The 70749-nt window shown below is 48.4% G+C and overlaps 2 protein-coding genes across 7 annotated transcripts in view; both read right to left on the bottom strand.

Moving 5' to 3' along the window:
- Positions 1-21122: 21122 nt before the first annotated feature.
- Gk5 (glycerol kinase 5) lies at positions 21123-41935 on the bottom strand. Its single transcript, XM_048334960.1, has 16 exons — positions 41769-41935; positions 36462-36555; positions 35498-35573; positions 34073-34166; positions 33704-33835; positions 32071-32146; positions 30659-30720; positions 30421-30494; positions 30185-30245; positions 29718-29844; positions 26722-26826; positions 25104-25198; positions 24332-24435; positions 23542-23601; positions 22294-22427; positions 21123-21409 (listed from the first exon to the last, which is right to left on the bottom strand). Exons 1-16 carry the CDS (start codon positions 41913-41915, stop codon positions 21261-21263), a joined length of 1590 nt encoding a protein of 529 aa, XP_048190917.1. The 5' UTR covers positions 41916-41935; the 3' UTR covers positions 21123-21260.
- Positions 41936-57710: 15775 nt separating this feature from the next.
- Positions 57711-70749, bottom strand: part of Xrn1 (5'-3' exoribonuclease 1) — a 53008-nt gene continuing 39969 nt past the window's right edge. Inside the window, exons 34-43 of one of the 6 annotated variants that reach the window (XM_048334945.1) lie at positions 68700-68761; positions 65011-65091; positions 64500-64622; positions 63644-63803; positions 62185-62360; positions 60794-60907; positions 60595-60697; positions 60001-60039; positions 59494-59657; positions 57711-58853 (exon numbers count right to left, since the gene is read on the bottom strand). In XM_048334945.1, coding sequence (XP_048190902.1) covers positions 58554-58853; positions 59494-59657; positions 60001-60039; positions 60595-60697; positions 60794-60907; positions 62185-62360; positions 63644-63803; positions 64500-64622; positions 65011-65091; positions 68700-68761 — 1322 coding nt within the window. In that variant the 3' untranslated portion in view covers positions 57711-58553. The other 5 variants (XM_048334943.1, XM_048334947.1, XM_048334946.1 and 2 more) reach the window with 5 other exon arrangements.

Raw genomic sequence — 70749 nt, 5'->3', positions numbered from 1 at the left:
GCTTTCTACTGGGGCTGCATGCACAAGGTCAGCTGAGACAGCAGAGCACCAGCCCTGAGCAAGCTAGCTAAACAAGAGCACGAGGCCCCGAGTTCAAACCCCGATACCAGTACACCTACAAAAAATTCCCACAAAACAAAACAAATATATGTAGAAAATAAAATTACTGCAGTGCCAGGGCCTTGAGGTTCACGTCACAGGGATGGCACACGCTCAAAATGCATTTGCAAACTTGGAAGTGTCCTGAAACCCAGTGACACGGAATGTTTCAAGAAGCTGTCCCGTCCGCGGAAGGGCGGCTCTGAGGTAAGGAAGGCCTACGATCCAGACCCATCAAGCGCGCGCCTCTTCCCGCCACTGGCATGTCCTTTAGTCAGAAGCTTAAGTCCAATTTCTTCTTCCAGCTTCACAGGCCCATTATGGCAAGCTCAAAAAGCCAATCTTTTGACCTCACCATCTGCCAGGGTCGCCCATCAGGCTGCAGACAATGCAACTCCCCCAGATGGCCTCCAAATGCGAGCCCCGTGCCAGCCCATGCACAGCGCACAGGCTCCGGCCACAAAGCCCTGCAAAGGGTATGCTAGTCAAAACCCAGAAGACAGGACAGCTAATGACAGAGACACTTGCCCAATCAGGCAGCAGTGCCATTTGACTTTCCAATACTGCCAAGACAAGATGCTACTGACATTAACTTTCAGTGAAGATAGCAGACATTACGAATTCCAAATGCATGCTCAGCATCCAAAGTCTGTAAACACACACACAGAACAAGAGCTGGGCATGTAGCGCAGTGGGGAGCACTTGCCTCGCATGTGGGGGACACAAAGTTCAGTCCTCAGCACCAACAAAAAAACAAAGCAAGAAACAAACACAAGCCATTCCGGGAGCACAGCTAGCTCAATGCCAGAGTGAGTGTTAACATGTGTAAGGCCCCAGGAGGGCCTCTAGCGCCAACTCCCAACTCCCCCCAAATGAAAACCAACCCAAGAATCAGCCAGAATCATCCCACTGGTGAGAGATAAGCACAAGAAGGGTATTTTCTTCCTTTTTTTTTTTTTGGCCAGTCCTGGGCCTTGCACTCAGGGCCTGAGCACTGTCCCTGGATCCTTTTTTGCTCAAGGCTAGCACTCTGCCACTTGAGCCACAGCGCCACTTGAGGCTTTTTCTGTGTGGTGCTGAAGAATCGAACCCAGGGCTTTGTGCATGCTAGACAAGCACTCTACCGCTAAGCCACCTTCCTAGCCCCAAGAGCAGTATTTTCTGTGAACCAACTTCAAAGATGTGATTGTGATTAGAAGATACTGTCATAGGAAAAAAAAAAAAAAGAAGATACTGTCACAGAAAATGACAGTAACTTCTTCATACATGATCAGCACGTCTAGGAACTTTCCCGAGAGCATAACATATACAGAAATAACTCACCTCACACCTCTGTTGAAGAGAGAAATCACAGTACTTATCTTGTGGATGACACAAGTTTTAGAGAATCGAAGTAATCAAAAGTTATCAACGGCGGTGCTAGTCTACGAACAGAGATGCAGAGCCCAGTGTCTCAACCAGCAGGTATGTTCTTAATACTATCACTACTTCACAAAATATACCTGACATGGGATACAATACTCACATCTTCAGAATATTAAAACAGAACAAAGTAGAATTACAATAAATCCAGAGAAACAGATGCTAATTATACTAAGAGAATCCTTCCAAATTTAATGTAAAACAATCATGTCACAGGCTGGGATTTTCCCTTTTAAAATTTCAATACTAAATTGAAGTTCTCATTAGTACTTGAGCCTTTATTCCATTATACTGCCATTTATTTCAGTAGACCCTGGCTGATGGACATGAAGACTTTTTAACCTGGTTAAAATAATCACACTGTATGTGTTTTGGGTGTGAGCACGCGTGCACACCAGCATGCAACTACGGGACTTGAGCTCAGGACCTGGGTGCTGTTCCTGAGCTTTCTTGTTCAAGGCTAGTGCTCGACCTCTTGAGCCACAGCCCCACTTCCAGCTTCTTCAGTGGTTAGCTGAAGCTAAGAGTCTCACAGACTTTCTTGCTCTGTCTGGCTTCAAACCATAATCCCCAGCCCTCGGCCTCCTGACTAGGTGGGATGACAGCACGAGCCTCCTCTGTCGCTTTGCTATAAGGCACTTTCCACGTTGGTGGGGGGCTGTGTAGCGGCAGGGCTGAGGCGCTGCTTCTCACCAGTTATGGCTCTGTAGCCGAGCACTCACCCATGGGCTCAGGCCACTGGGCAGAAAGAAAAGCGGATGAAGTCCCTTGTGGAAGGTTCGGCTGTCATTGTCTGGGCTGGCTTACTGTGGAGCTAACCTTCTGTGTATCGGCGGCTACTGTTGGCTGCAGGGGGCTGGATAAGCATCTGGCTCATTGCTGGTTCTCTCTCATGGCACAAGCTCCCTCCCAGTCAGTGGCAGCAAGAACCCACACCTAGAGAACCCACACTGAGTCCTGCACTGGGAGGAGAGTTCTCAGCACTGCCAAACAGTGCACCTCCCCGTTAGGAGGGGGCGCGGCTGGGGAAGCCACGTGGTTCAGAGGGTTCCTGGGATTGAGGCCTTCAGTCCCACCTAGCAGCAAACCCTCCAGGATCTCCAAGGGGGGGTGGGGAGAAGGGTCTCAATGCTTTCAGGCTCCATCCATCCAGCAGTTCACCTTCCTTGAGAGCCTCTCAAGTACCAGACTAGCAGGTACAAGGCTCTGAGTTCAAATCCCACTAGCACCACAAAGGGCAGTATTCCTTTGTAAGAAGCATGATCCTAACCATTGGGTAAATAGGCTCTTTACCACCATTGTTATCAGTAAACTATGTATTGCCAAAGCAATAGTATCATGTGGGTAGAACCCTAACTTCCTAGCACGTCTGTGAAGCTGTCCACTTAGCCATTTTGTCTATAACTGTTTTCCTTTGCTTATTTTTTTTCCCCTTTCAAGGCTGTTTACTGTAAGCTGGAAGGGTGGAGGGGGGGAGCCCGGGGGTGGAGCAGCTGGGGCAGGACCAGGGCTAACCACCACAGTACTATGTCCAAGGGGCTTCTGTGCCTTCACCCAAGCAGCTGCGGGGACCAGAACACCTGCTGTTCATTTGTCAGGATGCTATTCATTCACTGCGCACACAAACCATTTTGGCGCCAGAATTCTAAGACCTCAATGGCTGCTTTACTGGCGGCACTGGAGCTAGAGCAGGCGAACTTCCCTGAACTCAACAGACAAAGCTGCCAGCAGCCAGTGGGGACTTAATGAAAGAGGCAGCTACACACAGGGAGGGCAGTAATATGACGAGACAGAACAGAAGGAGCCGTCTGTGTGCCAGCTTTAAGCCGTGGATATGTAGCGGGGAGATCTGGGAGAGAATCACACCAGTGAAAAAAGTCACAACTGTCAGTGAGCAGCTGTTGGCAGTGACAAGAGGGTGAGGCTCGTTTACTTACTCAACAAATATTTATTCAGTGCCTATCATTGCTTTACTAAGCAAATATAACCCGCGTGCACGGGCTCTTGTCTTTATTCTCAGCTGCTCAGGAGATAGAGATCAGGACGACCGTGCTTTGATGCCACATGAAAAAGCCAGGGAGATCCCATCTCCATCATTAAGTCCGATATGGTGGTCCAGGCCTGTAATTTCAGCTACCCGAGAGGCACTGAGTGGGAGGATCATGGTCCCGGCTGAGCAAAAACACAAGTATCTACCTGAAAAAAATAACTGAAGCAGGGAAGGTATGCAGCCTAGGGCCCCTGCCTAGAAATTAGGAAGCCCTGAGTTCAAACTCCAGTGCTACTTTCCTGGAGAGAGAGGCAAGACATTGCAGAAGTGCCAGTCACAGGGTAGGAAATCAAGCTGCCCTCTGAGAAAATCACTTTGTCTTTTTGACATGGGGGGATGGGTCACTGTATTCTTTCTGTACCTCAGCAAGAAACGGGGGTTTACCTTCAGCAAACATTCAGCAAGATAGGAGGCCGATAGCGGGTAGGACCATGCAGAGATGAGATGAAGACTTGTTAACATGCTCAACATCAGATCAGCACCCAGAACAGTGTGACCAGGCAGAATACTGGCAGAGCCCTCTGCAGGGAACCAACTGGCGAGAAAAAGATCTGCATCCATCACCCAGAACAAAGATACAGCTAACAGCTCCCTATGGACCTCTGCACTCGGCTTTTCAGTGCCTTGTTTTTTAACCTCCACAGATGGCCAACATTTCCTGAACAATTGAAGAAAAACGGCAACATGAAATTAAGAGGCCAAATTAACAAAACAACAGACACCAAAACTAATGAATACTGTACATTATTAACAGGGAGGTACAGGGAAAGAGGGAGGGAGGGAGGGAGGAAAAGAGCGATGGAGCAATGAAGTCAAGGAAGAAAAACAGAAGTACAGGACTGAGGGGAAAGTAAAACAAGGTTAAGACAACCTCCACAACACAGAAGAGAAAATTCAACTGTAAGTTATTCCAGGAGTTCTAACTAAAGGAATTCTAGGAAGAAAAAAGAAGCCAGGCACCAGTAGCTTATGTCTGTAATCCTAACTACCGAGGAGGCAGAGATCTGAGGATTGGGGTACAAGAGACTCTTTTATCTTCACTGAATTACAGGGGGAAAAAAGTGGGAAGCTGGGCCCCTGTAATCCCAGCTACTCAGGAGGCTGAATTTGGAGGATGGTGGTTCAAAGGCCAGACAGACCTGGGAAGAAAAGTCAGTGAGCTCAGAAAAAGCCTCAAGTGTCACAGCAGAGCACCAGCCTTGAGCACAAAGCAGCTCAGCGCCCAGACCTTGAGTTCAAACCCTAGGACTAGTTTAAGAAAACAAACAAAACAAAGCCAGAAGTGGAACTATGGTTCAAGTGGTACAGCACTACAGCCTTGAGCTAATAAAGAAGCTCAGAAACAGAGCCCAGGACCAGAGTTGAAAAGAAAGAAAGAAAGGAGTCACTAAAAAGAGCAGAGCTGAGTGTAGGGGCTCAAGCCTGTAATGTAGCAAACTTGGAAGGCTGAGATCAAAGATTAAGGCTCCAGGATAGCCAAGGGCCAATGTGCCTGCCATCCCAGCTAGGGGTATGATCGTACTAGCATAATAAGCCTGTCATTTCTGGGGATGAGGGAAAGCACAAGTGGGAAGTCAGACACCAGTGGCTCACGCCTGTAATCCTAACTACTCAGAAGGCTGAGGTCTGAGGATCCTAGTTCAAAGCCAGCCTGAGTAGGAAAACTCCTGACTCATATCACCAATTAGCCACCAAAAAGCCAGAAGAGGAGCTGTGCCTCAAGTGGTAGGGTACTAGCCTTGAGCAAAACAGCTAAGGTACAGCACCCACCCCAGGCAGACAAATCTGAGACGCATCTCCAAGTAACCAGCAAAAAGCCAGAAGCAGAGGTATGAGGTGTCGCTTTAGTGGAGCACTGGTCTTGAGCCAGAAGAGCTAAGCAAGATTTCAAGGTTCTGAGTTCAAGCCTCAGTTCAGGACACACACACACAGCACAACAGCATGTGAAATTAGCCAAGAAAGACAAAAAGACAAAAGACTGTATGATTCAACTTCCATATGGCAACAAGAGCAGTCTGAGAGACACAAAGTAGCAGCGTGGCCTCTAGGGTTGGGGGAGGAGCAATGGGGAACAGTTGTTTAACTGGAACAAGGAGTTTCAGTCTTGCAAGATGAAAAGTCTTCTGGGATGGATAGGGGCTGATGGTTGCACAATAGTGCGAATGCACTTCCTAACACTAAACTCTGGACCTAAAAATAATTAAGATGGCAAACTTTCTTTCATGTACTTTAATAATAATAATAACAACAACAACAACCCTACAGGGCTGGGAATGTGGCTTAGTGGTGGAGTGCTTGCCTAGCATGCATGAAACCCTAGGTTCAATTCCTCAGTACCACATAAACAGAAAAAGCCAGAAGGGGTGCTGAGCTGGAGTGGTAGTGTGTTTGCCTGTCAAGCAGAAGGCTTGTTTATCCTGGCTTGACATTGTGACATTGGCCAAACTGTGTAACGGTACATGTACTATTATTGGTGCTAGAACTGGAGCTTGAACTTGGGGGCTCCTCCTCCTCCTTGGCTTTTTCACTCATAGCTGTCTCTCCACCACTGGAGCCACAACTCCAGTTCCTTGTTTGTTTTTTGAAACAAGGTCTCACTACGTAGCCAGGCTATATTAACCTAGATCTACCTAAGAACCAAATCTGACATTAAATTAAGCACCAGAGAAAAGGATGGGATCAACAGACCTGCTAAATATCAGGTCTAGGAGGGCTGCTAACCAGTCTCAAATGGCACATAGCTTGACAGTCTTTTTTTTTTTTTTTGAAACAGATATAAAAGGAATACATTCGGGGCTGGAAATATGGCCTAGTGGCAACAGTGCTTGCCTCGCATACATGAAGCCCTGGGTTTGATTCCCCAGCACCACATATATAGAAAACGGCCAGAAGTGGCGCTGTGGCTCAAGTGGCAGAGTGCTAGCCTTGAGCAAGAAGAAGCCAGGGACAGTGCTCAGGCCCTGAGCCCAAGGCCCAGGACTGGCCAAAATAAATAAATAAATAAATAAAAATAAAAAATAAAAGGAATACATTCTAAATGATTCAAAGTACTGTGCAGTAAACACATAAACCAGAAACACAAAAGAGATACAGATCTCTACATACACACATACGTATCTAGATGGTGTAGAAGGCGTCATTGGGCAGCTAGTCAGTCAGATGCTTCTATAAAGACCTAGAGCTCAAAGTGGAGAAAAGGTCCTTTAGTGCTGTGCTCTCCACACTACTGCTCTTATTTCCAAATGCAGTGAATTCCGATTGCATGGTCAGTTTACTCAACGTCCCGTCCCCTGCTCCCGGAGGCATTATTAGCCACAGTATCACAACCTCAAGTGCAATGGCGGATCTGTGCTATGTGACAAACAACACACATTCCACTATTATTGCTAGTGTGTATGTGCGCGTGTGTGTGTACTGGGGCTTAACCTCAGGGCCTAGCGCTGTCCCTTAGCTTGGTGTTCTGCCATTTGAGCAATGGCTCCATTCCCAGCTTTTTGCTGGTTAACTGGAGATAAGTATCCCACCTCACTTTCCTGCGTGGACTGACTTCAAACCTTGATCCTGCTGGGTGCTGGCGGCTCCCGCCTGTCATCCTAGCTACTCAGGAGGCTGAGCTCTGAGGATCCCAGTTCAATGCCAGCCCAGGCAGGAAAGTCCATGAGACTCTTTTCTCCAATTAACTACCAAAAACTGGAAGTGGCACAACAGCTCAAGTGGTAGAGCACTAGCAATGAGCTGAAGAGCTCAGGGACAGCGCCGAGTCCCAGAGTTCAAGCCCCACAACTGACCAAAAATTTAAAAAAAAACCTTGATGCTAAGATTTCATCCTGGGTAGCTAGGATTACAGTTGTGAGTCACTGGGGCCTGACTATGATTGCTATTTTTTTTTTTTGGTTGAGGCTTGAACTCAGGGCTTGGGCACTGTCACCGAGCTCTTTTGCTCAAGGCTAGCACTCTGCCACTCAGAACCACAGCATCCCTTCCATTTTCTGGCAGTTGACTGGAGAGTCTCATGGACTTTCTTGCCTGTGCTGGCTTTGAACTGCTATCCTCAGATCATAGCCTCCTGAGTAGCCAGGGTTACAGGCATGAGCCACTGGAGACTAGCTTGCTATTGTATTTTTATTCTTCCTGTTTTTGAAACTATTCTTTCATCAAGGCAAGAGCAAGGCAAGGGATACCATTGTTCAAAAACAAATGTATCTATTACCTGACTTCTGTAAGCATAACTCCTTTATAATAACAATTAAAAATATAAAAAAGAATTCACTTCATGATATTCCTATCTCCTTTTAGCCTTATTAAAACTTGAAAGTAGTATTTTTCAGTAATGGAAATGCTAGTATGTCTCCAGTTCTGTTTCTATTTGTATTTCTGAGACAGGGTTTCACTAACTTTACCTTGGCTGGTCTGGACGGGGCATTCTCCGGCCTCAGCCTTCTGAGAGCTGTAAGTGCAAGTGTGAATCACCATACTGGCTTAAAAACACATCATTTTTAACAGTACAAGAACTTTAACATGTAACCAGAGAACGTATACAACTTTAAATGTGTTGTATTCCCTAAACATCTACTGAACTGTACACATCTTCTCTAAGTACAAATTTGTTTCTATTCACTTAAGCCCAAGGTTATCAAAGTTAAGTGCTCGTGATTGTCATATAAATGCTACCTAAAATATAGCAACTTGGGCTGGGAATATGGCCTAGTGGCAAGAGTGCTTGCCTCGTATACGTGAGGCCCTGGGTTCGATTCCTCAGCACCACATATACAGAAAATGGCCAGAAGTGGCGCTGTGGCTCAAGTGGCAGAGTGCTAGCCTTGAGCAAAAAAAGAAGCCAGGGACAGTGCTCAGGCCCTGAGTTCACAGCCTAGGACTGGCCAAAAAAAAAGAAAACTAAAATATAGCAACTTAACATACATAACCCAGAAATTGTCTATTTAAAAAAATTAGGGCTGGGAATATGGCTTAGTGAGAGAGTGCTTGCCTAGCATGCATGGGTTTTGATTTCTCAGAACTACATAATCAGAAAAAAACAAGTGGTGCTGTTGCTTAAATGGTAGAGTGCTAGCCTTAAGCAAAAGCTCAGGGATAGGGCTGGGAAGGCGGCTTAGTGGTAGAGTGCTTGCCTCGCATGCATGAAGCCCTGGGTTCAACTGCTCAGTACCACATGAACTGAAAAAGCCACAAGTGGCACTGTAGATCAAGTGGTAGAGTGCTAGCATTGAGCAGAGGCTCAGGGACAGAGCCCAGGCCCTGAGTTCAAGCCCCAGGACTGGCAAAAAAAAAAAAATGAACAGTGATGCTCAAAATCAAGCTAGTTTTCAAATCACTTGCTTAGATTTGGCTGAATTAACTACACCAGGTAAAACAGAAACATGACTGAAGAGACACCACCAGAAAAAGCAGCTATGGTTTTTGGCTTCTCTAAATCCCTGTCCATTCCATCCATCTGTGTACACTGAATTCTTTGAGAGCAGAGACTGTTATACTTTCATGTCTCACACAAGCACCTGAACATAGGTAAACACTTCCTGTGTCTATTCACTGATGCTCAAAGGCCAGCTAGTGTAACTGCATGTGTGTGTGTGTGTGTGTACACTCTCTATGCCTAACTCCCGTGACCGGTCCCCACCAGGCCTAACATTTTGAAGACAGGTGCTGATGGCTGATGCCTGTAGTCCTAGCTACTTGAGAGGCTGAGATCTGAGGACTGCAGTTTGAAGCCAGGCCAGGCAGGAATGTCTGTTGAAAATCTTATCTTCAGTAAACAGCCTCAAAAGCCAGAAGTGGAGCTGTGAGCTGTGGCTCAACTGGCAGAGTGCCAGCCTTGAGCAGAAAAGCTCAGGGACAGTGCCCAGGCCCTGAGTTCAAGCCCCAGGGCTGAAACAAACAAACAAACAAAAAAGGGCAGAATTGGTGGAAGCTGTCAGAAAACTAAAGGCTGGGAAGGGCAGCACCGGGGATCAATGGAGAGTGGAATCCTGGCGAGTATCCATCATCAAGTTAGTTATGATTCTGACAAGATTCTAGAATCAGCACGAGAAGCTGTCCACACTCAGAAAAAAATAGTCCTATGTATCAATGTTCCTGGAAAAATGGCTCCTTCTGCAAGTCCAGCATTCCTAACCCAGGTAATTGGTGCACAGGGGGGGGCGGCAGGAGGTTACCCCCCCCCCACCACCACCACAGAGGTCCCGCTTGGGGCCGCACCTCCTCCCCACCCTCTCTCTCCATTAGTCCTGCCCCTTGTTTTGCCACTGGCCCCCTAGCGGTCCTTAGCCCTTCCCTTGCCTTTCCCCCGCCTCCTTTTCCCTTCCCTTGCCCCCCTTTCACCCCCAGCTGGCCTCCATCTTGGGCAGGCTGGTAGCATGCTCTCCCTCCCATAAGATCTTTTCTGCCTGAACCATGTGGTGGTTTATTTTTGATTGAACTTCACAACCAACATATTCCACTGGAAACTAGTAGTTTTTATAAAGGAAGGAAGGAAGGTCAACAGGAAGCTATTATTGTGGTCCTCAAAAAAAAAAAAAAAAAAGAAAGAAAAGAAAAGAAAAGAAGGACGTAGTGGCCAGCACAGGGGAGACGGATGCAGAGAGATCAAGTGATCCCTGTCAGACAAGTGCTGGTAGCTCATCCCTGTAATCCTAGCTAGAACTAGGATTAAAACTGATTCTCAGTTACTAACCTGACAAAGTTAAAAAGAAAAAAAAAAGGTTAGCCATATAAAACCTAGATTTTTTAGAAAGCAAATTAGGGAAATTATATATTCCTTGTGACAATTTGGAAATATTTGAGGATAAAATTAAATTAGCGAAATTCTTAATCGGTAGGCCAACACGAACCAGAGAATGATTTTTTTTTTTTTTTAACCAGCCTATGGGAGCTTTCTAGCAGGGCAAAAGCTCTATTAGCTCTGCCTACTCAACAGAATAGAAAACAAATAGCCCAGAAAAAAAAAAATAGTCTGTAGAAGTCAAATGAAAAGACACAATCTGGGATGTAGGGGGAGGGCAAGCATGAACTGACTTAGTAAAGAAATGCAGGTAACAGTGGAGAAGCCTGGGCCAAAGTATTCAGATCTGGGTGCACAAGAGGCTGAGTTATAAGGACACTGGCTTGAGGCCAGCCCAAGAAGGAAAAACCCATGAAGCCCTCATCTCAAATTAACCTCCCAAAAGCCGGAAGTGGAGCTCTGGCTCAAGCGATGGGACATCGGCCGTGAGCCCAAAAAACTAAGCCCAGGCCCGGAGTTCAAGTCCTAGCTCAAAGGGAGCCAGAGGTCTGCATAGTGGCAGGAAGGAGTTAACAACAGAAAAGGGGGAAAAACATCCGCACCCAACAGGAGCCGACCCACAGTAGTTAGTAATCAAAGGAGAATTCCTGCAGGGCACTTAATCAACGGGGGCAATTACTCCCAGGTGCATTCCATAGACCTGGACCAACGCCCTCCCCAACCCCAAAGGTGGCAAGCTAGTTCCACACGTCCCGCACGGGGCAGACCACGCTGCCGGGAACCACCTGGGGCTGTTCATGGGGCCGACATCCTTCCCGCCAGATCGCCACGGAAACCCTTCTCCAGAATTCCTGCTCAGCCTCTGGGTGGGAAAGGCGGTCCTGGACTTCTGGAGCCGTTCAGAAGGAACATTTGTCAGGGCCGGGTGCCTCACGCCACGAGTCCTGGATTCGGAGGAGTCTGAGCGGCTGGGATGTGACGTGAGGACTGCAGTTCGAAGCCAGCTGGAGCAGGAAAAAGGTCCGGGGGACTCCCACTGACCACCCAGACACCGGAAGTGCAACTAGGGTGCAGGTGGTAGAGCGCCAGCCTTGAGCAGGGGACAAAAAAAAAAAAAAAAGGAAGCTCAGGGTCGGCGCTCCGACCCCGAGATCTTGAAAGGAATTAGAAAAACGGGGTACATCCGGGGTTGTGAGGGTCCACTGGGGACCCCGAGGCTCTGGAACGCCTAAGAAACACCTGGTGCGAGAAACATGGACGCCCGCAGGTCGGAGAGGAACTGTGTCCGTCAAGAGCGTGACTCGGACGCCGGGTCTCGGGGGTGTCCCCCCCCTCTCGGGACGCCGGGTCTCGGGGGTGTCCCCCCCTCTCGGGACGCCGGGTCTCGGGGGTGTCCCCCCCCTCTCGGGACGCCGGGTCTCGGGGGTGTCCCCCCCCTCTCGGGACGCCGGGTCTCGGGGGTGTCTCCCCCCTCGGGACGCCGGGTCTCGGGGGTGTCCCCCCCTCTCGGGACGCCGGGTCTCGGGGGTGTCCCCCCCCTCGGGACGCCGGGTCTCGGGGGTATCCCCCCCCTCGGGACGCCGGGTCTCGGGGGGTCGACCCCCGGACGCTCGGCCAGGAGCTCGCGGGTGACTGGGGCCGGGACCGACGCGCCTCGAGGCGCCGGGCCTGGCTCGCCGGCCGCCCACCCGCGGGTGGCCCCGGCCCCGGCCCGCCGCGCGCCCGGTCCCGGACTTACCGCGCTCCGGCCGGCGACCTGGCGACGAGCGTCCGGGCCGCAGCCGAGGACGGCGAGCGGCGGAGGGGCGTGTGGGAGAGCCGGGCGCCCGGGGGCTCGGCTCCGACTCCGGGGCGCGGGTGGCGACGCCGCACCGCCCACACCGCAGCCGGCTGGGTCCGCTTTCCCCACACGCGCGGCCGCCGCGCTTCCCTCGCGCCCGCTTTGGCGGCGGAGCGGCACGGCGCGCGCGGATTGGCCCTTGGCGTGCGTGACGTCAGCCGTCGCTGCCCGCCGATTGGCGGAGCTGGCGGTGCGTGCAGGAGTAAACAAACCCCGCCCCCACGGCCTCCAATGAGGGGAGGGCGCCGCGGGAGGAAGGGGCGGGACCGCAGGCGCTCGGCCCCGCCCCCGGGTCCCGCCCTTCTTCTCCTCCTCCCCGGCGGCGGCCTTCCGGGCGCGGCGGGCGTGCGGCCGGGCGGGCCGGGGTGGCCGCTCGGGTGTGGGCTGCGGCTCGCCCTTCCGCCTCCGCCCGGGGCGCTGACGCCCCGCCGCCGGGGCCCAGCGACACTGGAATAATTGGGATGATTCACCCGGGAGGGGGCACCAAGGGGTAAGCGCCACGCCTGGCCCCGGGTTCAAACCCCCCCTGCTTCCCCAAGGCAAGGTAAGAGGGTGCTTGTTTCAGCCTTAGAGACCCTGGGGCCGCCGGGGTCTCTGAGCAGGGTGCTCCTTAACTCGGAACTCACAAGCACCCCCCCCCCCACCCAGTGATTGTGCACCGCCCAAGACCATCAAGAAGCATTTATTTTATTCCCCCCAGGCATTTCATTTACTTGAAGAATACTTAGCACTGTAGGCACCAAAGGCACGAAAATTAGCAATGCAAACACAAAACCCTCCATCCTCAAGCAAACCAGATGATTTTTAACACCCCCCCCCCCAAACAGGATCCTACAGCAACCCTACCTGAAGTAGGCAAATGAAATTCTTGAAGTAAATGTGGACCAAGGAGTGCTGAGAAGCTAAAACCAGACCAGGGTATCTATTTTGTTGTTGTCCCATGCCAGCCCTGGGGTTTGAACTCAGGACCTGGGTGCTGTCCCCGAGCCTCAAACTCAAGGCTAGCGCGCCCCCACTGGAGCCACAGGTTCACTTCTAAGCTTTTTGGTGGCTGATTGGAGATGAGACCTCATGGACTTTCTTCCCTAGATTGGCTTTGAACCTCAGTCCTCAGATCTTAGCCTCCCGAGAAGCTAGGATTACAAACTGGAGCCACCAGCACCTGGCTCAGCTCAGGTTCGCTTTATTTATATAGAAAGCTCGTTTTTGGAATAAAGTTGCCACCATTGGAAATTCATGTACCTCAACACTGCTAGGATTTGAACTCAGGCCCCTGTGCTTGCTAGGCAGATGGCTCTATCACTTGAGCCACAGCTCCAGACTAATCTCTAAGGTGAGAACTTGAAGAGATGTTTGTACGGCTTAACTTACTTGTAGGCAGTCACAAGAGGCTTTTGCAAGGCATATAGTAAATGTTCAATAAGTGATGGCAATTATTCTATAATACCACTTTTGGAAAAAACAACAACAACACGTAATCCTAGCTACTCAGGAGGCTGAGATCTGTGTATCATAGTTAGAAGCCAGCCTGGGCAGAAAAGTCTGTGAGAGTCTCATCTCCAATAAGCGACTCAGAAAAACACAGAAGTGGTGCCGTGGCTCAAGCGGTAGAGCACCAGCCTTAAGCACAAAGAGATGCAGGGACAGTGCTCAGGCCCTGAGTTCAAACCCCAGGACAGGGGGAGAGAAAGGGAGGAAGGGAGGGAGGGAGGGGGCGAGAGAGAGAGAACAATTTAAAAGTCAATTCCTCATAACATCTTCCAATCTCACAAAGGAAAATAGGCAGTCCAGCTTTCAAATTTTCCATATACTGGGTTGATCTAGCTGTGAATTTCCATGACTTAATCAGGCTACACTAGCAACAAGACAGTAAATGCTAGTTTCACAGCAGGGCAAGAAACCCTGAATAAGGAGAACAGCTTGATCTTGAAGCCAAAACCAGAAACGTCTCCAAAACAGAATAAACCCGTTCAGTTGCCACAAGGGAAGAGAATTCACGTGGATCATTTTTTTCCCCACTCATAGGAATTCAGTTTGACAACTTGCACAAATAGCTTTCTGTCTTCCTTCTCACTCCCCATTAAAAGGTTTTCTTTCCTTTGAGACGGAACAGAAACCTTCCACTCTCGGATGCTAGAGAATAGATGCCTGCAATGTGATAGCACACACATTGATTCAGCACTTATCCAGTACTTTCCTGTGTGCCAAGAAGTAGGTAAAGCCTTGCAAATGCCAACAGAAAAGGCCCTAGAGCTCTTTCACGTATTTGTTTTGCTGCGAGCAAATCGTGTGTTCCCCCTTCCCCGTTGTGCCTTTCCATCTAAGCCGAAACTTTCTCAGAAAAACTTCCCTTGGCTTCCCCGGTTCTAGATCCTTCTTCCTCACCTTCACTGACCTTGTGAATACTTCTTTGGCATCTGCATCCTGGGAGACTGTAAAATCCTGGAGTCTGAGCCATGTCCTACTGTGCACAACCTTAACTACAGCACTGGGGACTTGTGCCTCAATGCCTGATACCCAGGAGGCTGAGATCTGAGGATCATGGTTCAAGGCCAGCCCAGACAAAAGAAAACTCTTTGATCTCTAATTAACCAGCAAAAAGTCAGAACGTGGAGCCGTGGCTCATGGTGGAACACCAGCCTGGCAAAAAAAAAAAAAAAAAAAGAAAAGCTAAGGGAAAGTATGTGTTGGTGGCTCACGTCTGTCATCCTAGCAAGGACCTGAGTTCGAAGCCAGCCAGGGCTGGAAAGTGTCTGAGACACTTATCTCAAATTAACTAATAAAAAGCCAAACATGGTGCTGGGGCTCAAGTGGTAGAAGACTAATCTTGAGCATAAAAGCTCAAGGATAACGCCCAAGCTCCGAGGTCAAGCCCCAGAGGCTGAGGGACAGAGCCCAGGCCCTGAGTTCAAATCCCCAAGACTGGCACAAATAAGAAATAAAATTACTGCTCTAACGTAATCAAGCCTGCCCTGTTGAGTTGTGTCCACGATGCCCCGATTCTTTGTCATTAGACTCATATAACAAAATCCTTTTCATCATCTATCTCAATGTTTATCACTTTTCAAATTTCCTACTATAAAAACTGATACCTGGGGGCTGGGGATATGGCCTAGTGGTAAAAATGCTTGCCTCGTATACACCCATCCCTGGGTTTGATTCCCCAGCACCACATATACAGAAAATGGACAGAGGTGGCGCTGTGGCTCAAGCGGCAGAGTGCTAGCCTTGAGCAAAAAGAAGCCAGGGACAGTGCTCAGGCCCTGAGTCCAAGGCCCAGGGCTGGCAAAAAAGAAGAAAGAAAGAAAAAGCAAGCAACTGTCAAAGAAAAAAATAGCAAAAGTTAACAAAAACAACAACTAATACCATGGGCCACCAACAGAATCAGGTATGGTCCAGGGATCTGACCAGATCACCTGACTGCATCTTCCACCATGAAGAGGTCGCTGAATGTGCAGACTCAAAGCAACAAATGAGACTCACGGAATTAAAATGGCTTTAATAGACCAACATATATAGACCATCATTCATTAATTCATTATAGTTTCCCAAATCATTTTGATTGTAGTTTTCAGAGGGATTTTAAAGACTTGTTTAGGCTAATTCCGTCGTAGTAGTATATTAAATCACCTTCAATTTATAATCTAAAATTGTAAAAACGGTATAGTTCACAATGAGTTGCGTTGTCCCCATCACAGAAAAATAAGCCCCCCCCCTTTTTTTTTTTTTAAAAAAGTAATTTCCTTTGTGTAAGACTATAGAATATAGACGTCCACATTTCTCTTGAGCTACAGCTATCGTTGACGTATGCTTATTTCTCTGGGAGTGTGTGTGTGTGTGTGTGTGTGTGTGCGCGCGCGCGCACAGGCTTGAACTCTGGGCCTGGATGCTATCCCTTATCTTGTTCTCTCAAGGCTAGTGCTCTACCACTTGAGTCAGAGCTCTAATTCTGGCCTTTTGGTGAACTGGAGGTGAGAGTCTCATGGACTTTCCTGCCCAGGCCTGCTTTCGATTGTGATCCTCAGATCTCAGCCTCCTGAGTGGCTAGGATGACACGTGTGTGGCCCACCGGCACCAGGCTCTCTGGGACTTTTTGGGATGATGGGGCTGGAACCCGGGGCTTCATGCATGCTAGCTCTCTACCACTGGCTGCAGCCCCAGACCCCTGTGAGCTTCCTAGCCTACAGAAACCAAAGCAGGAAGTAGCACTGAATAAAAATGCCCAGGTAAGCCAGGTGAGGTGGGACACAGAGAAGGGAAGGCAGAAGGACCATGAGTTCGTAAAATAAGACCTTGGGTTTTGTTTTTTTTTTTTGGCCAGTCCTGGGCCTTGGACTCAGGGCCTGAGCACTGCCCCTGGCTTCTTCTTGCTCAAGGCTAGCACTCTGCCACTTGAGCCACAGCGCCACTTCTGGCTGTTTTCTGTATATGTGGTGCTGGGGAATCGAACCCAGGGCCTCATGTATACGAGGCAAGCACTCTTGCCACTAGGCCATATCCCCAGCCCCGGTTTTTTTTTTTTTTTTAATCTAGGTAAAATTTAAAAACAAATGTAAACATTAAAACAGGAAAAGGGGGGAAATTCACAGGCATATAAATATATTTCCTTTTCTGTGCACCCAGAGATTTTAAAAAAGGGATTTATGAGGTTCTCAATGTCTGAGGACTCTTAAGAGCACAGAGGATCAGAGAGACGAGATTATTCCTGATACAGAATATCAGAGAAAAGAGACTATAAATTACTGACGCCTACGAATTAGGATCTAGAGTTACCACTTGCACAAACAGGACAATATCTGCTTCTCCAAGAAAATCATCCTGAACTTTACAAATATGGGCTTATTTTACACAAAGTAGGCTAGGAAGAGGATGACTGTACAGTGTCTGTATCCACAGGACTTGCTGTGCAACAGGACCTTTAAGATGTTTTGTTGTTAGTACACTGCAGACTAGCACAGACACAACAGAACTCTGCTCAATACATTAGAAAACCGTGTTCACAACAGGATCTGAAAAATCATACCTAATGACTTCTGAAGTCTGAGCTGCATTGTGTGTGTGTGTGTGTGTGTGTGTGTGTGTGTGTGTGCGTGCGTGTGCCATTCCTGGGATTTGAACTCAGGGCCTAGGTATTATCCCTTAGCATTTTCACTCACGGTACCTCACGCTCTACCACTTGTGCCACAGCTCCATTTCTGGCTTTTCAGTGGCTAGCTGGCAAGAGTCTCACAGATTTCCCTGACTGGGCTGGTTTTGAACCATGGTTTTCCGTATCTCAGCCTCTTACGTAGCTAGGCTTACGGGTGGGAGCCACTGGTGCCCAGCCTTTGCAGATTAAAAAAATTGTTTAAAAGGCTCATTTAGCAAACATTCCAACTGGCAGATAGACATGAAGAGTACCATCACTGAGGATGAGAGCGAAAGGCTCATGGAAAGATAAGGCACAGTATCACACATTAGGGCAACACAAACCAAAGGCTGAAAGGCCTGACTAGACCCAGAACAAACAGGATGGTGGGGATGGGAGGAATGCCAAGTGGTACAGCCACTCTGGAAAACAGTTTAGGAGTTTTGGGGTGTGTGTGTGTGCGCGCGCACACACACGGGCCTGCGCACAAGTACTAAGGCTAGCGTTCTACCGCTTGCGCCAGTTTTACTTCCAGGCCTTTTTGCTGGTGAATGAGAGAGAAGAATCTCATAAACGTTTCTACCCAGGCTGGTTTTGAGCCAGGATCCTCAGATGTCAGCCTGCTGAGTAGTCAGGATTATCAGTGCAAGCCACCAGTGCCTAGACAGGCTTATGCAACGACATTTGCAAATATAAAGGCTTTAAAGTCAAAGATGTAAGAATTCTAGCTCAAAACAATGTAGTCCTTCTCACAAAGAAACAAAAACATGTTGCCCTTCCCCTAGGTAAATTGTTGCCTATCAACAAGTGGGGACCAGCAGCTTCTAGAAGGCACAGGAGTCCAGCTGGTGGCAGTAAATGGAGTTTCTGCATTCGGGTAGCTTCCACTCTTCTCGGTTGGAGGGGAAGCGATAAAGCAGCTACGAGAGCAGCAAGCAAAAGAGCAGAGTTCAAAACCCCAAGGCCTCCAAAAAATAGACAACAAAACAGACCAAATCACAGGAGATCTGCTGACTGTGCTAACTCAGCAGCCAGGTATCCACCAATTAAGACCACAGAGATGGCGGGTGGGTGGATTAAAAAAAATACAGGCAATTAATGGCTTGTGGCTGTGGAGAGCACTTACCAAGCAAGCTCAGAACTCTGGCTTTGATCCTCTGTATGGTGTCTCTCTCTTTCTCTCTCTCTCTCTCTCACACACACAACTTATGATTTTCTTTTCTTCATTAACCAGACACCCTGTCTAAGCAACCATTATCCAGTCATAAATGCCGGCGCAAAGACTCAGAAGGCATGGCATGGTGGGACACAAAAAGATCTTAAGAACGAGGAAGCGGCACTCCAAAAGCAGCCAGTGCCATTTTAAGATGGACTGGGCAGCACCCTTCTCCTCACTGAGATTTCTCCAGAAAACACACCAGGTAGATCTCTCGTGGGAAAACAAAACTTGCACCTCCCAGGTTAGCACACTGTCTAACGGTTCTAAATGCCGGCATACATGTGGTAAACTAAGCAGCGGGACAGGTGGAAGAGACAATCGTTTCGCTGATTTCTACTACCCACTCTTCCAACAACCAGAAGAGCAAATGCCATTCATTGTATTTCTGATTTGGGTGAAAGCTGGAAAAAAAAAAAGGATTTACTATACTATGATGCTAAAAATGATCAGCTTCTAAATTCACAGAGGAAAATAAAATTATCCACTGGATTTGGAAGGGAGCAGAGCAACGGCTGGAACGCAGGACTTCCTGTCTGCAGGCTCTGCCACGTGAACTACACACCTCCCCTCCCATAGTTTAGACGGGGTCTTGGATAAGAAGCTCACTTTCAGTTATTTACTTTGTCATTTCCCCCACGTTATCAAGTGGCATTTGTCTTTTACTCTGTGGTTGTGGAAGGAGGAAACAGAGAAGAGACAAACTTTTAAAAACTGACTTATTACAGTAAACACAGATTACCTTTGTTTAACAAAGTTATTTCCAAATCTTAAAGGAACGAGTGATACTGTACATTGCTACCAGGCCTCCATCAATAACCTTTGTGTGTGGGTGTGTGGGGGGGTGTCCTGGGGCTTCTTGCTCAAGGTCAGTGCCCTACCACTTGACCCATAGCTCCACTTCTCTTTCTCATGGATGTTCGAGCTCGGCTGGCTTCGAACCCTGATCCTCAGATCTCCACCTCCCTCCCAGCTAGAATGACAAGAGCCACCCATGCCTGGCTCCAAAACATTTGTAACAACTGAAGAAGACATTCAAGTGGACGAAAGCAGGATTTTCAGTGACGCAGTTTAACCCGCGTGAGTCCCTTCTCTTCGCCTGAAGTGCTCCTATCCGAACGTGCACGTAGCGTATTGGAGTCTGAACGGCTCTCCCCGACAGGAGCTAGTTAGGACCAACAGTGACACGAATTCATTCATCCACTCATTCTTGCATTCACGACACTGCAAACCCAGCGTAGAGGAGGGCAAGACCCGGAGAACCGGGACGGGAGCAAGGTTAGCAGCCGTGTGGACAAGGTCACACCTGGCCAGGGGCCACCGCGAACCTTCCGCCTCTGGAAAGTTCCACCCAGCTGGCCAGGCGGGAGCTGCCGCCGCCCATGCCATAGCCGTCCAGTGTGCTAAGCAGGGCACACGTCTCAAGAAGGTGGCACTGGCGACCCTCTGAGACACGCTCAAGAGAGACGTGCCTCCAACCCAGGCGGTTCTCAAGTCAGGGCTCCTCCTCCCCACGAAGCTGGGATTAGGCACCTGAACACAAAAAGACACGCACGCAGGCATCTCAACAGCTACGCCAGATACAGAACAGGGAAAGGAAGGCAGGATTGATATGGGACCTGCATTCTGTGAAAAAGGAAAAAAAAAGGAATGCTGTATTTCCAAAAGCTAGAGGCTTCTGGTGCTTAGGTGTTGGGGCTGGAACCTGGGGCCTCCTGGAATGCTAAGCCGGCACCTCCTTTAGTCACAGCCCCGCCCGAGGGATGCTACTTGAGAAGGAAACAGAGGTGTCTGTTTTGTTTTGATTCGGTAAGGTTCAGCACGTTGGCTCGTGGAAGTAATTCCAGCACTTGAGAGGATGAGGTGGGAGAATGAAGAGTTCAAGGACGGCCTGGACCATACAGCAAGCACTTTGTCACACACACACACAAAAAGGACAAATAGCCTTTTTTTACAGGCTGTCTGTAGCCCCGGTTGGCCCCCAATACTTAATCTTCCTGGAGTGCTGGGATTACAGGTGTGCACTACCACACCAGCCTTTAACATCTTTTTTAGCAACAAAACTAAAACGAACTAAAACTAGGTTCTCAGTGTGTTTTTCAACCTATAACAAAAGCTTAGATGTGAGCTGAGAGTCAGAATTAAGGCAGTATCTTCATGCTCAAGAAAAGAAAGCACTGGGTACCCAATAGGCTTATCTGACAGACACTGGGTCACTTTGGCATAAGGACATGGAGGAAATTATGGCTTTACACATATAATTTAAAACTATACATGTTCGCACCTATCTATCCTGTCTTTCTAAAGTTATATGGATTTCAAACAACCCACTGAAAAGAATGAAAGACAACCTTCTGTCACCATTTCAGCACAAAACGCGAGTGGTGCTTGACCCCGAACTCTACGCTTTCAGAAGGTCCAACCAGCACAAAACCACAAGGCGGCGGGGGGGGGGGGGGGGGGGCGGGGGGGAAGGGGGACTTACACTGTGAAAATAGAGTTGGAAAAGGCCAGTGGTCCTTTGGGGGGTAGGCTAGAAAACAGAAGACAAAGTCTTGAGGTATTCTGCCTTATAATTTCACCAAATCTGGGTTTAAAAAGAGATGGGTTGTTGTTGTTCTCAACTGTGTGTGTTCAAGAGCAGGCTATGAGGCTCATTTTGAAGGTTGTCCTCTGTGGGCGGGCTTAGGAATCCCTGAGCGGCAGCTCATTGGCTCATTGGCATGTCCATCATCCGTCCTCCATTGGTGGGGGGGCCTGAGCGCTATGCTATGTGTTGCTATACCAGTGCATGGAGCGCTTCACGGCTTTGACCCAGTTTTCCATGTTTAGCGCATACTCTTGACACTTCTTCTGTGGCCTGAAAACCGTCTCACTTTGTCTCAGCTTCTGCAGTTCCTCCTTGTCATTCCAAAACCCTGAAGACGAAAAGACGAGTCTCAGGTCTTGAAGGCAAAGAGTCCATAAAATTGTATTCAACAACCTCCGCGAGCCGTGCCAAGAACAAATCCTGTTCTCAGACACAACCCCGGAGATTGCGTTGCTTCGGAATTGTGCTGGATTAACCATTCCTAGGAGTAAACACCAGCATTCTAAAATTTGGCTTCTAACTTTCAGTTTTTGTGGATTTATTTTGTGTGTGTGTGTGTGTCAGTGTCACAGCCTGGACTTGGGGCTCTTCCTACTTGCTCGGCCCTCAACCATTTGAGTCATGCCTCCAGCCTGGCTTTTTGCTGGTTACTTGGAGATGAGGTCTTGCAGAATTTCCTGCCTGACTTCAAACCAAAATCTTCCAGATCTCAGCCTCCGGGAGTAGCTAGGATTACAGCCATGAGCCACCAGTGCCTGGCACCAGCTGGGCCTTTTGCTAGCCAATTGGAGATGGGTCTTACACAGTTTTCTGCTTGGACTGGCTTTGAACCTCTGTCTTCCAGGTTTCAGCCTACAGAGTAGCTAGGATCACAGACATGAGCCACTGGTACCTGGATTTTCTTTCAATTTTACTGAAATGTTCTTTCCTTTTCTTTGTTAACATATCATTAAGTAATTCCTTTCTCTCATAGTGTCTACCCAGCAAGCTGACCCAACCACACTTCGTTGCTAGAATTTAATGCTCTCAGCTCCAGCTTCTCGTTGAAGGCAGGAAGGAGAGCCGGGAAAGAGATCGGAGGGGATCCGGTGGTCAACACACGTATGGACCTTAGTGGCTTTGACCCCCTCCATCATTTTGTGATCGGAGAGGACGGACAGCATCAAGGAGTGTGCAAGAGTTCTCACACTTATGAAAACCATCCACACCTACCGACAGCAAGGCCAGCCAAAGAGGCCGCACCTAGGCAGGACATATCGAAGTCGGTGGGTCTGTCAATATTCTCATTGATCAGGTCTGACGTCATCTGCATGACAAATCCATTCTTACACACGCCTCCGTCGGCCCTGCGGGGAGCGAGGAGGGCCGTAAGTGACCGCAACCCAAGCGCTACACGCTCCTTCTGCGGCAGAGGACGGAGCCCAGGGCTCGGAGGATGCCAACCAGGACAAGCCCACCCACTGGGCCATGCCACTCACTCCCCGGTCCAACCGATGCCACACTGGGGCTTGAACTCGGGGCCTGCCTGGGTGCTGTCCCTGAGCTTTTGAGCTTTTTGAGCCACTTCCAGATTTTGGGTGGCTAACGAGAGATTAGAGTTTCACAGACTTCCCTGCCTGGGCTGGCATTGAGCTATCACCCTCAGATCTCAACCTCCTGAGTAGCTAGGATGACAGGCCAGTGCCACTAGCACCCAGCCCAGTCTTTTTAATTCCCAAACTACATCCTTTAGCCTTGACCTAGTGACAGGCGGCTACTGGGTGATACCGAAACTTTCTTTATTTCTACCATCAATTTTACCACATGGTCTATCTTACTGGGGACTAGTTCAACATAACCTAAGTAAAAAAAAAAAAAAAAAAAAAAAGCCAGGTTGGGAATGTAGTTTAGTGGTAGAGTGCTTGCCTAGCTTGCATGAAGCCCTGGGTTCAATTCCTCAGTACCACATACACAGAAAGAGCTGGAGGTGGCGCTGTGGCTCAAGTGGTAGAGTGCTAGCCTTGAACACGAGAAGCTCAGGGACTGTGCTCAGGCCCTGGGGTCAAGCCCCAGGACTGGCAAAAAATTAATTAATTAAATTACAAAAAGAATCACATGCTCTTCCTGTAAGCTGCCTGAGTGATCTGTGAAAACGGTTTGCCACTCTCTCTATGCAGAAAGCTCCACAAAACCATGCAAGTCAAGAGATTCAAACCTTCTTGTCTACTTTAAGAACACCAGAGAAACAGCCCAGGCCAGGGTACGCACGCTCAAAAGCTACCCAGAGTCTGGAAGCTGTCACTTTAGAGGATTAACCCAGCGGTGAGCTTCCTCCCGCCACACTGAGATGATCCCTGCTTGTAGAGGAGCAAATTGTTCCTAAGCCAGAAGAGGAGGTTGTGTGCAGAAGACCAAGGTATCCCAGGAGAAACTGAAGCAACCAAAACTTATGGCAGGGGAACAAAGGGGCGCGTACGGTACCGGATGGTGGTGATGGGGATGCCAATCTCCTTCTGCATCAGCTCGTACAGCTGCTTGTTTCTGGTTAGGAGCCGGGGAGGAGAGAGCGAGGCAGAGGGTGAGGCTTGGGGTATCCTCACCAGGGAACCCCCCCATGCAGATGACACCATGCTGGGAGGGGGGTCAGGGCAGGAGAGGAACACCGCAGGGGGTTGGGGGGAACCTGGGAGAATCTGTGGCAGAACTTCACATACATGCAGGAACATGGAAAAAATAAAATCTAAGTTGTTTGGCAGGTGCGGCTTCCTGGGGCTTGAACTCAGGGCCGGGGTGCTGTCCCTGGGCTTTTCTGCTCAGAACTTGAGCCCTAGCGCCACTTGTGGCCTTCTCTGAGCCGTTTGTTGGCGATAAGCATCTTGGGGATTTTCCTGCCTGTCTGTACCGGCTTCGAACTTGTGATCTTCAGATCTCAGCCTCTGGAGTAGCTAGGATGACAGGGGTGAGCCGGCCGTGGCAGCTAGATTTTGGTTGGGTTCTCTGCAATCTGGGGACCGAAATGCAGCATCTCTAGTGGACAAAGCCCAAGGCCTTGCCCTGAACCACAGCCCCGACTACGGTTTACGAATCGTTCAATATTCAGACTGCCAAATCTAAGCGATAACGGTCCTGTTCAATAGGGCAGAGATGCAGGAGACCTTAGCACTGCGCCGGATGTGCCACACACTAAACCGGATGTGCAAGTCGTTTCGTGACAACGAGGGGACTGTCCACGTGGAAGCAAGCGGAGGGCGGCGTGGGCAGGTCCCGCTACCTGAACGCTATGGACTCCAGAATGGCGCGGACGAGGTGGTCTTTGCTGGTGGAAGGCTTCAGGCCCATGAAGGCCGCACACGCGCAGGGGTCGTTTAACGGAACCTGAAGGAGAGGCGAGAGCATCTCATTAAAGCTCCACGACAGCAAGCGGAGGAGGACTGGGCAAGAACACCACCGGCTCAGGAGCGGGAACCATTTAGGAAAGAGACTGCGGGCGGCCTCGTGCGGGAGGCAGCCGCTCAGGGCTGGCGCTACTGCTCCGCTCCTGCCGGAGCAAAGCCGGTGCCCACGCTCACGGAGGCCACTGCGGGGTGGCCGGGCCCACGCCGGCCGTCTCCTGAGTGCCCACACCCTGGGGCTCATCCAGTGCTCTTGGTCGGTGGGTTTCCTTGAGAAACGGAGGCTACGAGACTTCACTGCCGTACCCCCACATGAGTATTCCTCACAGTTCTTTGAAAGGCATTACTGAACACGGGGACCGCTCAACGGGCTTTGATGTTGTTACGTTATTTTTGTGCTGGGCCTGGGCACTTGTCCCTAAGCTGCTTTTGCTCAAAGCCGTCGCTGTACCAACGGAGCCACACATCCATTTCTGGCTTTTTTTGGTGGTGGAGATTAAGAGTCTCACAGACTTTCCTGCCCAGGCTGGCTCTGAACTGTGATCCTCAGATCTCAGCCACCTGAACAGCTAGGATGACAGGCGTGAACCACCGGCACCCGGCAACCAACCAACCTTTTTTTGTTTTATTATTATTAAAAAAAAAAAATACCTGTAACCCACTAAAGGAAGGGACAAAGTAAACTCCTTCGGAATCTTCCAGACTTCTGGCCATTTTTTCCGTTTCGGCAGCATCTGAGAAAAGATCTGCGAAAACAAACACACAAACAACCACAAAACCCTAAAACAAAACCAAGGGTTGGGGAGGGACAAAGAGAATGAATGTTACATCGCTGGTATCTGCTGCACATGCGCTTTCTGCACTGGCTGTCAAATGTTAGCGATGGAAAGGGTCACCCAGGGCCACCGGCCTGCCTCCCAGTCCCCACACTCACAGGGAATGTGGAAGGCCCATCGTATGTCCTTAAGCAGCATCCTTAAGCAGCAGGCCTTCCTTCAATGTTTAGACAAGTATGGACTGTTTAAGGAGTCAATTCTAAGCTGGGAGCCCGTGGTGCACACCTGTCATCCTAGCTACTCAGGAGGCTGATATCTGAGGATCATGGTTCAAAGCCAGCCCAGGCAGAAAAGTCCCCGTGAGACTATCATCTCCAATGAACCACTCAAAAAATAGGAAGTGGAGCTGTGGCTCCAAGTGGTAGAGCCGAGCCTTGAGTAAGAGCTCAGGGACAGCATCCAGGCCCAGAGTTCGAGTCCCACCTACTGATTTAAAAAAACACAAACATTGACTCTAGCTGCATGCTGGTGTTTCACATCTATAATCCTTGCTACTCAGGAGGCTGAGATCTGAGGATTGAGATTCGGGGCCGGCAGGGCAAGGAAAGCCCGTGAGACTCGTATCCCCAATTACCCACCAGAAAAGCCGGAAGTAGAGCGGTGGCTCAGGCGATAGAGGGCCAGCTCTGAGTGGAAATGCTAAGGACACTGCTTGGGACCTAAGTTCAAGCTTTAGCATTGGCACCAAAGAGACAAGTAAACAAATCATTTCCGCTGATGAGGGAGCCTTTGTCTCTCTCTTGAGGGCATCTAGAGAAAACATCAGCAGGAATCGTGTGTAACTCTTAAGCGTGTACTTACACACAAGTCTCCGAGGACTGGGTGAGGCTGGAGAGGTGACAAGTAGCAATTAACAAGGGCAATGCCAAGGAGACCATGTCCCCCGAGGCTTGGCGGCTGGGTTCCTCGGGGTTCAGCTGACCTGTCACTCCAAACTACACCTCACCCTTCCTTTGCGAGTCGATCGGGGATTCGGAACTGCATCTCCTTTTCTTTATTCTTTTTATATATATATATATTTTTTTTTTTGGGGGGGGGGGCCAGTCCTGGGCCTTGGACTCAGGGCCTGAGCACTGTCCCTGGCTTCTTCCCGCTCAAGGCTAGCACTCCGCCACTTGAGCCACAGCGCCGCTGCTTCTGGCCGTTTTCTGTATATGTGGTGCTGGGGAATCGAACCTAGGGCCTCGTGTATCCGAGGCAGGCACTCTTGCCACTAGGCTATATCCCCAGCCCCTCTTTTTATATTTTTGTCAGTCGTGGGGTTTGAACTCCAGGCCTTGAGCCTCATCCCAGTGACAAGCCCCGCCCCCTTGATGGCTCCTGCTCCCAAGAAGCTCCACCCTTGCCAACGGGCCCCGCCTCCACACACACCGCCCCCCCCCCCCCAAACGCTTTAAGTGTGGCCAGGGAAAGTCAATGAAGAGATGACTCACCTAACTGCTGGGCCCACTGGATAGCAGTGCCAGTGTCCCCCGCGTTGCCTTCTGCCAAGCACACGACTTCCTGTCCAATCTTCCACCCAATCAGTGGATAAAAGCCTTGGAATGCAAGCAAGCGGCGCTAAGTCAGAAGTACGCAACTCACTAGGGCCACTTCGAGGACAGAATTACTCCATCATAGAAAAAGAACTGCCAAGTACCTATGAGATCAGAATACCCGAGTCTGAATCCCAGACCTCTAACATTATATTCAAGCTATGATCTTTTTTTTTTTTCTTTTTCTTTTTGGTAGCACTGGAATTTGAATTCAGTCTCTCAAACCCTTAGTCCTTTCTGCTTTAGTTGTTTGTGTTTATGTGCTGTTCCTAGGGTTCGAACTCAGGACCTGGGCTCTAGGCTAGCGCTCTACCACTCGAGCACGAGCTCCAATTTTGGCTCTTTTTGGTAGTTAATTGCATGAGCCACCAACACATGGCTTGCTTTAGATATTTCTTGGATAGAGTCCTGGGGTTTGGGTGTTTTTTTTTTTTGCTCAGGACCAGCCTTGGATGACAATGTTCCTAGGTAGTTGGATCATCCGCATGCATTAGCATCCAGGGCTTATTGAGTGAGAGGGGCATTGCTACCTTTTTTCCTTGGTTGGCCTCCAACCATGATCCTCTGGAGTAGTTGAGATTACAGGCAAGAGCAGCCATGCCCAACCACCAGCTCTGATTTCTAAGCCCTTAGCCTCCATTTCCTCCTCTAGGAAACGGCCTACTGAGAGCGGCTATGGGACAAGCGGAGGCAAGAGAACTCCGCACAGGGCCCGGCTTAAAAGAAGCAGTAAGGGTCACGTTTACTTAGTCAGTTCCTCAGTGGTTGGGAGGTCAAGCCCAGGGCCTCGCACACATTAGGCCAACGCTCTGCGACTGGGCTACGTCCCTGTCCTAAGCATCAGTTTAGATAAGTAAGGCACGTCAAGGTCTCTAGACGAGTGGCAGCAGATATTCTGGAGAACTGAGGTTACCATGGCACTAGCTCCCTAGAGAACTGTGTTATTCTGTTTATCTGGCTTCCCAACTCCTAAGTGGAAATGCCACGAAACAGTGATCGACACGTTCCAACGTCCATCTTCCCAGCTAGGGGAAAACGAGTAACTGGAAGAGCAGGCTGGACACAGATGGCTCATGCCTGTAACCCTAGCGATGGGAGAGGCTGAGGACAGGAAACTCATGGCTGGAGGCCAGCCTGGGCGGAAAAACCCGCCAGACCCCCTTTCCAGGGAGGAAGCGGAGTGCGGTGATGCATGCCTGTCTCCCAGCAAGCATGGGGAAGGTAAAGTAGGAGGATCATGGACTCGACATCCACCCCGGCAGGGAGTGAGACCACATCTCCAATACAACCAGTGAAAGACAAGGCTGGGCGCTGGGAATGTGGCCTAGTGGCAAGAGCACTCGCCTCGCATACATGAAGCCCTGGGTTCCATTCCTCGGCACCACATATAAGGACAAAGCCAGAAGTGGCGCTGTGGCTCAAGTGGCAGAGTGCTAGCCTTGAGCAAAAAGAAGCCAGGGACAGTGCTCAGGCCCTGAGTCCAAGCCCCAGAACTGGCAAAAACAACAACAACAAAAAACCAACAAGGCTAGATGCTCAGTGGTATTGTGTCTTCCTAGCAAGTGCAAGGTCCTGAGTTCAAAACATCAGTCATGCTATAAAAACAAAATTAGCAATAAAAAAGAATTTTTCAAAACTAGGACCCGCCCCATTCCCAGCATTCAGCTCCACAAAGAGGTTTCCAATAGGTAGTAAATTCTTAGCCACTGTCATTAACACCCTAAAACTATTTTGTGAGGCTCACCCCTGTAATCCTAGCTATTCGAGAGGGTGAGATCTGAAGCTCTTGCTTCAAATTCAGCCTGGCCAGACAAAGCTGAGAGACTCTTATCTCCAAGGAACTGGAAGAAATACAGAAGCGGAGGTGTGTCTCAAGTAGCACAGTGTCAGTCATGAGTAAGAAAGCCAGGTGAGAGCTTGAGGTGCTGAGTTCAAGCCCTAGTACTAGCACATAAGAGAAAAGAAAAAGAAAGGAAAATGACTTCTCGCCCTAGTTTGAACTGCTCTGTGGCTACCTAGAGTTACAGGTCCAGGTCTGCTTTCTGTCGCTCAGCGTCAGATAGACAACAGAAAAGAAAAGAAAGAGAAAAAGGAAGAGAAAAGGGGAAAAGGCTAGGGGAGAACTTAGGGCCGGGGCAGGTCTCAGTGAAAAAATATTTGTCTATTACGTGCAAGGCCTTGGATTCCATCCCCAGCAAACATGTTATACAGATAAACATTTGGGAAGCTAACGGAAATACTCTAATCCTTCTGATTTTTTTTTTCTTTTTTGGCCAGTCCTGGGGCTTGAACTCAAGGCCTGAGCACTGTCCCTGGCTTCTTTTTGCTCAAGGCTAGCACTCTGCCACTTGAGCCACAGCGCCACTTCTGGCCGTTTTCTGTATATGTGGTGCTGGGGAATCGAACGCAGGGCCTCATGTATACGAGGTAAGCACTCTTGCCACTATGCCATATCCCCAGCCCCCTGCTTTTTTTTCTAAAACATCTTTGTTTTGTGTGTGTGCATACGCATCAGTCTTGGGGTTTAAGTTGGGACCTGGTCTCTCTCTGACCTTTTTTGCTCAAGGCTAGTACTGTACCACCTGAGCCACAGCTCCACTTCAGTTTTTTGGTGGTTCATTGGAGATAATTCTCTTGGACTTTCCTGCCTGGGCTGGCTTTGAACTGCGATCCTCAGACCTCAGCCTCCTGAGTAGCTAGGATGACAGGTGTGCGCCACTGGTACCTGGCTAGGTTTTTGGGTTTTTTCCCCCCATGCTGCTGATTTAATCCTTTTCATCTCAAGGAAAAAGATGGAAATGGAAAACGTCTCTAAGAACAGGATGGCAGCACGCAGCGGGGAGAGACGTAAGCATGAGAGACGTAGGCACCGGCACGCCGAGGCGGCGCCTTACCTCCCATCGTGTGCTGCGGGGAGTTTCCCGTGTTGATGTCCAAGAAGGTCCCGGTGCCCATGGTGAGCTTCACGTCCCCTCTGTGGAAACAGCACTCCCCGAACATGGCCGCCTGCTGGTCACCCACCTGCAGGGTGCGCCCTCCAGGTCAGCAAGAAGCCGGGGCCCTGACGGCCCCTCCCCGCCTGCCCACGTCCCCGCCGGTGGCTTTCCTTTGTTTGGGGACTGCAGCATGGAGCCCCAAATATCATCCTCCTGCCTCAGTCTTCCTAGAGCAGGGATTACAGGCATGTACAAGCACGCCAAGCCTTGCATGGAATATAGACCCACACGTAGACAGCACCCGCCATGTAGCTCCAACGCTCTTCAGTTCCGGTCTGCCAAGTACCCTTTGCTCCTCTTGAAAGCTAGTCCCTACCGTGCAGGGGTCCCCCATGCCCAGGGCAATGGCCATGCCGTCTACGTACCAAGGCAGCTATTGGGATGGGCACGCCAAATATCTCTTCATCCACAGATCCAAAGTGGTAGCTTCAAGGAAGATGGACGAAAGCGTTAGTTCTCCGTACCAGCCCGGAAGTGAGGACAAGAACGCACAGGTACCCGCCCACCACCCTCGCCCTGGCCGGGGGGGGGGGGGGGGGGGGGGGGGGGGCGTGGGGAATGGCAGGGCATGTTGTCTGGGCGGCGTAGCGCTCCTCGTTACCTGGTGTCCTTCACGGGGGGCAGGATGGAGAGCGGGATGGAATTCAGGAAGGTGATGGGCCCGCTCCAACACATCTGAGCAGAGAAAACACAGCGCGCGGCCACTCAGGCTCACGGCCCGCACCTCCACAGCGCTCGCGCCGCGGGGTGGGCGATGAGAAACGCCCCCCGACGGGAAACTCAGAACCCGAACCCAGGAAACTACAGCAAAGCGGCCAGTTGGAAAAAGGAATCTTTACCTTAAATGGGTCAAAACATCCCGTCGTGCTGGCATTGGAGGCGTCTGTGGCATAGACCGAACCTGAATTTACACGGAAAGGGCGCCTTTATCATTAGACATACGCACTTCCGATCGTCGTGTACTGCTATGTTATGTAACCTGATATCATCTCAGGTCTATTTTGTATTTCTTTTCTTGGTACGTACCAGGTTTGAACTCAAGGCGTTATGCTCATTCAGCATGTTTGCTCATGGCTGATGCTCTTCCTCCTGAGCAAGGCCTCCAGCCAAGATTATTTTTGCCAGTCCTGGGCCTTGAACTCAGGGCCTGGGCACTGTCCCTGGCTTCTTTTTGCTCAAGGCTAGCACTCTGCCACTTGAGCCACAGCGCCCCTGCTGGCCTTTTTCTGTATATGTGGTGCTGGGGAATCGAACCCAGGGGCTTCATGCATGCTAGGCAAGCACTCTACCACTAGGCCGCCAGCCAAGCTTTTTTACTATTTATTTTAAAGATGGAGCCTAGCAAACTTTTCTTCCTAGGCTGACCTTGAACCTCAATCTTCCAGATCTCACCCTCCTGAGTGGCAAGGATCACACAGCTATGAGCCACCAGAGACTAACTATGAACCTAAATCGTTATCCTCAAATTCATTCTGAACTATACCTCCAGGGAGGGAGACTTCCTACTTAATCTCTATGAACGGGTGTACTTTACAAAAGTCCTTCCTTCCTCCCTCCCTCCCTCCCTTCCTTCCTTTTCATTTTTTCCAGTTATAGGCCTGAACTCAGGGCCTGGGTGCTGTTTCGGAGCTCTTCTGCTCAAGGCTAGCGCTCTACCACTTTGAGCCACAGTGCTGCTTCCGGTTTTCATTAGTTCATAAAGAACATTCTCTCCTCCCCCACACTCCACCCTCCCAAAACAGCATCTTCACAGTGGTTGTGGGTTCAGAGCCCCAGTTTAATGTGAGGAAAGAGGCGATCGCTGAGCACTAACTCCAAGCCCAGGGAGGCCTGGTCTCTGTAGAGGCGCTCCTCCACCCAGACCACACCCCGGCCCTTTCTGCTTCACTTTTCAGTAAGGTCTTACGCATTTTGCCCTTAGCTGGCCTTAGCCCCCAATCCTCCCATCTATGTTCTCCTGTAGCTGAGAATAAAGGCGAGCACCACCCTACCCGGCTTGTCGGATGAGATGGATTCTTGCTGACCTTCTTCCCAGGTTGGCCTTGAACACTGATGTGTCAGATCCCCACCTCCCAGAAAGCTGGGATTGATTACAAGACTGTTGGCGGGTCTTAGGTTTTGAGGTTCCATCACCATTTTAAGACCCCCGTCCACTCAGCACAAACGGAACTATGTCTCCCCTTCCTGACTAGGTCCCCAAGGGGTAACCTCTCCCAGCGTGGTGTGAGATCTGTGGAGAAGGCCACCTCACCTTTTGTGAGCTTGTACAACAACCAGGTGTCGATGGTCCCAAAGCAACAGGTGTCTTCTTCCACCGCCTTCTGCACCTTCAAAACAGAAAGGCACCACGGGAGCTGGCGGCGGCCTCGGGACCACAGTGCGTGGGCCGTGGGCCAGGGCAGGCCAGAGCCCTGCGTGCCGAGGCCGGCAGCGAGGCCAGTGCGAAAGACGCCAGGCAGTCCTCACAAGAGGCGAGCTCCGGGGGCGTGGCTGTGTCTCTGTGGTCCTTCTGGAAAGCTCCATTTTACACTACGCATGTTTCAATTTTGTTTCTCCGTTTTGTGACAATCTCGGGGCTTGAACTCAGGGCCTGGGTCCTGAGCTTTTGTGCCCAAGGCTAGCACTCTACCACTTGAGTCACGGCTCCACTCCTGGCTTGTTGGGAAGTGCTTCATTGGAGATAAGAAGCTCATGGACTTTCCCCGTCCGGGCTGGCTTCCAACATTGATCCTCAGATGTCAGCCTCCTGAGTAGCTGGGATTATAGGTGTGAGACACGATGCCCGGCTATCTCAGGTACATGTGTTACTCTTGTGATTAGAAAAAAATAGAAGTGGGGCTGGGAATGTGGCTTAGCAGTAGAGTGCTTGCCTAACCTGAACAAAGCTCTGAGGTGGATTCCTCAGCATCATATAACAGAAAAAGCCACAAGGGGCGCTGTGGCTCAGGTGGCAGAGTGCTAGCCTTGAGCAAAAAGAAGCCAGGGACAGCGCTCAGGCCCCGGTCTAAAGCCTAGGACTGGCCAAAAAAAAAAAAAAGAAGAAGAAGAAGCAAAGCATATATATATATATTCTGAGTTTAGATATGCAACACATTAATTTAAAGCATGGAAATCACTCTATAGTTCAAGGGCCAAACACAACCCACTCTCTACTTTTTGTACTCTCTACTTTTGTTATTTTGCTTTTGTACTACTGTAAATGGTGTTTGAAAAAAGGTCTCACGACCCTCCTGTCTGAGCCTCCCAAGACTTGGATTACCGACATGAGCCCTACACAAGTGGATTTATCAGACATTTATGGACAGTCCACCCAGCTGCAGGAGAGGTATTGTTCTACATTACACGTGGAACCTGCTCAAGGTTAGAGTGGCAGTCACAGGGTAAGAGTGGAAAGGATCAAAACCACACAATGTATGTTCTCTGACCGTAAAGGAATGAGATTTAAAGTAACAGCCAGGTACCGGTGCTCACATCTACAATCCCAGCTACTCAGGAGGCTGAGTTCTAAGGATCACAGTTCAAACCCAGGCTGGTTAAAAAAAGTTTTGGGACTCTTATGTCTTCATTAACCAGCAAAAAGCTGGGAATGGAGCTGCGGCTTAAGTGGTACAGTGCCAGCCACAAACTAGAAAGCTTCTGGAGCTTTCCTGGAGCTTCCTTTCTCTCTTGTAAGTAGAAGCACCGGGCCCTGATAACTGGTCAAGCCCTGGTACTAGCATCCAACACCACAAAGGTCTAATTAAAGAATGCAAGCAAGCCAAGATCCCTGTCTCCCACGCCACCCGTGCCGGGCAGGGCATTTCCCTCACACGGACGAGCTCCGAACTTCTCTCTCTGCTTCCAGCCCCGATCTGGTTCTGCATGGGCGCCATGCTCCCGCTCACCTCGGGCACCTTCTGTAAAACCCACGCCAGTCGCGGGGAGGCCTGCTGGGTGGTGAAGACAAAGCGGCTCATGGTTAACAACCGCTGACTCCTACAGAACAAGTGGAGCAGTCCACAGGAGTTCCTCAGGATCTGTGGGACAGACGGATACAGGGTCACGCATACAACAGGCGCTCAGGAAAATGCATTCAGTGGCACTGGGCGTCTCTTTTGGCGTATTCTTCCAAACGAAGCCAGTGAGGGACCGGTCATGCTTTTGGGTGGTTCATCCTAAACGCCCCAATTTGGGGGTTTTGTGTTTCCGCGTTCCAGCCTTACTGTCCTAAAACAAGGTAGGGAATCATTCGATTGAGATAAAGTCAGGGTTACCTTCATTAGGAGAGAATTATTCAAAGATTTGACGAGTTCAGACGCCCTGGTGTCTTGCCAACTGATGAAGTTGTGATAGGGAGCCCCCGTTTTCCTAGGAAAAATGACACAGGAGCATGTTGGGGGGGGCAGCACCAAGGAAAGGGGAACACAGCTGGAGCTTCAGACACGACGTCACCACATGGGACTTCCGGAAGGAGCTGTCTGTGGCTGAACCCTCGTGACAACCACGGGGAGTGTTCTGGGAGGGCTGACATCAGATTCTACCTGTTAGGTCCTCTCCCTGAGGGCTACATGCAGATGCCCCCACCTCATTAAGTCTCCACCCAGTTACCTGGGTAACCAGCAGACCTGGAGGCAGTTACCTCCCCTTTCCCTGAGGTCACCTCCTAATCCACCTGGCCACACCCCTTGCCCCTGCCCTAAATAAAGCAGGGCTGGGTGGGGGTCGCTCTCTCTCTCTCTCTCTCCCTTCTCTCCGGCCATGGATCATCTTGGCCACAGGCCAGCAGTTCGGTAATAAACCTTCTCTCCTGCCTGAATACCGCGTGGCGTTCTCCTTTACCGGCTACCTACTTTAAAAACCTAACACTACCCAGGCAGGTATTCCACCGGAAACACTACCATCGGCACACTTCCAAAATCCAAGCAAAATTACCGAAAAGCTAGCGGGCATCACGTGGCCGGCCTACAATCCCATCCTCAGGAGGCTGAGGCAGGCGGATCACAAGTTCGTGGCCAGCCTGGGCCACACAGCTACACCTTATCCCCGGACAACAAAACAACACAAGGATTGAAAAAAGCCAGGGTGCCCTTTGTTGTCTGTATCCCGATTCACACAACCAGAACAGACCTGGGACCCCATCTCTTACCGTCAAGAAACTGCTCTAGGAAAGATCTGAGTCAAAACGATCATCACCATAGAGCCAAGAAATGCAGAAGAAAAGAAAACACTTTTTATGTCTCCTACACTTTAGTCACTGATCGGCACAAATCTTCACCTCCTCCCTCCTTATCTGCAGTAAGGGGGAAACGCCCAGGAAATGCCCTGTAGCCTTCCCATCAGTCTTCCAGTCTTATTGTTCAGCCTCCAGCAGTAAGGGATGGTTCCAGAGTCACAGAACTGGGCTGGTGGCTCACACCTGTAATCCCAGCTACTCAGGGGGGCTGAGATCTAAGGACAGCAGTTCAAAGCCAGCCCAGTCAGGAATGTCTGTGGGATTCTTACCTCTAATTAACCACCAAAAAGTGGGAAGTGGAGCTGTGCCTCAAGTGGTAGAGTGCTAGGCTTGAGGGGAAAAGCTCAGGGACAGCGCCCAGGCCCTGAGTTCAAGCCCCAGGACAAGCACAGCACATAAAAGTTCTCACTTCACAAATATAAAACTGGTTTTTTATGAGGAAGTGCTTTCCACACCAAGAACTCACTTATCCCATGTGGTAAACGTGGCTCTCTGCGTGGATATACCAAGACCGGCGATCTCACTCATCTGGACTCCGGCAGCTATGGGACAGAAGCGGAGAGAAGGCACATTTCAAAGCCGAGCTAGTAAATAACACATTGCCAAGACGGGTTCTGGTAGTTTATATTTAAGAGAAAAAACATACCCCAATAGCAAAATACATTTTCTTTCTGTTTTGGGGATTTATTTTTGTTTGTTTCTTCGCCTTAAATGTCAGAAAAAAATACTAGTAAAGGTAAGAAGACTGCTTTTTTTTTTTTTTTTTTCCCCCTTGATGGCAGCTGAAGAAAACTCTAAGGAACATAGCACAATTACTGAGCTTGGGATATTGTTCAACCCAAACAACTGTCAAGGATGTAAATAAAGATAGAAAACTTTGGCTTCATGCATGCTACCTAAGCACTGTACCATGGAGTTACATCTCCAGCCCCAAACATAAGGAGTTTGATCCAAATTTACTCACAAATACAGAAATGTAGAAGTTAGTGTAAAAAAAATTTTCCCCTGCTATGGAGTTCAGGCTGATCCACTATAAATCTCCACCTCTGGCCTTCTGAATGCTGCAATTACAGGCCTCTACGACACACCCAATTTGTAATAGAGTCTTTAAATCAAATATATCCAGCTAGGCTTTGGTAGCTCATGACTGTAATCCTAGCTACTAGGAGGCTGATATCTGGGGATCATGGTTCAAAACCAGCCTGGGCAGAAAAGTCCATGAGACTCTATCTCCAATTAACCAGCAAAAAGCTAGATATGGAGGGAACTGTGGCTCAAGTGGCAGAGTGTTAGCCTTGAGCACAAAAGCTCAGGGAGAACACCCAGGACCTGAGTTCAAGCTCCAGGACACACACACACACACACACACACACACACACACACACACACACACGAGACCACTGTTACTTTATTTTTCTCATTCTTCTTACCTTTGACAGCATCTTTAATCACGGCCACAAACTGAGCCCAGAGAACATCAGGATTAATCTCTACCCAGCCAGGCTTAGGATAAAGGGTCTGCACCTATTTAGCAAACAAGATTAAGTAAAATCAACAGCAGATCGAGTCGATCCGGCTTAAGATGACCGGGTAAAAACCATTCACAGCGTGATTTTACTGTGTGATTTCCCACTGTTAACACTGGAGTGGCTGGTGGGGGAGGGAGACTCCCCAAAGCACACGGACGCGGGGAAACTGAGCAAGGCACCTGCACTGCACCTCACAGGAGCCCCTTCCCCACGCATGGCTCACGATCAGAACGGCTGTTCCCGGTTCAAGTCTATCGGATTCTGCCTTTGCTCCTCTTTGTCTTAGTGCCTGAGTTTTGTTTTTTTTTAATGTTTTTCTTTTAATAATGTCTTGCAATGCATGGCATTCAAGCCATTATGAAGGGGCCAGACTTGGCAGTGGACTCTTAACCACAGTTACCTGGGAGGCAGAGATGGGAGGATATAGGCGGGAGGCCAGTCCAGAAAAGAAGAGTGGGGGCTGGGGATATGGCCTAGTGGCAAGAGTGCTTGACTCGTACACACGAAGCCCTGGGTTCGATTCCCCAGCACCACATATATAGAAAATGGCCAGAGGGGGCTGGGGATATGGCCTAGTGGTGAGAGAGCTTGCCTCGTATACATGAGGCCCTGGGTTCAATTCCCCAGCACCACATATACAGAAAACGGCCAGAAGTGGCGCTGTGGCTCAAGTGGCAGAGTGCTAGCCTTGAGCAAAAGGAAGCCAGGGACAGTGCTCAGGCCCTGAGTTCAAGGCCCAGGACTGGCCAAAAAAAAAAAAAAGAAACACACATCCCGTCCAGGCTATACAGTGAGAACCTATCTCAACACCATAAACGCAGTTGCATTAGTGGGGTGACTCAGTCACTGTCTCTGAGCCAAAGGCCTATTCCTTTCACTCGTGTGTGGGAGACCATGTACAGTGGGTATGCCCTGGTGACACTGTGTAGTGACTCAATGGGAAGGCAGTGCAAATGCAGGGTGCGGCTGGGCGGTCATATGGAAAGCGCATTCAATGCCGACTTCACAAGAAAGACACAGCCACACTGTGTGTGTGTGTGTGTGTGTGTGTGTGTGTGTGTGTGTACACATGTGCCCCCCAACACTGGGTCTTGTCCCAAACCAAATCACTTCAAGAGTCTCCACCTCAAAATTCTCTTCCCTACCCCCGCCGCCCACCGCCAGGTGATTTATTTGGCGATATAAATCAAATCCTATTCAGTGAATTTGAGGGTTTGTCTTCGCATTGAGACAGAAATCTTATATAGACCAGGATGGCCTTGAACTCCATTCTCCCAGCTCTGCGTCTTGGGAGTTCTGGGATTACAGGAATCTACCATGCGTCTATGACAGAACCTCTCAGGTGCTAAACTAAATTCCTACCTCTTTAATCAACTGCAAACCATGTATCTGTAATTTGCTAAAACCAGTGGAGACCAACCCAAGAAATTCAAGCCACTTTTCTTGTTTTCCTGTTGGCATTGCTGGGGCTTGAACCCAGGGCTTCACACAGGGCTAGACAAATGCTTGACCACTGAGTTACAATTAGAGAAATCAGAGAAACAATTTTTTTGCATCCATAATTAAAGTACGTTTTGGGGAGAGTGGAATGACACAGAATAATAAAACTTTGTATTTTATTATTAGAGACAAGATACTAAAATGACTCCGGGGAACTGCTACAAAAGTTTCTAAATGTTTAGTTTTATTTATCCCTACCCCAGCACCCCAGAGCCACATGCTGAAGCATTAGAGCCTTATTCTATCAGAGCATGTCATCCTAGGAGAAAGGAGCTTCTTTATTTTTCATTCATTTATTCACATTATTTTCCAAATGTCTCCACATTTACTCTGTGTGTGTGTGTGTGTGTGTGTGTGTGTGTGTGTGTGTGTGTGTGTGATGGGGTTTGAACTCAGGTCCTGATCATTCTCCCTGAGCTTCTTTACTTAAGGGTGGCACTCTACCACTTGAGCCACAGTTCCACTTCTGGACTTTTGGTGGCTGAATGGGGATGAGCCTCAGAGATTTTGCAGCCTGGGCAGGGTGGGAAGTGCCACCCTCAGATCTTTGCCTTCTGAGTAGCTAGGATTACAGGGGTAAGCCTCCGTGCCTAGCTATCTTAGATGCATGTGACTTTTGTGATTAAAACAAAACAAAACCAAACCCTGGCACTAGTGGCTCACCTCTGTAATCCCAGCTACTCAGTCTGAGGATTCCACCTATCTCCAATTAATCCCAGAAGTGACACCAAGACTCAAGTGGTATAGAACACTAGCCTTGAGCAAAAGGAGCTCAGGGACAGCACTCAGGCCCAGACTCCATGCCCTAGGAGAAGCCCAAAACAAAAAGCATATAGCAGGGGTGGGGATGTTTGTGTAAGGCCTGAGCAATCAATCACTTGTCCAAGATAGGTCAGACACACACATACACACACACACACACCTCTCCTGGGCTTCCTGCACCCATAGTCCTGTGTGGTCCTTGAACAATGTTATAAATATCAAATGGCCCTTGGCCACACCAAGTAGAGCATGACCAGACCATCTTGGCTTCTTGCCATGCACCACAATCTGAATTCATCTTCCTTGAGATTCTTTTTTTTTTTTTTTAAACCGGGGTTTGAACTTAGGACGGCAAGTACTCTACCAACTTGAGCCTCATCCCAGCCATTTTACTTAAATGGTTTTTATTGCATAAATATAAAAAATAAAGGGTTTCCACGCTGAGATACATGCATTCAAACAAGGTACTTTAATCCAAACCATCTTTGAGATAGGTCTGCCGTTTGCACCTAAGCTGGCCTGGCTCAAGAGCCTCCTTGTTCTGCTTTCCATGTTCTGGGAGGACACGCATGAGGCACTATGCCCAGCCTCTGCAAGTTGAGATGGGGCCTCATGAACTTTCTATCCAGCTGGCCTCAAGCTGCGATCTCATCCTCTCAAGTAGTTAGAAAGCACAAACCACCATGTCCAGCCTTTAACATCATTTCTAACAAACAAACAAACAAATACAAAAAAAACAAAACCCAACAACTAATGACTTGCCCCAAATTACACAGCAACTATACAAGTGTATTTTCTAACCATTTCTTGTTTTGGCTTTTTTTTTTTTAATCACTGCTTCAACAAAAGTGCTCTGTGTCGACAATCACAAAGGAGGGTGGCAAAAGTACTCTCCTGTTCGTGACAGAAATGGAAGAAGACAAGAGGCAGTCAGTCACTGAGGACAGCGTGGGCCCTTCCCTGTCCTTTCCACGGTGGCTGTCTGTCTGTCCCCCCCTTCCCCCCAGGAAAGGAACCTTCAGCCCCTGTGGGGCTCTGCTCATCCTACTCCCTCTTCCCAATCACAGTCGGCCTCATTCTCAAAACAAAGGTAGGACCAGCCTCTGGGCAACTGCAGAGACAAAACCACCCCAGTGGGAGTGGGAAGAAGGATAGGACCCCCACACCCCCCGCAGCAGGGCTGTTGGGAGAGGTGCAGGTGTAGACAACTCATGGTTAACACTGATGATACAGAAATAGGGGTGTTGCCACAGTAAATAAGGGAGTGTAGCTAAGAGTCAGTGTGCACAGGGAACGGAGGTGGGGAGGGTTGAGGGGCCAAACCATAAAACAAAAAAACTGAACAAGACAAAAAAGGCAAACCCAGAAAAACAAAGATGACTCACACCTGTAACTCCAACTACTCAGGAGACAGAGATTAGGACAACTGAAATCCCTCCAACCCTAAGAGAGAAATACCTAAGGCCAAAAGGACTTCAGTGTGGCTCAAAGGGCACCTGCCAAAAGCCCTGAGTTCAATTCTTCCTCCAGAAAAAATACTATGGGTGTCATACCTCATCAATATTCTCTTTCGTGCCTTCTCCCCACCCCCCCCGCCCCCCGGTTCTAGGGCTTGACCTCAAGGCCTGAGCACTGTCCCTGAGCTTTTGTGCAAGGTTACTGCTCTACCACTTGAGTCATAGCTCTACTTCTAGCTTTTCTGCTGGTTAATTGGGAATAAAGTCTCCTGGGTGTCAGTGGCTCACATCTGTCACCCTAGCTACTCAGGAGGTTGAGATCTGAGGACCCAGGTTTGAAGCCAGCCCAGGCAGGAAAAAGTCTGTGAGACTCTTATCTACAATTAATCAAGAAAATGCTAGACGTGGTGCTGTGACTCAAATGGTAGAGTGCTAGCCTTGAGCAAAAACGAGTTTAGGGACAGCATCCAGGCCCAGAGTTCAAGTTCAGGACAGGCAATACCCACCCACCCACCGACACACACACACACACACACACACACACACACACACACACACAGATATAAATACAGCCTGTGGACTTTCTTGCCTGGGCTGGCTTTGAACCTCGATCCTCAGGTCTTGGCTTCCTGAATAGGTAATATTACAGACTTGAGCCTGGCAAGCCGCTCACCAATACCATCAACAAGTCAAGGTTTTGCTCACCACCACCCCCCAATCACTTGGTAGGTTTTGCAAAAAAGGAAAAATAATTCCATGAAATCTCAAAGATGGAAGGGAGGGAGGGGGGAAAGGGAAAAGGAAAAGAGGGAAGGAAAGGAAAGGAGAAAGAAAAACTTTCCAAACGTATCTAACACCTCCAACAGCCAGGGAAATCAAGGGCTCACGCAGGGGCAGCGCTCGCAGGAACAGCAAAGACACAGACCACAAATTTCTACTCTGCCAAGTTCTGAAAGAAGCCAAGGCCGGGGGTCTACAGAGGAGGCACAGCAGAAAGGAAGCAAATCTCAGGAGCCCTGCACCCCCTAGGCCCCTGCAACCACTCCCCCCGCCCCTGCACCCCACAGCCGGGCCGGGGCCCTGCACCCCACAGCCTGCGCGGGAACCTGCACCCCCGGACCCCTGCACCCCACAGCCGGTCCGGGAACCTGCACCCCCGGACCCCTGCACCCAACAGCCGGCCCGGGAGCCTGCACCCCCGGACCCCTGCACTCCTCCCGGACCCCTGACCCCACAGCCTGCGCAGGAACCTGCACCCCGGACCCCTGCACTCCGCCCGGACCCGTGCACCCCACAGCCGGGCCGGGGCCCTGCACCCCCGGACGCCTGCACTCCGCCCGGACCCCTGCACCCCTCAGCCGGGCCGGGGCCCTGCACCCCCGGACCCCGCATCTCTGAGCCCCGAGCCCCAGCCCCAGCCCTGCAGCCCCCCCCGGCGCCCCGTCCGGGCCGGGGCGGACGCCGCCCGCGCCCCGCGCTCCCCGGTCACCTTCCGCGCGCTGGAGCCGCGAACCCGCGCCGTCCGGTCGTAGACGTGGCAGCGGATCACCGTGCTGCCCACGTCCAGCCCCAGCATGAAGCGGGCGCCCGGCGGCTCCGCGCGCCGCTGCCCCGGGCCGCACGGCTGCGCCGACATCGCGACCCCGAACGCGCGCTCACAGCAGCAGCAGCAGCAGCAGCGCCGCCGCCGCCGCCGCCACCGCCACCGCCACCGCCGCCGCCGCCGCCGCCGCCACAGCCGCCACGGCCGCCACCGCCCGAGCGCTAAAAACGCCGGCGCCGCCGCGCGCCCCGCCCACCTCGGCCCGCCCCGTGACGTCAGCGCGCCGCGCGGGGGGCGGGCCCGCGGGCCCGCGCAGGCGCGCTACGCCCCAGGTGAGCCCCGGAGACTCGAGCGCTAGGAGACGGTCGGAAAGAATGAAGGCACGGCCGCCTTCCGCCCGCCCGCCCGCCCTCCCGGCGCACGCCCAGCACAGGGCCCGGGAAACGCATCCTCGTGGCTGCCTCTTCCCGTGGGGGTCTCGGATCCGCCTGCCAGGGTTGGCTGCAGACCTCAATCCCCAGGTCCCACCCCCCCCCCCCCCGCCCCCAGTAACCACGATTACACGTGCGAGCCTCTGGTGCCCGCTAACTCCTCCTCTCCTTTTCCTTTTCTTCCTCGTTCCTTCCTCCTCCTTTTTCTTTCTTTTTGATTCTTGGCTGCTATTGTGGAGGTTTGAATTCAGGGCTTCCCGCTTGTTGGCTCAGCTGGTACTTTTAAAAAATAATTAAACAAATTTTTTTTACAAGGTGTTGTGCACAAGGGGTACAGTTCCATAGTAGGGCGGTGTGTACATTTCTTGTGATATCTTACACCCTGTTTTTCTTTCCCTTCTCTAGGTCAGGTAGACATATATACAATATACGATGTACCAAGAACATATACAGTAGCCACGTGGCGTACGCCCAAGGCAATTCGCCTAGGGCTTTAAATGTAATGTCAACTACAGGGTTTGCTTATCCTTGTCTTCTATGAACGTCCATACCTAGCTTTTGAGCTATTGTATTCCCCTGAGAGGTCAATTTTTGACCTTTATGTGTTGAGTAATTGTTTGGTTTTAGTTACATACTGTTGGGTCGCTGACCCAGTCCTGTGGGAAATACCATTTGACAAGAAGTTTTTGGTTCCGCAGACCTGGTCTCTACTGTCTCCCCCTCCCCCCTCCTTAACAGTCATATATCAGGGAGATCATGCCCTTTTGTTTTCTGTGTTCTAGGCTTGTCTCGCTCAACATTATTTGTTCGAGTTCTGACCATTTCCCTGCGAATACCAATATTTCACCATTTCTAATCACTATGTAGTAGTCCATTGTGTATAGGTACCATATTTTTTGGATCCATTCATCCGTGGAGGGGCATCTGGGTTGTTTCCATATTTTGGCTATTGTGAATTGTGCTCAGCTGGTACTCTTCACATGTGACCCTCTCTGTTTCTGCTTCTTTCGGAGGTGGAGTCTCTTATGGACTTTTCTACCTGGGTTGGCCTTGAACTGTGATTTAGGATTACAAGGGTGTGAGCTACTGGTACCTGCTCAAAGATGATCTTTATAGAGACAAACTATTTCACATAACTCAGGTGTTGGATGTGGTTACGTACGAACATCTAGGTAAATATATATCCTGATCTGATTTCTCTTAGATGGATGGATGGTTGACTCAAAGTGGGCTGGAGAAACCGCAGAACTGTCTTCTGACCCACTGTTCCCGCTGCACCTGTTCTACCCTTAGGGGATGGAGAATGTGGGTCACAGGGCTCAGGGGCTGGCAAATGCCCTGGCCAGTGGGGACAGCAGTTCTGATGATGAGTCTTGGTTTTGAGACCACTGTACTTTTTTTTTTTTTTGGCTCAGGGCCTGAGCACTGTCCCTGGCTTCTTTTTGCTCAAGGCTAGCACTCTGCCCCTTGAGCCACAGCGCCACTTCTGGCTTTTTCTGTTTCTGTGGTGCTGAGAGACTTGAACCCAGGGCTTCATGCATGCTAGGCTAAGCCATCCTCCCAGCCCACCACTGTGCTTTCGACACAGAATTAGGAAGGATGTTAGGCAATCTGACGGCTGAGAAAGGTGGCTGGGAATGCGACCTAGTGGTAGAATGCTTGCCTAGCATGCATGAAGCCCTGGGATCGATTTTTAGTACAACATACACAGAAAAAGCCAGAAGTGGTGCTGTGGCTCAAGTGATAGAGCTCTATCTAGCCTTTTGCTCTGGAAACTTGGATGCCATAGTCAGTGCTGGATGAGAAAGGGCCGGAGCCTGGAGCCCGGAGACCTGAGACCTCGGTCTCCATCTCCTGTAAGGAAACCAGGCGGTGGCCCCATCTGCTAGGGCCACTGACCACCCCTCTTTTCCCATGGCCAGGGGGTTCCTGGAACACAGGGCTTTAGCGGTCAATAAGGCGGGATCAACTGGGGCACTGGCCAGTCTAATGGCTCAGAAGCTGCAAGGCTGACATGGGTTCCCACAGATGTCCAGGGTCCATGCCAGCGTCTTCGTACTTGTCTCGAGGGGCGTGTGGCCTGATGATATCATGTCTGAGTGCTGATTAAAGATGAATGTCACCCAAGTACAATACATGCAGGCACGAAATGTCTGTGCATGCTGTGTCCATCCCGGGGCTTGAACTCAGGGCCTGGGCACCGTCCCTGAGCCCTTTTACTCAAGGCTCACATTCTACTACTTGACCCACAGCTCCACTTCTGTTTTTTTTTTTTTTTTTTTGGGGGGGGGTCACTGGAGATAAGAGTCTCAGGGACTTTTCATGAATGGGCTGGGTTCAAACTGAAATCCTTAGGTCTCAGCCTCCTGAGTAGCAAGGATTACAGGTGGGAGCCACCGGTGCCCGGCTGGAAATCCCTTCTTAACTCTGGACTGAACTCTCTTTTCTAGACACCCAAATGGGGGCCCACTCTGAGTCACAGGTCCCCTCTCCTCGCCATCTGAACCCCTTAAGTCTGACCCCAGCCGAGACCCAGCCTGCCCTCCCTGGACAGCTGCGAGCCCCAATGTGTTCACAGCTGCCTTCCCTGGCCCTCCGCACCCAGCACCGCCCAGGTCTTACCAGAGTCCTGGGCCTGCCTCGCCCACTCAGAAGAGATGATTATCACAACGTCATTCTCAGGTGGAGCATCCTTCCAGACCTGCAAATGAAAGAGGACACTGAGTTAGACCAGCATGACAGACAGGTTGGAAACTAAGATGGAAGAGAGCCGAGCTAGAGAACATTAGTTCCTTAAGTCCAACAATGAAGTACTTTGTTCTCTGTTACCAGCACACACGCATGAAAGGGGAGCTCTCGCCAGGCTCAGCCTGCGGAGAAGAGTGTAACCGCCTCTCGTCCTGAGCTTCCCAGATGCCCCTTGCCGGAGGCCTCGGTCATGGGTCAGTCCCTTGTTCTGTGACCTCCATCGGGTGATCGTAACCTTCGTTGGCCCGGATGTTGCTTTTCACAGCCTAGGCTTGGCTGGGCTTCCAGGCCCTTTGCCCACACGGCCACTGTTACACATCACGGCTTGACAGCAGGTAGGTCTAGGGTTACAGCACCATCCTCCAACCTCCCACTCGCCATGAACTCTCGGGGACAGGGGCCAGCAGGAGCTAGCAAGGCTGAGAAGCCGTGTCAGCGTGCTGTCTCAATCACTGTTGTTATCCTTGTGCAATTCCGGAGCACCTTAGAACCCAGTGCAGGACTGCGGGGCTGCCGGGGCGGGGAATAAGGCTTCTCCAGGAGTCTCTCCCCTGTGCGCTAGTTGTGTGTGTGTGTGTGTGTGTGTGTGTGTGTGTGTGTGTGCATGCAAATACCACCTTTGAACTCAGGGCCTGGGCACTGTCCTTTAGCTTTGTTCTCTTAAGGCTGGTGACAAAGCTAAGGAAGAGCACGTGACCCTGAGTTCAAATTCTAGTACAAAACAAGAAGATAAGTTGGAGGGAAAAAAGTTCTCGTCAAGCACTCATGCCTGTGATCCTTGCTACTCTGGAGGCTGAGCCCTGAGCTTTTCTGCTCAAGGCTAGCACGCTACCACTTGAGCCACAGCTCCACTTCGGGTTTTCTGGTGCTTAATTGGAGATGAAAGTCTCATAGACTTTGTAGCCCAGGCTGGCTTTGAACTGCTATCCTTAGGTCTCAGCCTCCTGAGTAAATAGGATTACAGGAATGAGCTATGGGTGCCTGGTTGTACTTCACCTTTATAATAGTAACAATTAAAAACATTTTTAAGGGCTGGGAATGTGGTTTCATGGTAGAGTGCTTAACTAGCACGCATGAAGCCCTGGGTTCGATTCCTCAGCACCACATAAACAGAAAACCATTTTTAAAATCAAGCAGGGGGCTGGGACTATGGCCTAATGGTAGAGTTCTTGCCTTGCACACATGAAGCCCTGGGTTCAATTCCCCAGCACCACAGAAAAAGCCAGAAGTGGCGCTGTGGCTCAAGTGGCAGAGTGCTAGCCTTAAGCAAAAAGAAGCCAGGGACAGGGCTCAGGCCCTGAGTTCAAGCCCCAGGGCAGGCAAAAAAAAAAAAAATAAATAAAATTAAGTAGAGAACTATTTAAGAAACAAAGTCTATGCATATGTGGTTTTGAAAGTACAATCTGGGACAGACCTCTCCCTCTTTTAATTTTTTTTTTTTAACAATATACTGGCCACACAGAGCCCGAATCCCAGAAGAGCTCCCACGCAGAGCGCGCCACCAGCCCCGTCTCTGCCGCCTACCTGTTGCAGGGGATACGGGACAGGTGAACGGGGTCAGTGGAGGGATGGGCGCTCCCTCCCGCCCGGTTCCATTCTTGACCGGATGCCCTGCCAAGCACGGGCCATCGGGAGGTCTGTGACCCCGGCTCGTGGGCAGTGTTCTGCTGCAGCAGAGGCAGGTGCTCCAGGAGGTGCCCTCTGAGGCACACCACCCAGTGCGGGGGCTCCGTGCGCGCCCACGCCCCGTGTGGGCGGTGGGGACAGGAGCGTGCGATTGCAAGATCCAAATGACAGGTCAGCCTGTTGGCAGGAGCCAACTAGAGAAGGAGAAGGCAGTGTGGCAAAACCAAAGCGTTACGGAATTGGGACCGGGTTCTCCGTGGATCCATTTCTCATCCCCGAGGCTTCTTGGAGAACAATAGGGCAGTTACTGAGCAATTTAGGGTTTACCTGAAGGAGCGTGCCCAGGGAGAGAGGAGAAATTTCCAAACTCAATACCGCAGCCGGGAAACTGGACGAATGCCCAAGCCAGAGCGAAAACCCCCAAAGTGGAAGCAGAAAGAGTTCACCACAACAGTCCACTCGCTCCACTTGCTCCTCAGCCAGACAAGAAAGAACAAGCGCTACAATGTTCTCTAAAATGTCCACTTCCCAACAAAAAGCACAGGCACCACAATGAAATCAGTGGGGGGGTAGGCGGGGGGCGGGGGGGGGAAGGCTACAGAAAGCCTGAGAATGGCCAGATGTCAAAAAGTCCAAGTAGGGGGCTGGGGATATGGCCTAGTGGCAAGAGTGCCTGCCTCGGATACATGAGGCCCTAGGTTCGATTCCCCAGCACCACATATACAGAAAAAACAACCAGAAGCGGCTCTGTGGCTCACGTGGCAGAGTGCTAGCCTTGAGCGGGAAGAAGCCAGGGACAGTGCTCAGGCCCTGAGTCCAAGGCCCAGGACTGGCCAAAAAAAAAAAAAAAAAAAAAAAAAGTCCAAGTAGGCATTTCAGTCAGGCACCAAAGGCCTGCAATCCTAGCTACTTGGGAGGATGAGATTTGAGGACAGCCATTACAGCCAGGTCCATGAGACTAATCTCCACTTAACCAACCTGAAACCCCACAAAAAGCAAAACAAAACAAACCCAGAAGTGGAGCTATGACTCAAATGGCAGAGAAGTAACCATAAACAAGAGCTCAGGGACAGCATCCAGTCCCTGAGCTCAAGACCCAGGACCAGCACCAAAAATAAACAAAATATATCCATTAAAAATATCTCCTAAGCTGAAAATATAGCCTAGTGGTAGAGTGCTCACCTCGCATGCATGAAGCCCTGGGTTCGATTCCCCAGCACCACATACACAGAAAAAGCCAGAAGTGGCGCTGTGGCGCAAGTGGTAGAGTGCTAGCCTTGAGCAAAAAGCTCAGGCATAATGCCCAGGTCCTGAGTTCAAGACCCAGGACTGGCAAAAGATTTTTTTTTTCAAAGCCAGGCAGTGGTGGCTTATGGCTATAATCCTAGCTACTCCAGAGGCTGAGATCTGAGGATCACAATTCAAGCTAGCCCAAGAAGAAAAATCTGGGAATCCAGTAAAAAGCTGGAAGTAGAGTTGTGACTCAAGTGGTGGAGTACCGGCTTTGAGCAAAAAATCCAAGGGAGGATGGACAGTGCCCAGTTCCGAGTTCCTTTTTTTTTTCTTGTTCCTTCTGGTCTTGGGGTTCGACCTCAAGGCCCGGGCGCTATCTCTGAGCTTCTCTGTACTCCAGGCTAGCACTCTACCACTAGAGCCCTAGTGCCACTGCTGGCCTTTTCTGATTGGTTTACTGGAGATACGAGTCTCATGGACTTTCCTGCCCAGGCTGGCTTTGGTCCTCAGATCTCAGCCTCCTGGGTAGCTAGGATGATAGGCATAACTCCACTTGCAGCTTTTCCATGGTTAATTGCAGTTAAGAATCTCATGGACGGGGCTGGGAATATGGCCTAGTGCCAAGAGTGCTTGCCTCCTACACATGAAGCTCTCGGTTTGATTCCCCAGCACCACATATATGGAAAACGGCCAGAAGGGGCGCTGTGGTTCAGGCGGCAGAGTGCTAGCCTTGCTAGCCTTGAGCAAAAAGAAACCAGGAACAGTGCTCAGGCCCTGAGTTCAAGGCCCAGGACTGGCAAAATAAAAAAAAAAAAAGAATCTCATGGACTTTTTTTTTTTAGTTCAGGCTGCCACCGGCTTTATCTATCTGTTTTGAAGACCACAGTTTAAACTGACTGATTGAATCACTCCTGTCATTCTTGCAACTCTCTTCTCTGCCACTGAGAAAGCTTGTTCCTGCCATTCTTCTATGGATGAATTCAATGGAACCCACAGTGCAAATATCACTTCCAAGCTGTTAGCACATGCTCCTGGAGAGTCAATATTTGCTTAGACCAGAAAATGGTCATTGGAGTCTGTTTTTCCTTTCAGTGAGGTCGCTTTGCCCACTGGAAGGGTGATTCTGTTGACATTTCAGTTTCAGTGGATCTTCCTAAACTTCTTGTCTTTTTTTTTTTTTTTAATGTTTAAACTATGTGTATGCCAGTACTGGGACTGGAACTCAGGACCTAGGCACTGTCCCTGAGCTTTCTTTTTTGGGGGGGCAGGGGAGCTCAAGGCCAGTGCTCTACCACTTGACCCACAGTTACACTTCTGGCTTTCCTGTAGTCAATTGGAGGTAAGAGTCTCATGGGCTTTTCCTGCCTGGGTTGGCTTTGAACCTCCACCCTCAGATCTCAGCTGCCTGAGCAGCTAGGATGACAGGTGTGAAGGAGAGGGGCTTGACTGTGTACTCTTTCCCTTCCTGGAAATTCTGTGCCACAAGGCGGGGCTGGGGTGAGTCCCTGGGTGTTTCTCCGCTTAGGAGAGGGTTGTGAGTTCAGAACCTGTGCTTGCTGGGTAACAATGGGTCTCTCAGTCCAGCTAAGCATCAGTGACAACTGTCAGTGCTCCTTCCGTTCCCTGGGCCACCATCTCCCTCTTCCTGTCCTCAAGGCACAGCATGGCTGTGCGTACAGTGGGTCTGTGCCAGAGCCAGGAACTCAGCTGAGCAAAGCTCTGCTCTTCCCTCTGCTGCCCAGGCTGGCCCTGAGTAACCCTCCCGCCTCAGCCTCCTGCGCTGGCTGGGTCTCCAACCCCCGATCTCTTAAAGGAACCACCGACAAGGGCCCTCGATCGTTGTCCCGGGGGGCGGGGGATCTGCGTTGTCTGCCTCTCACTCAGACGGAAACTCCATGTCTCCCTTCTGAGGTAGTTTACTGTACAAATACACCTCAAGAGAGCACGGGCAAGAGAATGTTGCAATGAATGTCAACAGGGAATCCTCCTCAAGCTCTGCGGTCCTCGTGCCTAAGGACTTGTCTTGCTTTGTTAACTGCAAGCATGGCAAACCAGCCCGTGTTACTGGTTTAGCTGAGCGCGAAATGTCAGTTACTAGTACACACAGTGCTTTCCTTATGAAACGGATGGAAGTCTACACCTTAACCATACAAACATGCACGCATTCACTATTCGTGAGGACTAATTTGGAATCTTGCCCCAGGGACCTAATGTGAAGCGAACCATGAGAAAACACTCAGTTCAATTAAAACTTGGGGGGCACTGTGTAGCATCCAGCATGGAAACTGAAGACATTTCCATCAAAAGAAGAAGAGGCCGATGGCTTGGGAGGCTGAGGTGAGAGGTCTGTGGCTTAAGGCGCAGCAGTCCTGTGGTCAGCTGAGTTGGGAGGATTGGAGTTCCAGACCAGCCCGCGCAGAAAAGTCCACAGTTCCATGGAAGAAGCCGGCTGCGGCAGGATGGGTCTGTTATCCCGGTCATTATGAAAAGCCACAAAAATAGATAAGCTCGTGGCCCAGGCTTATGCTTTGGCAGGGAGGGAGAGCCTATCTCAACAATAACCAGTGCAAAAAAGGGATGGGGGGGGGAGGGGATCAGCAGCAGAGTGCCTACCTAGCACCTGCAAGGGCCCGAGTTCCAATCCCAATACCATCGAGAAGTTAGGAGGCAGGCCGGAGCCGGTGGCTCATGCCTGTAATCCCAGCGAAGGCTGAGATGGGAGGTCCCTGAGCCGTGGGCCGAGAGGGACGGGTGACTTGAGTGTGTCACTGCGAAGGTCTCCGGGGCAGAGGACAGTCCTTGGTGGCCCAGGCTGAGAAGCCCCCTCAGCCCTTGCCTGTTTCTATCCCAAGCCCATCCTCCAGCCCCCTTGTCCTCACTCCCTCGGGTGCTGGAACTCGGGGCTTGTGCGCTGCCCCTGAACTTCTGTGCCCAAGGCTAGCGCTCTTCTCACCGGGGCCTTAGCTCCCCTTCTGGCTCTTTGCTGGTTCACGGGAGGTAAGAGTCGCATGGACTCTCCTGCCCAGGCTGGCTTTGAACTGAAATCTTCACATCACAGCCACCAGTGCCCAACCTAAGAACCCCTCTTTAAAGCTAAAGTTCCAATGATATCCCAATTTAGTTTTCTCCTTGCTATCATTGGATAAATTTTTGCCTGCATCCAACAAATTATTTTGGAGGATTAATGCAGCTTAGTAGAGGAGGCCCACCAGTTTTCCATTGTATTCAACAGCTTGAATGGTAAGAAGTGTGTTTTTGCCAAGGGTTCTGCTAATAGGATCTGAAGATTTACATTTCAGTTTAATGCCTTCTAATCAGGGTATCGGGTTCTTTCCTGAAAACTAGAACAGCTCATTTAAAAAGCTGATCCTGCCATGTAAAGGATGCAGAGTTTGGTTAACCATGTTTTAACAATACCACATGTGGAAGGGCATGGTGGAGCACACCTGTAATCTCCACAGGCTAGGAGGAATGTAGGTTGAGGTCAGCTTGAGCTTCATAGTGAGACTACAAATAAGCGATCACTGGACATACACAAACAAGTCACATGTCTAAGGAAATCTCAACCTCCTATTAAGTTAACATTACAGTTGCTAGGACAAACAGTGTTGCCGTTCTGTCTTAAGTGTGGCTCTGGGGGATAGGAATGTAGCTTAGCGGCAGAGTGCTTGCCTAGTAGGCCTGAGGGCCTGGGTTTGATTTCTCAGTACCACATATACACACACACAAATAATGAAATTACATTTAAAAAAGTGTGGCTTTGTCACCAGCAATTCCATCCCTAGGCATATGTCCTTAAGAACGAAAAACAGATGTTTACACAGGAACTCCTGCACAGATGCCTAGAGCAGTACTAGTCACAGTAGTCCAAAGGCAGAAACAACACCACTGTCCACTACGCAGGTGATGAAACAAAATGTAATATGTACATAATGGAACATTACTCAGTCATTAAGAGGGAGGGAAACTATTTTGTGAAATAGAAAAATAAGACATTTGGGCTGGGAATATGGCCTAGTAAGTAAAGTGCTCACTTTGTGTACACGAAGCCCTGGGTTCGATTCCCCAGCACCACATATATAGAAAACAACCAGAGGTGGCGCTGTGGCTCAAGTGGCAGAGTGCTAGCCTTGAGCGAAAAGAAGCCCGGGACAGTGCTCAGGCCCTGAGTCCAAACCCCAGGACTGGCAACAAAAACAAAACAAATTAGAAAAACAAGACATTTGGCTGTACTCATGCATTTCTTAAAAAAAAAATAAAGAAAGAAATACCCAGTAAAGCAAGAGTGTCCCAAGACTGAAGACAGCAAGACGGACGTTCACAGGGGTGGGGTTCCCAAGTGTCGGCCCTTGGTGGCTGGACAGGAATCAGAAACTCTGGGAAGAACTTGCTAGTGTCTCAGGCCACATTAGCACGTGCACCTCTTGTCATGGATAAACCCCCAGATTTACTTGAGATGGGAGGAAAAGGGGGGGGTTCTCCAGAAGACCGTGTGCCCGCCGCCGCCCACCTTCCCGTGGGAAGGGAGACAGGGGACTCCCCACACACCCTCGGGCAGGAAAGCCGAAGAGCCTTTGTGCGGAGTCGCCGCTGGACCGTTCCACTGGGGACACGAGTTGTGGTGGGAATGCTGCAGAGCACCGATGGTCTGCGTGGGCTTGGGGAGCCGAGGGAGCCGTGGGCGAGTGACTTGCTCCTACATCTCAAGGACGCTGTATCTCAATAAGATCTGTGCACTTGACGTTGTGTAAATTCCAGCTCCAGAGGCAAAGAAACGAGGCATAAAAACACTCACCTCTGTTGACAGGGGGCGGGCCACGCCCGCAAGAGGGCACAGGGCTGAGGTGCACATGAGTGTCAGTTGTGTAGATTCCCAATATCAGGGCTTTGGAGACAGGGTGCTGTGTTTGCTCAACCGGAGCCATGCACCTCCCGTTTCCTCGCAAGCCGTCTTGGAGGTGGAAGTGTCGAGGATTGTCTGCTGGGGCTGGCCTCACACCGTGATTCTCTGGATCTCAGCCACCTGAGGTGTGATCACTGGTGCTTGGCCGACTGCTTGACATCAAGAATGGGACGTCTCTTCCTCCATGGCTCTGTAAGTTTCCCTCTGTTTAAGAGAAAATGGGAAGGGGATCACGTGGAAGGACGGGGAAGGGGGAAGTCTCCCAGGTGTCTGAGTGAGGCAGGGAGGTCTTTATTCAAATGGCTCGGAAGTCACCGAAGGGTGATGTTGAGCTGCACAGAGGTCAGCGGCCCTGACAACCAGGTGGGCTTGGGACAGCTAAGCGATGGATGCTGAGTCCTCACTGCTACTGCTACGAGAGAGCGGCGGGGACCTGTGCGTTCTACGTCCTAACAACGAAGGGGGTCGTTTTCTTCGTTCAGGAGGTGAAGAGCTGAAGCTTCACCATGATAGTAGGATGACGACTTATTGAGATGGAGAGCAAAATGCAGTCTATCTGCCTACTATCACGTGTGGGTCCTGGAGGACGACACAGCGTCGTGAGAAGGGCACAGAAGGATATGGTCCACCTCTAATGGTGGCGCACTGAAGGCCCACGCGGGGGGATCTGCCGTGGGGCTCTCTCCTGGCAAGCACTCAACACAAAACAGAGCAAAAACTAAAGGATTACGTGTGGGGTTTAAGTGAAGATGATGACATTGCTGCTCTTGATAGTAATGCAATGAAGAGAGAACAATCAGCTTATAAAATCGCTTGTCTTTAATTAAAGTCCACAGAGCATTTAACATAGTTAAACTCTCACAGTGACTCTTAAGATTTTTAAATTCCTCTGCACAGCAATGTGGGCTAATAACTTCACGCTAGAAATTTACAAATGTACAACACAAAATTCCATTGGAGTCCATCCCAATACAAGTTTAAAACACTTAATTGGCAGACAATGTAAAGATATCTTAAAAAACAAAAACTACAAAATGAGCATGTAAAAAGTCTTCCCTTTTGAGTTCTTAATAAAATACTGTCTGTATAAGATCTAATGAAAATTTCCAGTTACTTATAAAACAGTTATGCAAGCAATGAACTGGTATATATGTATATAGGTAGGCAATTAAAGTTAATTGTGTAAATGAATAAAACTAAGCCCCTTGATTATATAGCACATATCTATTACTCAAGTACTAAAATAAATGAAACCATTCAATGAGGCAATTGGAGGCAAAAGGAAATACAAAATATTTCAGGCCAAAGAAAAAAAAGAACAACTCACAAACATGAAATCCCCTTAATTACACAGGGTAGAGAGCTTGACGTGCTAGGCATAGTGGTACGAGCCTATAATCCTAACACTCCAGAAGGGAGAGCCTAACAGGATTGCAGGTTTGAGGCCAGCTTGGGCCTTAAAGGAAGGCCCTGAATCATAAAACAAAATAACCAAAAGAGGTTAAAGCAAATTATGGGGCCACATTCTCCCCCCCCACCCCCCGCCTTCTTTTGTTCAGTTGTGGGGCTTGAACTCAGGGTCTGTGCACTCTCCCGGGGCCTCTTTATGTTTAAGGCTAGTGCTCTAGTAATTGAGCCGCAGTGCCACTTGCAGTTTTTGAGTGGTTCATTGGAGATAAGAATCTCATGTTTGTTTTTTGGCCAGGTCTGGGGCTTACACTCAGGGCCTGAGCACTATCCGTGGTTTCCTTTTTTGCTCATGGCTAGCGCTCTACCACTTGAGCCACAGCGCCACTTCTGGCTTATTCTGTTTATGTGGTGCTGAGGAATCGAACCCAGGGCTTCATACATGCAAGGCGAGCACTCTACTACTAAGCCACATTCCCAGCCCTCATGAGGACTTTTTTGCCCAGGCTGGCTTTGAACCAAGATCTCAACCTCCTGAGTAGATAGGTTTACAGGCATGAGCCACCAATGCCCAGCTTCATTCTATTCTTCCATGAATAATAGTATGAAATGTCCCTCCCATTTATTAAAACAGCTGCACAAACCTAGAGTTTAATAGTACACCAACTCCTGAGATCTTCAACAATGGAAGAAAATTCTACTACTCGGGGGGAAGAAAACCTCACAACATTTTACGGATGTAACTAGGTAAAAGCACGGCCTGCTCCACAAACTGCACTTGAGATGGTTTGGCTGTGATTGGTGTTAGCAGGCACGTGAAATGAGCACACACATGCACACGCACGTATGCACAAACACACACACACACACACACGATGTGCTATTTAAGCAATTTCAAATCCTTTCTGAAAGAAAGGACCTGATGTCTGAAGCTAACTCAGCATGGCAGCAGCGCCTTGAGGGGCCTGTCCGCTCTGCCCAGGTGCTGGAGGGCACGGGCTGTCCGCTCCCTGACACAGCTGACAGCTGATGGGAGGGGAAACCATGGCAGTCTGAGAAATGCTCATTTCTAGGATTTTAAGCTTTGTTTTGACCAGCAAAGAAATGCCTGCAGAAAAGTCTGCTCTGCTGACCAAGCTTATAAAATATACATCAGGAACATTGACAATTTGGGCATTACCACTTGCTCTAGAGAAATGATAATTAATTGTGAATTACCAGTGATAAGAGAATGTCTTTCACAGTAGTTTCCAACATATTTTCTTCTAACAGTGAAAACAACTTAGGAGCAAGATGGAAACACACACATACGGCAATTTCTGAAGCTGGGAGCTGTACCAATACTTTTAAAGATTTCTGACTGATAGAAGTAGCCTAAACGGAGAACTCACTTTCTATAGATCTCATATCGGGTAGGAACCACACAACCAGTATGAGAATGTATGATTTGCGAGCACAAATACAGCAAATGCTTAGAAAGTCAGTAAATAAAAGACCCCAAGGCTTATCTATTTTCTTCCACTAGCAAGGTTATGTCACAGTCTCAAAACGAGATCGAATGTTTTCCCAGTATTTCCTTTCTCTGCATCCTCCACCCAAAAACTGAAACACTAGATTAGTCTAAAACCACAAGTGAACATGTGATCATAGCAAAGGAAATATCTCCAGTAGGAAGTATTAAAAAAAAAATCCTCCTTTTCAAATGGTCTCACTATGGAGTCCAGATTGGCCAGAACTTCCAGTCCTTCTGTCTCAGCCATCCAGTTGCTTAGACTAAAGGTGTGCTATCGCATCTGGCAAAGGAAAATCTTAAACTGAAACTACAGCTCACTAGAGGTCAATTTAATTTTTCATGAAACTATCTCAGATGTTTAAGACTTTAGTCTACATGATGTTTAAACCAATTTACACATTTTGTCAAAAACAGAGGTAATGGCCAAGTAATGCAGAATATTGCAAAACAGAACACAATCTGGAGAAATAATCTTCAAAATTCACTTAGTTTGCTAGAATAGAGAGAGAGAGAGAGAGAGAGAGAGAGAGAGAAGACTTGTTGAGCAAGAATATTTACAGATATTTCAGGTGAGGAGACTCAAGTTCTCGAGTGCTGTGGCAACACAAAATAAATATTCTGGGCCTGCGGTCCATCATTTCCACAGAAAGTTCTCGGAGTCAACAGCTGAATGGGTATGACTTGAAAACTGGGTGATGGTTATCAACTGACCCCAGATACAAAGGGAGAACTATAAGGTTCCCAAGCCTAAGCGCTCTTCAGCCGTGCCAGACCCCACCCGGACAGGGCTATGGTGGATCTGGTCTCCTCAAGACTACCTGTGGTAAAAGCAGCCGTGGCCTCTCGTGGCGTCCCCAGAGGGCAGCCACAGGCTTCGCAGAAGGAACAGAGAGTACCTGACTGCCACGTATCCAGCCAGGATGCTGTGCGCTCCCGTTTCAGCCCCTCCAACTCTGACCTGTAGCATGATAGGAAAAGGCATTCTTTCTGGCTCTCCATACAGAATTCTGTGCTCCCATTCTCCAGCAGCCTCCCGGGTGCCCTGTCGCTGTGCTCTCTACAGCTCTCCTGGAGTTGTCAGGGGATGGCACATGCTCCTCCTTGTGCTCTAGAGCCCAAGTGGCGGTCGGCCATGCTGGAGTGTGCACATCTAAGTCAGGTGGCAAGTACTCCACTCTGCAAAGGAGGATGACGTTAGTGTGATGTGACCACCACTATCCCACTTCTTCCTTGCATCCCAGAGAGAGAGAGACAGACAGAGAGAGAGAAAGAGAGGCACAGACAGAGAAACAGAGACAGAGACAGCAACACTGACCTTTACTTGAGCCTCGTTACTTAGTATCTCACTATGGCTAAAGAGAACAGGAACTGATAAACATCTAAACCTGGACAATTAATAAAAAAAATATGAAATCACAGACATTCATGTGATTGCTTAAAGCAAAGATACAGACCATTTAACTCTTATACTAAAGGCATGACTATGATTCAAATATCCTGCTACTATTCTGAGAAACTCTGAAATCCACAGTTAAAGGAGGAAATTCATTTAGTTCAACACCAGCATTTTATAAAACATGACTTTAAGACTCACAGCCGCGTTTTCAATGAGCTCAATGAAATCAGATATAGTAATAAGTAGCTCTATATAAAGACTGGGCCTCCTACTTTTAAAAAAAGTACAGTAATTTTCTTCTTAAAAATGTAAGCATAGCACAAAGAGCGCGCACGCGCGCGCGCGCACATACACACACACACACACACACACTCAAGCCCAGGTACCACAAGAAAAATTTAAAATTGTAACTCACTTCAATAGTTTGAACACATCCACATGCAAGACAAGACATAGCATTACTGACTAGTCAAACCTGACGACAGAATACAGACGAGATCGAGGTGGGCAGGTACGCCGCTCAGTCATGACCATGGCTGGACTACAGCACAGCCTGGAATTCAAAGCATTACACGGAGACCAACGAGGAGCTCTCATTTATGGCTGAGAAAGCAGGTTAAAAAGCCATACAAAAGATCAACAAAATTTATTTTAATTGGCATGATGAACATTTTATACTTTATCCAACTGAAGATTAATTTGTCATCACTGTACCCTGTAAATTTTTGAAACCTGATTTTATAAAAATTACTAATGCTGGTTCTTGAGTAATCTAAAAAAAATGGCATGGCCTCAATTCTAGATTTCTCCTTCCAGTCCTAAGCAGTTAGATGAGTACTGACTGGTACTCTAAAGTTGCTTTGGTAGGAGACTTAAGAGTAAAGCAAGGGCAGCAAGCAGCACCGCCCGTGTGAGCCAGTCCAAGACAAGTATGAGCCGGTGGCAGCAGGTCCGAGGGACCCTCAAGCAGTGAGCGCACAGCGGGAGAGTGACAGCCACTCTCTTCATTCTGTTCCGCCATTACAAAGAGCAGTAAACTGCGTTCAGGGGACCTGAGGCCCCGCGTTCATGCTCCGTTTCATTTCCCGTCAACGACAGTGTTTAGCAGTTTGTTATTATTGCTAATATGATCTCTGAGTCATAGTTGAAGAATGCTGCTGCCGAGGAGGCCCATGGGTACGGGTACATGTTCAGGTTCAGCCCCCTGGTACTGATTTTAATGTAAGGTTTAATTTAGTCTCTCTCTCTCTCTCACAGCTTTATTGAGGTATAAATGACGTACAACAAACTGCACATACTTAAAGTGCACAATTTGATCTATAGTCTTTAAAATAGCATGAAAAGTGCCTGACGACTTAAAAATAAAAACTATTCAATTTAAACATATCATTTTAAAATAGTACATTTATGAAACAGGTATGGATTTGTAAAAAGGTGGATGGAAAGGAATTAATTTGATTCCCAGGTACCAAATTTATTCAGAAGGTTTAGAAATGCCAAAATTGACAGCCAGTTTCCGTGACTTTCTTCGTGCAGAGGAGCTGGGTGCGGACTTCTGGGGAGCCCTGCTGGGTGCTGGGGTGGCAGCTTCCGCCTGCGGAGACACGGGCTGTGCAGCCTGGGAGGACTGCAGCGAGGCCGAGGAGCTTTCCTGTGGAACCACTTTGGTCACCTCAGAGGAACCTGGCTTGCTAGGCGCAAGTGAGGCAGCTTGAGAACTCTGGGCCTCCTTATTCTCAAAGGTCTTTTTGTTTGCTACTCTTTTTTTAGTGACCTTTAAAAAGAATAAAAGCATCATTAATTAGCAATCGAGGTTAAAGACAGCTCGTGAGAGAAAATGCCATAAGCCACGAGGCACTATCTGCTGGTCACAGCTGATGTGGGACTTCCGCTTCCGATCTACAATTCAGACCTCAACATTCACAGAAAGGCCTGCAGCGCAGGATTTAAGATTCTCTAGAAATTAAAGTGTAAGAAGTTTTATAATTTTGATGGTCAGCTGCTTTCTGTTAGTGTAGCATTTTACTACCTGCTACAGTTACTATTATTTATTAGTGCACAAACAGCAAAGGCCAGAGCAGATGTGTCACCATTACCTTCCAGATATCTAAACTGCCACCGAGAGTAAACTGACTCATGTAAAAAATCTGTACTGAAGGGTGTGTTTTTTTCTTTTTCTTTTCCTTCCACGTCTAGGGCTTGGACTCAGGGCCTGAGCACTGTCCCTGAGCTTCTTTTACGCAAGGCTAGCACTCTGCCGCTTGAGCCACAGCGCCCCCTCTGGTGGTTTTCTGTGTGTGTGGTGCTGAGGAATGGAAGCCGGGGCTTCGTGCAGGCTAGGGCAGCGCTCCACCGCTGAGCCACCTTCCCGGTCCTACTGAAGGGTTTTGTTTGAGTTCCTTTCCCGACCTCACCTGCAGAGGTATGAACTGGTTGTGCGTGCTGCCTGGCAGGCCTCCGGCCCCAGGCACGGTCCCCGAGTAGGAAGTGGGGTGGAAGGGCCTCCCGGGAGCCGGCACCGGTGGTCGCCACGGCACCGAGCCAAGAAGATGCGAGGATGGAGGCATCATGGCAGCTGCTGGGAACCACAGAACATTTTCTTCTTAGTAAAATCAAAGCCTAGAAATCAGACCTCTCCCTTCCTGACAGCCTTTTCTTGGCTTTTCCCGCTCCAGCCCCAAGTCTACACTTGTAACCATTCTTGTTTAACATCATTCGGCCTGAGGATCCCTTCTTGGGGCTCTGAACTAGCCACAGAAAGGAGTTACCGTTCTGCTTGCCTGAACAGGCCGGGATTACCAAATATGGATAGGAGACTGCAGAATATTTGCAATTACATTGAACAGAAATGAAAGGGTCTTCAAGCTATTCCTCGAGAGAGAAAAGCCTGGGCACATAGAGAGAAATCTTAAGGATCTCACCTGCCCCAAATGCTAAGTTGCTTCCATAGTGATCCCAGCCTACAAAAGAACCAAACAAGCTCAAGTCCTGAGAGCTGATCATGGTCACATGACATGTAGAATCTTTATTTTTTCCTATTCTAATATTTGCAAGTTTAGAAACCATTTTTTTTCGGCTATTCATTATTATACTGGGGTTTGAACTGAGGGCTTCACACTTGCTAGCAGGTTCTCTACTACCTGAAAGCTGTCCTTTGGCTACTACCTTGTCTTCTTTCAAGACAGGTGATCGCTACTGCTTTCTTTGAGTTGGTACAGGGGCCTCGAACTCAGGACCTCTCGCTCGTACTGAGCTACACACATTCCCAGGCTTACTCTGCAGTACGATCTGGTCTTTGCAACTACACAGAGGCTGCGAAAGGTGACTGGTATTTCTGTGTGACTTTGATGGCCCTGGCTTCAGGCTTATTACTCTCCACAATTTCTTCTTACATGACTAATTGCTTGAATACGTAATTTTGATTTTTTAAAAAAATTGCTTCTTAAAAGAACTCTGTAAAAATAATAACAAATTACAATTTTAGGGCAAACAGTCATAAAAGCAAAATACCTTACCAGTCGGCTGGGGATAAACTGGAGGAATGGTTCCAGGTGGAACAGCAGGAGGATAATTTGGAAATATTGGTGGAGGAAAAGGAAAATTCACTCCTAGGGAGCCCTATGGAAATATTTAATAGTTTTTAAGATAATACAATAGAAAGTGTCCTTAAAGACTAGTCAAAATGTGAATAGAGAAGTCACGGAGAGGTCATACCAGCTGTTGTAATGCAAAAAGTGCAGCTTTCTCCTTGGCTTCATTTTCAGAGGGGCACTGTGGCCCAAGGACTAGCAAGCCGTTCGATAATTTTACTTGGCAAACTGTCATTGTCTAGACAGAGAGAACACAGATCATCTACTAAGTTATCTGTTTCGGAAGTCCACTTCTTCTCCCCAAGCTTGCTATACACAAATGGGATCAATTCATCTGAACCTAATCAAAAGAGTACTTGTTCTCAGAGGCTCCCAAATAATCTCTTTCTCTTCCTCCTTCTCTATAGTTCCTACCCACAACTATAGAGTTGTGAAGTTGTGATGTGGCTTACAGTCTTGAAATGCTTTCTATCCTACCCTTTACAGAAATGAGTTATTGGCTATTAAAACTTTCTTCCCTTTCCCAGTTGTGTATTTGATTTCACTTTTATTTTCCTTGAGTTGGAACCCATGACCCAGCATTTCCGAAACAGGCCTTCTAGTACTTGAGTCATGCCCCCAAGCCCTAGAAGAAAAGTATTTCAAGATGTAGTGCAATACTGCTTTTCTTGATTAAAAAAATAAACTTATTTACTTTTTAAAATTTATTTGGGTGCCAGTCCTGGGGCTTGAATTCAGGGACAGGGTACTGTCTCTGAGCTTTTGTGCTCAAGGCTAATGTTCTAACACTCTGAGCCACCGCCAACTTTTCTGGCTTTTTAGTAGTTAATTGGACAGGAGAGTCTTTATGGATTTTCCTGTCTGGGCTGGCTTGGAACTGTCATTCTCACATCTCAGCCTCCTTAGTAGCAAGAATTACAAGTTTGAGGCACCAGCGCCCAGTTAATTATTTTGAAACTTTGGGATTGAACTCAAAGTATTGTGCATGTGAGGATAAAGAATTTCTTCTACTACTGAGCTAAACCTGTGGCCCTAGAAAACTTATTTTTAGTTAAGCTCCCCCAAACTTCTTTTGTGTTAACTTCTTTATATATAACTAGAGCTCTAGTTATATATAAATGAAATAGACAGCCAGGCATTGTTAGCTCATGCCTGTAATCCTCGATACTCAGAAGGCTGAGATCTGAGGACTGTGGTTCAAAGCCAGCCCAGGCAGGGATGTCCTCTATCTCCAATTAACCACCAGAAAACCAGAAGTGGCACTGTGGTTCAAGTGGTAGAGTGCTAGCTTTGAGCTGAAGAGCTCAGGGACACCGCCCAGGCCCAGAGTTCAAGCCCCATGACCTACCAAAAAAAAAAAAAAAAAAAAAAAAAAAAGCCAGAGTGGAAAGCATAAAAATCTATGCTTTTCATGAAATTTTAAAAGCCCTATTGTATGTTTTCTATGCAAAGGTTTTCAGTTAATTAAAGCTCAATTAATGAGCTTGCATAAATGGAACAGTTAGGATACTCTACCTGAGGTGTTCTCAGAAAGGAGAAGTCTGGTTGTGGCATTCCAACAAGGGAACAGATTCGAGAAAGTTCAGTTACTGGAGTGGATACAGGAGGGATCTGGCCAGACCAGCACACGCCGTCCACAGACGGAACACTCTGGTACTCGTTAGCGCTGGGAGGCTTGTGTGTGTAGGGTGCTACCAGAAAAAAGGAAAGGAGATATATATATCCATACACACATATATACACACACACACACACACACACACATATACACATACATGTATTAATGAAATGATACCTCAAATTAGTTCATCATTGTAGGGTTCTATATTCTATAATACAGCTAGCAGGAAGTTGCCAAAAAGTTTCAAAAATTAAGTTTCTAAAGCAAATAGCAGTACTTAGTATTAACTGGTTAAAATTTCAAATGCAATTTTAGGTGATTATGGTTCATTGACGAAGTAGTGTATTAAAGAGTTTAAATAAGGCTAGGCAGCTTGCTACTCAAAAGGCTGAGATTCATGAGGTTTTCAGTTCAAAGTCAGCCTGGGTAGAAAAGAGAATCCAAGAAAATCCAACTCCATATGAGCAGCAAAAGGCAGGGGTGGCGTGTGACTCCAAAGGCAGAGTGCAGGGGTGGCGTGTGACTCCGAAGGCAGAGTGCATGCTCTGTAGGCAGGCCACACAGCGCCAAGGCCCTGAGTTCAAACCCAGAGCCACCAGGAAAACAAAAAAGCTTCAGCGTTGTTTTCACAGAGTAGAAAGTTCGGAATAGTCACACTTTATGACCGAAAAATTCACCAGTAGAACAAAAGCACCCCTTGGTGAAGAATTAACCCAAATTCCTGTTACGTGGCTCACCCAAAGGGACTCAGTTCCACAACGTGGGTGGGGTTTCTACGTCAGCTTCTATGTGCTTTAGTTTTCTTTGCTATACTGAAATTAAGTACAACTTACTTTGTTTTGACAATGGGGGTTGTATTTATTCCACTACTGTTTTAATTATTTTGTTCTGTTAGGAGCATGTCTTTCCCTATGATAAATAACCAGTTTCTAATTGGATTTTCCATTTTTATTTTGATGCTGGTACTCAAGGCCAGGACACTTTCTGTTAGCTATTTTTCTGAACAAGTGGCACTCTACCATTTGAGCCACATCTTTTTTCTTAATTATTTTAGGATAGGTCTTGCTTTTTGCCTGGGCAGGCCTACTTTCCCCACATACCTGGGATGACAGGCATTTTGCTCCCATCTCTAGCTTTGGTTGAGATGGGGGTCTCACTAACTTTATGTGTGGACTGCCTCCACCCATTACCATCCACCCCAATCTCAGCCTCTTGAGTAGCTTGAGTGTGAGCAACTACGATCAGCTAAAACGATGAGTTTGTTTAAAAAAAAAAAAGTGATAAAAGCAACCAAAAGAACTGTAGGTCTTTGAAATGGTATTACTAGTATATTACTACTTTATTAGTACTTACCCGATTTCTTATTTTGTTTAGTCTGGGAAGACAGTCCATATTCATCTTTTCTACTAGAGGAACTAGCAGCTTCACTGCCAAACTGTTTCAGCTCATTTGTACGGTCCATGCTATCTGAGCCATCAATTTTCAAAATTTCTTTGAGCATCCGTGTTCCCTTCTGTTTTGGAAATGGTCCATATGGAGATGGAAGGTTTGGGAAATAAAAGTTACCTTAAGATTTACAGAGCTTACTCATCTTTCTTTTTTTTTTTTTTAGGTGTTTAGATGGAATCCATGACCAGGTACATGCTAGGCAAATGTTCTACCACTGTGCCTTTTTATTTGATAGAGCTTCACTGATAAAATTAAGACCTAGCTACATTCATACAGAGAAAGGCAAATCAAGATCAGATTAAATGTCACGATTAGATTTTTTTAAATCCACATTTCCAGGTATAGAAATAATATCTTTAGAGTGCTTGCCTAGCACGCATGAAACCCTGGGATTCGATTGCTCAGCACCACATAAACAGAAAAGCTGGAAGTGGCGCTGTGGCTCAAGTGGTAGAGTGCTAGCCTTGAGCAAAAGAAGCCAGGCACACTGTCCAGGTCCTGAGGCTCAGGACTGGCCAAAAAAATAAATAAATAAAATGAAAAAAAATCAAAGAAACAAAACCTTTGTGTTTAACTTTTGGCCTGGTCACCTAGTAATAATATTTGGAAAGCAGGGAGAGGCTATGGTGTAATAAGAGAAAAGATGGCTAGCGTTCCTAAGACCTGGCTCGCTCCACAGAATGGTGACAGGCCCCAGGTGTCTGAACAGCTGCTCGGGGTACTGTGTGTGCAGGAGCCGCAACACCTATGGCATACAAACCATGGCAAAGGACTGTGGTGACAAATGCTCTTCACTGGGAGGCTCTCCGTGATGAGATGACTGCACTTCATTTTCTTTAGAGATATTCAAAGATGCTAAAAAGTTCTCCATTCCGGAACTAGGCTAAAACAACAAATATTTACAGATGAAGTGGAAAATAGAAGGATGTAAGAAGTTAAGAGGTTTATGCTAAAAAAATTATCATCCAATCATCTCGGGTATTAAAGCTTGGGAAGAGAAGTTCAATAAAGATCTTTTATTGATAGTATTTGAGTGGGCTGGGAATGTGGCCTAGTGGTAGAGAGCTCGCCTTGTATACATGAAGCCCTGGGTTCGATTCCCCAGCACCACGTATATAGAAAAAGCCGGAAGTGGCGCTGTGGCTCAAGTGGTAGAGTGCTAGCCTTGAGCAAAGAAGAAGCCAGGGACAGTGCTCAGGCCCTGAGTTCGAGGCCCAGGACTGGCAAAAAACAAAACAAAACAAATAGTATTTGAGTAATCAGCCACCAACCTTTTGGGTTTCTGTGACTCCTGGACTTTCATTTCTCTTCAACAGCTTGATATTATTACATTTAGCAGAACCTCCAAAGGTCTGTAAAAACGTGAGAATCAACTTCGCATGCAAGTAAATGTACAGTTAGTACTTAACAGTACTTTCCTATATTGATAAGGTGGGAGATTTCACAAATGAGATTTCTTTCAATTATGAACATAGGCGATACACCACTGATACATGGATTGGATGTCACTGTCCCCCCAGAACTCTAGCCACGCAGCGGGATGGACTTAGGAAGCAGGACCTTTAAGAGATAATTAAATTTAGCTCATCAGTAGAATGGAACCTTCATAATGGTATTCGGGCTTTAAAAGCAGGGAGAAAGCGCTGGTGCCTGGGCCTCATGCCTGTAACCCTACTCAGTGGGCCTCTGGGGCTTAAGAGGAAACGTCTGTGAGGCTTTCATCTCCAATTAATGAGAAAAATGCCAGACTAGAAGTATGGCTCAAGTGGTAGTGAGCGTGCCAGCGAGGAGTGAAAAGGCTCAGGGAGAGGTCAAGGCCCCGAGTTCAAGCTCTGGTATCAAAACGGAAGAGAAAGAGAAACGGGCTTTTCTATTCTTTCTTCCTCCATCTTCTTTCCCTCCCCTAACAAGCTCAGATGTAAGGGCCATCCTCAGGCCAGGACGAGAGCCTGCAAACAGACACGGGTACCTCACCAGACGCTAGCCATATTTCAATAGAGCTTGGTTTCTTTCAAAACTTATGTGAGTATATTAAAACAACAACAACAACAACTGTAAATATCTTGAGTGGCATCCCAGCCACAATAAAATACAATTCAGCAACTGCCCTCATCGTGGACTTCCCAGCTTTCAGAATTTTGAGGACACACATATTTAAGCCACTCAGTCTATGCTGCTTTGTTATGGCAGCTCAGACTGACTCAAGAAGTCAAAATGTTATTCTCGTTGTATTTCAGTATAAAGGGCTTTATTTCAAATCTTACACATTTAGAATTGAGAATGCTATTTTGAGAATAATGATGGCTTCACTAAAACTCCACAGTTTCACTAGAGAAGCAAATACATAGAAATTTTATCAGGTTTTTTTTTTTTTATAGAAGGCATAAGAAATAGCATATCAGTTTTAGAAGGAGAGAACAGGCAATTAAACTATTTACTTGTATCTACTTATTAATAGAGTCCATTTACTGAGGACCTATTACATAACCCCCCAAATTAATGACTTCAGCGCCACGTCTGGCTTTTTCTATATATGTGGTGCTGAGGAACGAAATCCAGGGCTTCATGTATATGAGACACGCACTCTACCACTAGGCCATATTCCCAGCCCCAAATTAATGACTTTAAAATGATCTTTTTTTTTTTCTTCAGAGAATAGTGTACAGTTTTATTACAATGATTTCCATACAAAAAGCACACAAATCAGAAGTCTACATCTTTGTGAGTTTTCAGTGAATACACCTGTGCAACTAGATAAAAACCTAACATCCTAGATAAAAAACCAACATGCAGCTAAAAACCAAAACATCACAATCCACAGGAGTGTCCTGTGCCTTCAGTCCCTGTCCCCACCACAGGTACGTACCCAGGACCCTGGTTTACACAGCGTGGCTAGGCTCTGCCTGTGGGTATTGATGTAAATGGGACAGTTTGCTCTTTGTTCTTTTACTCAACATCATTTTTGTGAGGTTCAGCATTGTCTAGCAGTAGATGGCTTGTTCACTGTTGCAATGCCTTCTGTGTGCATTTCATAATCCCATTCTGCAGGTGAGAGGTATTATGCTATTTCTAGTTCTCAGTTACAGTGAGGATCACTGAGGTGAACATTTTAAGTACGTGTCTCAGTGATCACATGTATACACTTCTTTTGGCTCTATACCTGTGAGTAATTGATCCATGTGTCAGTTTTTCATGGTGGTTGTGGACTGGATTGACACCATTGACACAGGAGCCGGCATGTGGCTGGGAGTGTCATGGTATCATATTAGGCTTTAATTTTCACTCCTGTGATAAATAACAGGATTAAGCATATCTTCATATATGTATGGACCACTTGGACAATTTTATAGTGAAGCTCTTTTTCAGATGTTTTGCCTGCTTATTGAGTTGTCTGTCTTTTTTTAAAGAGTTCTTCCTATTTTCTATAAAAACTCTTTGAGTTTTTGACTTTTTGTCAGATGAATTCTATGGCATGGCTTGTCTTTTTTTTTTTTTTTTTTTTTTTTTGCCAGTCCTGGGCCTGAGCACTGTCCCTGGCTTCTTTTCTGCTCAAGGCTAGCACTCTGCCACTTGAGCCACAGCGCCGCTTCTGGCCTTTTCTATATATGTGGTACTGGGGAATCGAACCCAGGGCTTCATGTATACGAGGCAAGCACTTTTACCACTAGGCCATATTCCCAGCCCATGGTTTGTCTTTACATTCTTTTAATGTTGACTTTTGGTGAATAAAGTGTGGTGGTTTTGCAGTGCTGGGGATTGAGTTTTGGGTCCTGGGCATGCTAGGCAAGTGCTCTTCCACTAAGCTCGACCCCAGGCCCAGTTTCTCATGTTAATGTATAAAATGATCTTTTTTTTTTTTTGGCCAGTCCTGGGCCTAAGACTCAGGGCCTGAGCACTGTCCCTGGCTTCTTTTTGCTCAAGGCTAGCACTCTGCCACTTGAGCCACAGCGCCGCTTCTGGCCGTTTTCTGTATATGTGGTGCTGGGGAATCGAACCTAGGGCCTCGTGTATCCGAGGCAGGCACTCTTGCCACTAGGCTATATCCCCAGCCCCTAAAATGATCTTTTTTGTGTGTGTGGCAGTACTGGGGTTTGAACTCAGGGCCTCTTGCTTGTTAGGTCAGTGCTCAATACCTTTTGACCCATGTCACCAGCTCTGCATAACTTTAATAGAGTATTAGCTTATTATAGATCTTTTTTCTTTTTCTGTGCTAAATTATAAAACTACACATACTAGGGAAGCTCTCTACCACTGAGCTACATCCCCAGTCCAAGACATCAGCTTTCAAATTTTATGTGTTAAAGCATTAATCATACAGCAAAGTGAACACATTATATATATCAATATATGATAAACACACATATATAAATGAATACATTATGTATGATATAATCAAGATTCCTTGATGGATAAAATGTATATATTCTTCTTATCAAATACTAGACTATATAAAAAATAACATAAAATGGTTATCAGCTTCTCCACACCAATCTAGTGCCACAGAATTTATACCTTAAGACTGCTATGTTGTTCCATATACTAACCTGTACATACAAACTCCTAAGTGTGCATATTGCACATATGCATATGTGTAGACTATATATAATGAGGGAAACTAAAAGCCATTTCCATTACTGTGGTGTGAACTCAGGGCCTTGTGCTAGCTGGGCAGATTCTCCTTTTGTCTCCTTGTTAAAGATGAAGCAGCTAGCTGTGAGAGGCGAGGAGTTGCTCATCTGCCTCTTAAATGGCCAAATCAAGATGTGGGGTGCCTCTGGCTTCACACCGTGGGTTCTGGCTGTGGGACTTTCCCTCTGGGTGACTGTCAGCCTGGCCCTCACCTGCCTGCCCACTGCATACCGTCTCCAGTGTGGAAAAATCGGTAAATGTCAGTCTGATGTCACCGAGCACCACCTGCATTAAAACGCGACTACTACAGTTTGATTTTAGGAAAGCTTACCTGTTTACTGGACATTTTTTGTGAGCGACATTCAGCTTTAGGACTCCTACATTCTTCTTTAACTAGAGATTTGAGAAATTGAGTTTTTGGTAAATGGAAGAGCTTACTTCACCATTAAATTGACCAAATATTTACAAAACACTGTGTTAAAAGCTCAGCTCTAAGCCTGGCCCTGGTGGCCACTCCTGTAATCCTACGCCAGAGGCTGAGATCTGAGGACTGCAGCTCAAGCCAGTCTGGGTAGGCAAGTCCCTGAGACTCTTATCACCAGTAAGTACTCAGAAAAAAGCCAGAAGTGGTGCTGTGGCTCAACTGTGGCTCAAGTAAAGTGCTAGCTCTGACAAGAAGTTAAGGGACAACACCCAGGCCCTGAGTTCAAGCCCCAGGTCCAGCACAAAAAAACAAAACAAAACAAAACAAAATCCTCAGCTCTAGTCCCTTATTCTACTCCCCAGCTCCATGGAGCCCCTATTTGTGAGGAGAACCAGTAATAGCACAGCATCTACTAGGGAATCCAAGTTACAGAGCACCTCTTTCCCAGCAGGAGTCAAAGCATTGTAAGTTGACCTTTGTGTTTGTTCCCAGGATAATCCACATGCAAATTGTCTGAATTTGGTGGATTTTAACTGGTGTGGAAAAGGCTTTTTCCATGAGGCTGTATTTGAAAATAATGAAAGGCAATTAACTTGGCAACTGTGTAAGGTAGTGGAGACGTTTGGGCAAAAAAGTAACTAAAAAGGTTAGAAAGCTGGAGAATGAGATATCCACAGGGGCTTCCAAAAGATCTATTTTATTAAGAATCTGGAAACTATGAGCCTGCCCAAAGCTGTGGAAATAGTCAGGGAAAACCTAAGTTTCTAGCTCTGGCTACCCTTGGAGCTATGCAAACAGGACATGAGTGCTAGAGCAGAGTTGTCAACTGCCTCCCTAGGTACTGAAGTCATGCCCTACCCAGTAGCACCAGGGCCCTGTCACAGAACTTACTGACTCCTAGTACTTAAGATATGCTGAGGTTACTATTTTGAAGTAAGATCTTGTTCCAGACCCTGGGAAAAGGCAGACTTAAAATCAAGAGTCTCCGGCTGGGGATATGGCCTAGTGGCAAGAGTGCCTGCCTCGGATACACGAGGCCCTAGGTTCGATTCCCCAGCACCACATATACAGAAAACGGCCAGAAGCGGCGCTGTGGCTAAAGTGGCAGAGTGCTAGCCTTGAGCAGGAAGAAGCCAGGGACGGTGCTCAGGCCCTGAGTCTTAGGCCCAGGACTGGCCAAAAAAAAAAAAAAAAATCAAGAGTCTCTCTCACAATGAATGCCAAGCAGAAAAAGCTGTTTTCTCTCCTGAGAACTCAAGTTCTGAATGAGAGTCCAGTTTCAGTCAGCACAATGAAGTTCCTGTGCGTGTGATCTGCGGTGCTGGGGACTACATACTAGGCATGCACATACATGCACATACTAGGCAAATGCTCTAACCCCCAAGCTACACAATGATTCCTCGCTTTTGAGATACAGCTTCTCTACGAGCTCAGGTTGGCCTCACTTGAGGTTCTCCTGCCTCTGTGGATCCCCAAGTTCTGGGGGTTAAGATGTGTGTTTACACACCAAGTTCCCCGTGTTCAATCAGTCCTTACAAAAAAGTAGCCAAAGTAAACTGATGTTAACTAGTTACTTTTCTATGGATTTTATCAGTGCCCTGAGTCCAAGGCCCAGGACTGGCCAAAAAAAAAAAAAAAATCAAAGAACAAAACAAAACAATGAAACAAAAAATTCCCCAAAGATAAGCCAGGTCTAAGAACTATACACAATAGCATCATTATTCATTATAGTTCCAAATGTCGTCAGGGGATGAGTGGCTAAACAGTATGTGCCATTCATATGACAGGATATTATTCAACTGTAAGAATGGAAGAAGTACCTACTGGTACACTTAATGATGATACACCTACTTGAAAACATCATGAGACATGCTTACAGACATTATAGCCAGTGAAAGAAGTGCTAACACTACATTACACATTTTCTGATTCTTTGTGAAATTTCTAGAATAGGTAA

Source organism: Perognathus longimembris, chromosome 26 (genome assembly GCF_023159225.1).
Source record: "Perognathus longimembris pacificus isolate PPM17 chromosome 26, ASM2315922v1, whole genome shotgun sequence".
NCBI lineage: Eukaryota > Metazoa > Chordata > Mammalia > Rodentia > Heteromyidae > Perognathus > Perognathus longimembris.
Note: the sequence above shows the minus strand (reverse complement) of the source record. Positions and strands in the feature narration are given on the sequence as shown.

Bases quoted from the DNA above. Each gene is read 5' to 3' on its own strand.
- Gk5 (XM_048334960.1), bottom strand. From the start codon at position 41,915: ATGTCGGCGCAGCCGTGCGGCCCGGGGCAGCGGCGCGCGGAGCCGCCG. The intron at 34,167-35,497 runs GTGAGTTCTTGG...CATTTTTCCTAG, and splicing joins ACGTTTACCACATGGGATAA to GAAAACGGGGGCTCCCTATC. The intron at 23,602-24,331 runs GTAGCGGGACCT...GCTCCTAACCAG, and splicing joins CTGGAGTCCATAGCGTTCAG to AAACAAGCAGCTGTACGAGC.